Source organism: Candoia aspera, chromosome 3 (assembly GCF_035149785.1).
Source record: "Candoia aspera isolate rCanAsp1 chromosome 3, rCanAsp1.hap2, whole genome shotgun sequence".
Classification (NCBI taxonomy): Eukaryota; Metazoa; Chordata; class Lepidosauria; order Squamata; family Boidae; genus Candoia; species Candoia aspera.
Window position 1 is genome coordinate 137318382 of NC_086155.1, and position 72089 is coordinate 137390470.

Genomic DNA, 72089 nt, shown 5'->3' on the forward strand with positions numbered 1-72089 from the left:
AAAATGTGTCTGAAAAAGTATTGCCTATTGAACTTCTGTATATAAGACTGGTTCCATATTATATGATCTGATTAAAGGGTTAGGGGCTGAGCTGCGCGAGCTGCATTGGGTGCCGGTGTCATGAGTGAGGATGGCGAGCAGGGGGCTCCCATCCAGGCTGTAAAGCGCATGCGTAGTACTGAGGAATTAGGTGGCCATTCAAAGAGACATAGATCGGGCCGGCCTTAGTCTTTGGGGTATATATGTCTGGGTTTTCCCACGCTTCTTCAGTTTGTTAGGATTCTCTGTTATGTAGCAGTAATAAAACACTAGAGACCTATTCCTTGTCTCAGCGTGGTTCCTGGCTGTTAGGACAGCCGGTCTGCTTCCAGGTCTAATTCAAGGTGTTGGTTACCACCTTTAAAGCCCTACATGGCATGGGTCCAGGTTACCTGAGGGACCACCTCACCCCCATTACAACAACAACAGGTTTGGGCTTCCAATTGTTTTAAAGCAGTAATGGTGAAAAGGCTGTGCCCTCCTTCTAAAATAAACCCTTGAGATAAAGATAAATGAAAGACTTGGGGGAGGGCAGGATTTTTTGTACCTGACTATTATTGGAAACAAATTCCTAAACTTAGCACTTTTAAAGTATTTATTTATTGCTGTATTTATCCCACTTCTTCCCTGGACCTCGTAGTGATGTGAATGGAGGTCTCAGACTTTCCTAATTAAATATTCACAACATTTATTTATTTATTAATTTATTAAACGCATTGATATGGCCGCCCAACTCACCTACAGTGACTCCAGGTGGCTTATAAAATTAAAATCCACAATATAAAGACCCGTCAACCCCCCATCCAGCTTGCGATGGGTTAAAAGAGAATTGCTGGTCTAAAGTCACCCAGCAAGCTCCGTGGCTGAGTCGACTTGAGCCCAGGCCTCCCCAGTCTGAGTCCCATCCCTTAACCACTACATTGCACTGACCCTCAGTGCGTCTTCCCTGGTCTTCATATGAGCCATATTTCAATCTGTCTCCAGTTGATAGACTTCTGAATTATACAGTTATCAAGAGTACCTATTCCTGTCATTAGTATAAACTAGCATTTCCATTTCAAGAGCCCATATGATAATGCAAAAGCATGTCCGACAAACCTGAATCTAACAAATAGAATGGAGGGTAGATTTGTCTATTGTTTCCAAGTATCTATTCCTGTGGTGGAATGTCTCCCTCAGGAGGGGGGTGATGAGATGGAGATCAGAATGGGGGGAGAGGAGGGCGCATTCCAGGCTGACAAACGTTCTGGCAGTTTGCTTTCCTTGGAGAAGGGGGAGGGGCCGAGGAAGAAAGTGAGACCACCCCGCCTTAGATTCACAAGAGGATTTTTCCCTTCGGCTCTGTTAAGGGACCTTTAGTATGGCAAGATTCTGTGAAGGGTAGATAATAATAAAGAAACTAGAGTCTGCATGTGACTCAGCGTGGTTCTGTTTGCCGTTTTCCCTGACAATTCCAAAGAAATAAGGAAGTTTGTAATTTGTACTGATACCATTATGCAAATGTCATGAATTGCATAATTTGTATCAGTTTACACCACTTGAGTCATGATATTGTAAAGTACATAAATTGGTACAAATGAGATAAATATACCAGAATTTAATGTAAATTTAATATAAATTTAGATGTCTCATCTGGACTACTTTGGATGCAATAAACTTGCTTACTCTTGGCAGGATATCTGGATAATTTTTTTTTCTGTGGCATCCAAAATATATGTTAAATGGGGACCCACTGTATTAAGGTTTTACCGTATGTACAATGTAATATTGATTTCAGCATATCCTTTTATTCATATGACCTATTTTATTACAAATTTTGGGCCTTTTTATCAATGGATTGTATAATTAGGCTTAAAAGTAATTTGCTTTATGTGAATATTCATGTAACAATTAATTTAGAAAGACTGACATTTGATTAAGTCCAACTGTCATGCAACCTTGAATGTAAAATTGTATTTATACATCATAATATTATCATATTCTTTATAAAAGAAAGTGTTTGTCCTTAAGCTTGGAACAAATTCTATACAAAAACAGACTTGCATCAAATAATAAAAGCAGATTTAAAATGTCATATGACAATTGTGAATTACTAGTGAACTTTACTTCAGATTTTCTACATAGTTTTTATTAGTGATAAGTTTTTGTTAATGATTAATGATAAGCTAAGTTTTTATTAGTGATAAACTAATAATAGTTCACTAATAATTTAATCTGAGAAAGAAAAGTTACACATACATATTCATTATGAATCCATTGTTTCTAACTTAAAGCCATGTTCCATATTTTGTGTGTTTGTCCTTTAGGACTATAATCCATTGAGGAATATGATTTTTCCATTAAGGGAAATGAAACCAATGTTATTCCATGTTTTGAAATTGTTTACTTATACTAGTTTCTCCCAGACATAACAAGAATTAAGAGCTAATACAAATTAGTTTAAAATGAAATTTTACTAACTCCATTTTAGATCAAAGCTAAACTTTGGCATATTCTTCATAATCACAATCCCTGCCCCACACCCACACCCCCATTTTAAAGGGACCTGAACAGGACATCCACTAATTAAACTTCTACCTAGGTGTACAAATTATTGTTAAATGTAAACACATTTATTGTTAAATATAAACAAATACCTGCCATGTAAAAAGCCATGTGTTCCTAGTTCTGGGACTGTGAAAAACAGCCTGGAGCACAAATCACATTCAGTACATTAGAACAGTGGTGCTCAGCATTTTGTTTGAAAATGTTCATTCATTCATTCATTCAATCATCCTGCCAATGACTTGTATCAAAGATTCTGGGTCTCACTGAGATAGCAACAAAAAATCTACTTCTTCCAAGAAGAATATTTTTGTTCACAGACTATAGAGGAATGAAGGGTTCAGTTCGTTTGTTTTTTTAATCGTATGGCATAGCAGTTCGGTGTTCATGCTGCTTTTTCTTGCTGGGAAATCATTGTGAGGTCCAGCAGCCAGATGTGTAGACTATTTAGCTGTGACAAGTCACGTTGCCCGGGGTGCACCACGAGGAGGCTAGTCTACATTGCACCGAGTTGGGCTGAGAGAAAGTGACTGGTTCAAGGTCACTCAGCCGGCTTTCATGCCTAAGGTGGGACTAGAACTCACAAACTCCTGGTTTCTAGCCCAGAACCTTAACCACTAGACCAAACTGGCTCTCTAAGGGCTCAGTGCAAGAAATGAAATTAAATGAAATTAAAGCATCCTCAGTGGATGCCTTTCCGACTTCTGCTTGAACCCATCTAGTGAAGGAGAGCTCACTACCTCTCTGGGTGATTGATTCCATTGTTGAGTTGCTCTTACTGCTAGGGTTTTTTCCTAACTTTTAATCAAAATCTGTAACTTAAATTAATTATTTTGTGTCCTGAATTCCAGAGTGTAAGAGAACCTGCCAGTCTTCTGTGTGACATGCTGTAGTGGCAATGCTGAAGACCATTGTTATTTCGAGGAGTTTAAGTGACATACTTTGATTTTCTCCTTCACATGAAGAAGCTTAGAGTTTATTTTGAGTTATACTAATGTTTAGCTGGCTTGTTTTTTATTTCTGTTTGGAATTGGGGAAGGGGCTGATAAGAGAAAACCCCAAGATAGTTTTTGTTAAGCACTAGCTTATCTGTATAGCCTCCCAGGCTCTCAGAAACAGGTGCTTCAGACCCCAGGAACTGTCCTAGTCAAGGCCGGGTCCTGCAGCCTCAGTACCATGGAAACAGGATCATGAGGTTTTAGGGCCAGACTTTGATAAAAACCTTAGTATTGTCTTTTGAGCTTGGGAGTTTCTGCACAGATCTGAGCACTGGGTGCTATGGAAATTGAGCCATCCTGGGGTATCTCTGCTGTCTTTGTCAAGGGGCTCCTGACAGCTGATGGAGAGAGGGTTTCAACTTGCTGGGTATATAATGATTTTCCTTTCCTTATGCTATGCTTTTTACGCTTTGTTTAATCTGCCTAAACTGTGTTTCTGTTTAAACTGTGTTTCTGTTTAAATTTGTTTGCTTGAGTTTATAATAAAGCTTAAAATCTCTTTATCCACTGGTATGCTTATTGTCTCTGGATCTAAAAGAACCAATTGTCTGAGCACCTGATCACTGCTTGGACACTTGGCAGAACACATGCTTTCAGTTATTTGAAGAGGGTTATCACATCTCCCTCAGTCTTTTCTCCTCAAACCTAAACATGCCATGCTCCCTCGATCTCTTTTCATTAAACTCGGTTGCTGGTCCATCAGTCAGCTTCATTACCCATCTTTGATCATATTGTCATTTTTCTGAATTACTCTTAAAATCTACTGTTCAGAACTGGACATAGTACTTGAGATGCGGTCTGAGCAAAGCAGAATAAAGTGAAATTACTACTTTTTGTGATTTGGAAACTATGCTGTTATTACTATATGTGTATCAGTTATAGTAAATTTTAACTATAGTGTCGATGGTAATACTTAGTGCTGTAACTGTGAAACACAAATAATTGCATTATCAGAAAATAATTCACGCTAAGTTTGAGAGAAGGCCGTGGCTCCATTTCACTAACGAGAGACGAGAAAATCAAATCACTTCTTATATACAATAGAAGTAACACAGTGCAGGTGTTTGTTTCAGCCAAAAGGAAATAAAATCCCTCCCCACATGGAAATGATATAATCTAAGGACAAGAAAAGAAAACTTCTGCATAGCCCCCATCTAACAATTCTACAAACTCTGGATGTTTATCATAGCTATATTTTATTTTATTCATTTTTATTTAAACAATTCTTACGGGCTCCCCAATTTTCCTGAAATTAGCACCAAAAGGAGGCAGCAGGGGCAAGGAACTTGCCAGCAAGTAGAGAGGGGAAGCAGCCCCCCCCCTCAGTCTGCCCGACTGCTGCAGTGTTTCTACAGTGCCCATGATGAAGAAACAGCTTGCCTCAGCACACACAACGTGAAACGTCTTACAGTTGTTTGACCACCCCTGCTCTGGCTCAGGCATGGATTTGGGGAGGTGAGTCACATCTTGCCTGTATCTCACATCTCCTTTGGTACAGCACCCGTGGTACACACCGCACTGGTTGAGAAACCTGCCTTTGAGCACAATGATTAGAAGTCTTTCTACAAAGGGAAGAGTACAAAGATGTTTAAAAAGAATTGGCATAAGCTGCTTTTCTAGGAAAAAATCTAGAAAAACATTCCAATATTTGATGCGAAAGTGCATAAAAGCTTCTTCCAAAAATTATTCATCTACTTAACTAGGCCTATTTTAATCAGAGTCATGACTTTGGGGTAGCGCAGAGTGTGATTCATGCGTAGCACACAATCAAGGGAGCCCTGATCTGCCTGTCTTGTAAGGCTTTAAATACTTGCTTTTTTCCCCCCAGATGTTGAGTCAGGAAGAGGTGTGATCCCATCCCATATGATTGTTTTGACTGTTGAGTTGCCTGGCAGAATTTTCAGTATAAGTTTTATTTTGTTTGTGATGGTTTATTTTTAGTTTTTGGTTTCTAATTATAAGCTACCCTGTCTTAAGTGGGCAGCCATATACAGTAAATTAAATAATATGTCGGACATTTGCATACCTTCCAGCTGCTGCAAATATAATTTGTAGGCTTTTACTTCACTTCCCATTACCTTGTGCTTTTATTTTTGTTGCCTAAGTTAAAAAAAAAATCAGAGTGATGTGATCAGGGCTGACATCACAGTGGACAGGATCAAAGGACCACACCCATACCCACACCCATATTTCCCCTTATTTAATCTCCTTCCAGTGTGGCTATGTGTATGTATGTGTCAGTTGAAAACTGAGATAGCTGCAGAAAGAGAACTCCAAAAGAGCCCTTATTTTTATGGAGATGTTGTAGGATTTCTTCATGATCATAGAGAGGAAAGGTCTCCATTTGCATGACATGACTGACTGGAGGAAGCTAATTTAACTCCAAACAGGATGGGGTCTGTTTAGGGGTAAAGCTAACTCTCTCAGGATTAATGGTCTTAGTCATTTGATTTGGCTTACTCATTGAAATGTCACTCTAATTCTTGGAAACCCAGTTAATTATGTCAAGTCAGCAATGCCACTGTCTATCACCATTAAGTATATTTTGACAGTATAGTTTCTGTCTCTCATTGGTGCCTGTGATGTCACATTTCTGTTATGACACCTAGATTACCTACTGATGGGGCAGGGGAAATGGCTTTTCACCACCAGTGTAGTTTCTGATAGGCAGAGGGACATAGTCAGAAGGACATGGTGTTCTTTATTGATAGTAACTGCTTTCCTTAAAAAAAAACTGTAAAAAAATCAGTAATTTTCAGGATGATTGCTTGGAAAACATCTTGCCTTCACTTCCTGCCATCAGCCACAAATCAACAAATAGTAAAGAAAGGAAGCTTGGCTTCAAGGATCAGGCCTGTGACAAGATCTAGTCTGAACCTGCCATCACTGGTCATCTCTCAGAAGCTGAACCACTGTGATAAGCTGGATGATATAAATGAAGTATTCCTAAAGCTCTCTATGCTTTATAGCAATTTGCATGATCCAATGAGAGAACTATTGCTTCAATGTGCATGTGAAGATCAACAAAAGCGTAAGTTATACCACATATACTGTATATCCATTTTAGATAATATTTGTACATGAGAATAGGGTTGCCAACATTTTTACTGATTGAAACTTCTCAGTTTTAAAGAAATTGACCATCCTGTAAGGGAACGTAAACATACTTGCTTCTTGGGGTGGGGTGGAAAATCTAGCAGGTACAAAGTTCATTTTTAAAATTTTATTTAATGGCATTTATAACCCACCCAAATCCTGGAGGACTCTGGGTAGTGCACAACAATGAATAAAAACAAACAAAAAACCCACATCACAATAAAAATACAAAAACAAAACCAAATTCAAGATAAGCATGCCACAATCAGTCAAATGGATCCAAATTCTCCTTGGAATAAACTGCTTTGAGTTGTTTCCAAACTATCAGCAAAATGGTAGCTTTATGTACTTTGGAGGGTGGGGTGGCGATGTAAATGAGAGCCAGTTTGGTCTAGTGGTTAAGGTGCTGGGCTAGAAACCAGGAGACAGAGTTCTAGTCCCACTTTAGGCATGAAAACTGGGTGGGTGACCTTGGACCAGTTACTCCCTCTCAGCCCAACTCACCTCACAGGGTTGTTGTGGGAAAAATAGGAAGAGGAAGGAGTATTTGGTTTGTTCGCCGTCTTGAGTTATTTATAAAAATAATAAAAGTGGGATAGAAAATAAATAATTCCATAAAGAGGGAACTACCATAGGGAAGGCTTGCTGTCTCTGCCATATACCTCCATGTATCCTGAGTGCAGTGGGGAGCTACAGTTTCAACAGGCCTTCTCTGGATGACTGGACCAGATGAGTGGTCTCAGCTCTGGCGTAAGCATTGCCTAATATATTCTCCCAGTGCTGCCCCATTGGGAGGACTCTAAAGGTAACAACTAGGACTTTCAGTTGGGTCCAGAAGCCTATTATGAGCAAATGCAACAATTTTAATACAGGTATAATTCTACGCTGGCATCCCCAGAAATATGTATAGTCCTCACTTGTTGAAGTTTCAGAAGCAACTCAAAATTTTGCTCCAAGAAACATTGGGCCCCAGTTGACTGGTTGTGGGGTGCCTATCTTGAGGTGCCTTTTGTTGATATTTTAGTTATGAGTTGTAGCTGTGGCTTCTGGGTCATCTCCAAAGGCAGCCCCACGTAGAACACATTGGAGTAGCCTAATTGGGCAGTCATCAGGGTATGAGATAACTTGTAAATGGAACATGAAGATTGGTACTATTGCATTAATTTGGGAAAAGGGCAGATGCAGTTATGAGTAAGGAGTTGATATTTAATGTAATTTTGCCAAAACAATACTGGTTCAAAATTATACTGTTGTAGCTTTTATTTGATTCATTTGGATTCCGAGATAAAGAGTGCCTTGAGTCATAACTTCTTAATAACTACAGCCTGAAAAGTTGTATCTACTTTTAAAATAATACTGATTATCACAAAGGACAGCTACTGTTTTAATGCTAGTTTGCAGAAGATTAAAATAATGTCTGAAGTGGGATAAAGAAAGGATTATATTGCAATAAAACTAATCTTCCCTCATAAGCAAAGCTTTTAACAGTGCCCAGTTGGAAAAATCCAATTCAGTATTTTGGAAGAAAAGATCATTAAGAGACTTTAAGAAGTTTCATAGTAGAATAAGAAAGAAACTATGTGAAATTAGACTGAAAAAGAAAACCAACAGCAAATGACAATGACCTGTTTATTTTTTATTTAAGAATCAGGATTGCAAGTTAGTACGATCACTCCTTTCCCATTATTTAACTTATTTTTTATTTATTAAATTTATACCACCCATCTCACTATAAAAGTGACTGTGAGAGGCTTACGAATAAAAATTATAAACCATTATAAAAATAGAAAAAGTACAAAAATAGAAGATATAAGAGGGAAACTAAAAGGCAGAGAGAGCATCTTAAGCCACCAGCCAACCCCAGGGCTGCCTATCACTCCTGGATCCCCAAGCTAGTTGGCAGAGCCAGGTCTTGACACTCTTCCTGAAGGCCAGAAGAGTGGGGGCCAACCTCACCTCAGGGGGCAAGATATTCCATTATAGTTATAAGTAAAAGATGGTCTTTTTCCCATTCATCCGTAGTGTATAATAAAAAAGGTATCGTACAATTAAATGTAGGGCCAGCTTCCTCCCTCCCTTGGTAGTGAACAATATAACAACCAATTAAAACATCTAATACAATAAAAACCCTTTTAAAAAAAAGCATCAAGACACCCATCTTCAGTTTGGGCCAAAGGCACAATGGCACAACAGTACAATGAAATAAAACCATTTTAACTTATTTTCAAAAAGCCAGAAGGGTAGGTGCTGCACTTCTAGAGGGAGATAATTCCATAAATTGGGGGGCTACTGCTGGGAAGACGTGACCCCTTGTCTATACCTCATGCACCTCAGAAGCGGAGGGACTCTCATCAGGCCATCTTGTAATGATTGAATTGGGTGGGTAGATTCTTCAATGGCAAGGTATTGCCTGTTGTAACTGGAGCTATGCCCTGTAAGGTTTTAAAAGTGATGACTAGTACTTTGAACTGAACCTGGAAGCTTGTTGTTGTTGTTGTTTATTCGTTTAGTCGCTTCCGACTCTTCGTGACTTCATGGACCAGCCCACGCCAGAGCTTCCTGTCGGTCGTCAACACCCCCAGCTCCCCCAGGGATGAGTCCATCACCTCTAGAATATCATCCATCCACCTTGCCCTTGGTCGGCCCCTCTTCCTTTTGCCCTCCACTCTCCCTAGCATCAGCATCTTCTCCAGGGTGTCCTGTCTTCTCATTATGTGGCCAAAGTATTTCAGTTTTGCCTTTAATATCATTTCCTCAAGTGAGCAGTCTGGCTTTATTTCCTGGAGGATGGACTGGTTTGATCTTCTTGCAGTCCAAGGCACTCTCAGAATTTTCCTCCAACACCACAGTTCCAAAGCATCTATCTTCCTTCTCTCAGCCTTCCTTATGGTCCAGCTCTCGCAGCCATATGTTACTACAGGGAACACCATTGCTTTAACTATGCAGACCTTTGTTGTCAGTGTGGTGTCTCTGCTCTTAACTATTTTATCGAGATTTGTCATTGCTCTTCTCCCAAGGATTAAGCGTCTTCTGATTTCCTGACTGCAGTCAGCATCTGCAGTAATCTTCGCACCTAGAAATACAAAGTCTTTCACTGCTTCTACATTTTCTCCCTCTATTTGCCAGTTATCAATCAAGCTGGTTGCCATAATCTTGGTTTTTTTGAGGTTTAGCTGCAAGTCAACTTTTGCACTTCCTTCTTTCACCTTCATCATAAGGCTCCTCAGTTCCTCTTCGCTTTCAGCCATCAAAGTGGTATCATCTGCATATCTGAGATTGTTAATGTTTCTTTCAGAGATTTTAACTCCAGCCTTGGATTCCTCAAGCCCAGCATGTCGCATGATGTGTTCTGCATACAAGTTGAATAGGTAGGGTGAGAGTATACAGCCTTGCCGTACTCCTTTCCCAACCTTAAACCAGCCCGTTGTTCCATGGTCTGTTCTTCCTGTTGCTACTTGGTCGTTATACAGATTCTTCAGGAGGCAGACAAGATGACTTGGTATCCCCATACCACTAAGAACTTGCCACAATTTGTTATGTCAAAGGCTTTAGAATAGTCAATAAAACAGAAATAGATGTTTTTCTGAAACTCCCTGGCTTCTTCCATTATCCAGCGGATATTGGCAATTTGGTCCCTAGTTCCTCTGCCTTTAATAAACCCAGCTTGTGCATCTGGCAATTCTCACTCCATGAATTGCTGAAGTCTACCTTGCAGGATCTTGAGCATTACCTTACTGGCATGTGAAATGAGTGCCACTGTTCGATAGTTTGAACATTCTTTAGTGTTTCCCTTTTTTGGTATGGGGATATAAGTTGATTTTTTCCAATCTGATGGCCATTCTTGTGTTTTCCAAATTTGCTGGTATATGGCATGCATTACCTTGACAGCATCATCTTGCAAGATTTTGAACAGTTCAGCTGGGATGCCGTTGTCTCCTGCTGCCTTGTTATTAGCAATGCTTCTGAAGGCCCATTCAACCTCACTCTTCAGGATGTCTGGCTCTAGCTCACTGGCCACACCACCAAAGCTATCCCTGATATTGTTATCCTTCCTATACAGGTCTTCTGTATATTCTTGCCACCTTTTCTTGATCTCTTCTTCTTCTGTTAGGTCCTTGCCATCTTTGTTTTTGATCATACCCATTTTGGCCTGGAATTTACCTCCAATGTTTCAAATTTTCTGGAAGAGGTCTCTTGTCCTTCCTATTCTATTGTCTTCTTCCACTTCCGCGCATTGCTTGTTTAAAAATAATTCCTTATCTCTTCTGACTAACCTCTGGAATTTTGCATTTAATTGGGCATATCTCCCCCTATCACTGTTGCCTTTTGCTTTCCTTCTTTCTTGGGCTACTTCTAGTGTCTCAGCAGACAGCCACTTTGCCTTCTTGGTTTTCTCTTTCTTTGGGATGTATTTTGTTGCCGCCTCCTGAACAACGTTGCGAACTTCTGTCCATAGTTCTTCCGGGACCCTATCTACTAAGTCCAGTCCCTTAAATGTATTCTTCACCTCCACTGCATATTCCTTAGGAATATTAGTGAGCTCATATCTAGCTGATCTGTGGGTCTTCCCTAATCTCTTTAGTCTGATCCTAAATTGTGCAATAAGAAGTTTGTGATCTGAACTACAGTCAGCTCCAGGTCTTGTTTTTACCGACTTCGTAGATGTCCGCCACCTTTGGCTGCAAAGGATGTAGTCAATCTAATATCGGTGTTGTCCATCTGGTGAAGTCCATGTATAAAGCCGTCAGTACCTGGAAGCTTACTGGAAAGCAACGCAGCAACTTCAGAATAGATGTTATTCTGTGCTTCTGGGGCTGACCTGCCAGCACTTTAGCCAGCTATAGCTTCCAGGTTGCCTCCAAAGGCAGCCCCATATAGAGCATGTTACAGTATTCAGCCAATGGTGAGCCAGCTATTCTTGGCATGACTGACAAAGGCACAGTTCCAAGGCCAGTAATAAGCAAGTGTGGCCCTATCCAAACCACCAGTATATTTTAAATTTCAGACAATTCTGTCCTTCTCTTCAGGTTATCAGGTTTCCTACTTTGACAAGTTCTCAACGAATCTGGTGCCTAAAGAGGCATATTGTTCACCACGGCCGGATCATATGCCCCTAACAAAAAGAAGGCTTTCTAACAAGGCTGCCAATGAGCGTAGAGCTTTTGGAGTGTATAGGCAAGATATTCCATTACCAACTATAATTGCAAGGTAAGATATATAGTAATTATTTTTAGGCTCAGTTGCATCTACTGTATAATACTCTTTCAGTCTCTATTGCTCTTTTTCTCTGTGTTACTTCTGTCACCTTAATATGCTTCTGAAAGACTCTCCCAATCCCTAAAAATGGATGGAAAACCTTCACAATTTCCGTAGAGAAATTCCTTTGCCACCAATTCAGCTGAAAAGTTTTTAGGCTGCATCTTCAGACCACAAGAAGAATCATGACTCTTCCCTTTTTGTTGAATTAGAACAGTGAATTATTCCTAGATTATTTTGCTACATAGCCAGCTTCTTTTCTAATACCTGTGCAGTATTAGAGGCACAGAATTTACTAACCTCTACAAAATATAAGAATTTGACAAAAGTGGAGAATTTGGAGAGCTCAAAGTTAAAATATTGTGTTTGTGGTGTTCTCTGAGCTTGGTTGTTTTCCTGCAGCATTTCGTTACCAGGCGAAGTAACATCATCAGTGCATGGATAAGTGAAGTTTGCTGGTTGTTTATATGTAGTAGCTTGCTCCACCAGTCTTGGTTGGGGTGTGGCTTCTTCCTTGAAATTTCCTTGATTAAGGCACTGTTTCTTCTCACTGTTAATCTGGGCTGTTTTCTGCTTAACTGGGTGCTGGTTGTTAGGGTCAATGTTGTTTGGGCTGTTTGTTTCCTTCCCTGACTTTTGGTTATGTCTTTTTCATGGTATGTACATGGGATTTATCTTTATGTGTCTGTAGATGGCTGATTTGTCAGAATGCCAAGTTTCCAGGAATTCCTAGCAGTTTGGGATTTGGCTGGATCTAAATGTCAACAGTTTCCCAGTTTAAATTGTGATTTTATTTGTTTGTTTGTTTGTTTGTTCATTCATTCATTCATTTAGCCACCAATCTTACATTTGTAACTCTGGACAGTTCAGATAGTTAAAAACAACCAAATAACACAACCAATAAACAAAACATGGGAAAACAGTAACAATACAATAACCTTTTAAAACCAAAAAAAACCCCCAATTAAAATCAAAATTAATCCCGGAAAACATAAAAAGCAGGCAAGTGCAGGTCATGGATCAATTAGTATAACCATCTGGCAGGCACCATACCATAACCAGATCCCTAGGCCTGTTGACACAATCATATCTTTAGAACCTTTCAGAAGGCAAGCAGGGTTGGGGCCAATCTAACCTCAGGGAGATTATGTTCTAGAGGGTGGGTGCTGTGGAAGAAAAGGCTCTCCTCCTATGTCCCATCAGATGACACTCCTTAATCAACCTGATGGGACAGGTAGATATAACCAGGGAGAGATTGGACCTCAAATAACCTGGCCCCATGCCATGTAGGGCTTTATGGGTTATTACCAGCACCTTGAACTGAATCTGGAAGCAAACTGGCAACCAGTGCAGCTTGCAGAGATGTAATGTTTGTTGAGCAAGGAATGCACATAACTGCCTGCACCACTGCATTTTCCACCTGCCCTTAGTCCCTACTATGAGAGATCCTGCCCTTAGTCCCTACTATGTTGGGTGCTGCAGGGTTTGGTTGTTGTGCCCATTCCTAGATTGTGAGGCTCTGCTCACAATTACTCATGCCCTGCTTACCTCCCAAATAGACTATCGTAATGTGCTCTACATGGGGCTGCCCTTGAAGAGTATCCCTAAGCTTCAGCTGGGGCAAAATGAATCAACACAGGCAGTTGTGTGTGCCCCTAGAAGGACACACATTATACCTCTGCTCCATGAGCTGCATTGGATACCAGTTTCCTTCCAGGTCCAATTCAAAATGCTGGTTTTGACCTTTAAAGCCCTATGTGGCATGGGGCCAGATTATCTGAGAGACCACCTTTTCCCGATTACATCTACCTGTCCCATCAGGTTTGGCAGGACAGGCATGCTGCAGGTCCTGTCTGCAAGAGTTCCATCTGATGGGACCTAGAAGGCAAGCCTTTTCTGACACGGCACCCTCCCTCTGCAACATTATCCCTCCAAAGTGAGGCTAGCCCCAACCCTTAGGGCCTTCTGGAAAGCTCTCAAAATGTTTTTCAGCAAGTCTGGGGTTCCCCTGGTAATAGAGAGACTGTGCATTGGCTGCATTATACATAATATCTTCCCTCTCCTGGTCTTGTTTTATCTATATTTTTAATTGTTTTTAATCAGTTTTGTAGAATGTTTTAACAGATGGTTTTATTGTATGCCACCCAGAGTCTGTGTGAGATGGGCAGCCATAGAAATTTAACAAACAAACAAACAAACAAATAAAAATTCTCTGAAGTTGTTGCATGACCACCTTCTCAACAACCTTCCCTAAAAATGGAAGGTTGGAGACTGGATGAAAATTGTCCAGAATGGTTGGGTCTAGCAATGGTTTCTTGAGGAAGGGGTGAACCACTGCCTCCTTTAGACACCCTCTCTCAAGGAAGAATTCACCACCACCAAAGTGCAACCACATGTCAACTACTGGGAGGCCTTTGCCAACCAGAAGGGACAGGGATCCAATAAACAGGTGGCTGAGCTCACAGTCATAAAGACCTGTCCACTTCCTCAGGCCCAACAGGTTCAAACTCCTCCCAGATAACCTGGCAAGACTGTGCCCCAGGCACCTCCACACCTGTACTAAGGCTGGCATCCACCTGGGAGCAAGTCCAAGTGATTTTGTCTGACAAATGCTCTGCAAATTCCTCCCTTGCAAGTAAGCACCCAAATCCCCCTACCCAAAAGGGCACAGGTCACCCTAAGGAAGGTCTCTGGTTGGCTTTCCGTGGACGCAATAAGGGTGGAGAGGTATTGATGCTTTGCCACCTTTACTGCCACGAGGTACCCTTAATAGTGGCTCTAACTCATGTTTAGTTGAATTCACTCTTCATTGACCTCCAGCGGCACTCCAGACTCTTAACCCACTCTATCTCCCTCAGCATTTCCGTGAACCACAGAGAGTGATCAGATGGAAGGCCACTTGGGCATGATCCAGTCCAAAGCCTCTGCTGCCCTCCTATTCCAGGTGATGATGGCTTCAGTCGGACCATGCAGCAAACTGTCAGGAACAATCCCCAGATCACTTTGGAACCCATCAGGGTCCATCAGTAACCTAGGGCAGACTGATTGAGTAGATCCTGCCTCCCTATTTATCTATGTGTTACAAGATTAAGGAATCTTATTCATATCTGTTGACTACAAATTGCTGTTCATGGATACATTCTGCCAATCTTCTACCGGTTTGTCCTTCATAGTGGCTGTTATACTGTAGTCTTTATACTGTATATTGTAGACGACTCCTGCTTTTTCTTTGGTTCCTGGGTCTTTGGCTTTGCTTAAGAAGTTTTGGAGGGATTGCGTTGATTTCCATGCTACAATGATACCAAGAAGTTGTAGTAATCTTTTGATCATCTCGGAGATCTTTTTGATGAACAGGAGAATTATCTTTTCCATAAGTGTGATAGTTGTGTTGCGATGGGTGCTGTAACATCAAACGAAACCATAATTTCATCTTCTTCAATTGTTAGGTTTTTGAGTTTTGAAAGATATTCTAATGAAGAATTGATAGAGTGTTCATTCCTATCAATGAGGTTCCAACCGTTTTGGTGAGCTCTTTTGCTAAAATGCATGTTAGGGTCCTTGGTAGTGATACAATTGGACAGAGTAATATTTTGGGTTTGTGTATTTTAGGGCATCCATAAAAACATGAGGACAGGTCATTGTACTTCTTTTCTGATTTGTTGTTTCCTGACAAGATAATTGAGGGTTTTCTTGATTTGTCCAGTTTCTATATAGGGTCGATGTTTATGGGGTTGTAGGTTTGTCCTTCAGTAGTTCCTTGGCTTTTTGTATGTGTTGTATTTTGTCCATGGTAACTGTGGTCTGGCTTTTGTCTGCTGGGAGGATAGCAATGGTTTTAAGTTTTTAGGGTTGCTCTTTCTTCTGCTTTCAGGTGGTTGCTGTGAAGTCAGTCAAGTCGTTTTGAATGATCCTTCTAGGGCTGCAAGGATTTTAATTTGGTTTGCTCTCTCTGTGTTGAGGTTAAATCAGAGAATATTATATTCTGGGGTGGATAGTGGATAGCTGGAGATACTTACTAACCATTCAGGTTCAGTTTCATCTTTTCCTATAAGATTTAGCTATAGTGGTTTGGTTTGCTGTTTTGATTGTACTTTTTCAGCTTGTCTTCATGAGGTGGCCTTGATGGACTTTGTTAGTATCTTAATGTGTTCTGGGATCATGGTTTGTTCTAATTTCTCCTTAATGCCACTGATGGCATGCTGCTATTTATGCAGCCTAAGGTGAGCATCCACCATCATCAGACATACCATTTTTTGGCCACTCTGTTATTTTCCATCCAGCTGCACAATTTCACAATTTATTAGAGGTCGTATCTTACATTTGTAGGCAGGGAAACAGTGAGAGAAGAACCAATAACCTAATCAAGGAACTATGTAGGAAGGAACCAAATCCCAACCAAGACTCGCAGGGCTATAATACATACACAACCAGCAAACTTCACCCTCCCATGAACTGATGATGTTACTAGCCTAGTCATGAAACATTTGCAGGAAAACAACCAAGGTTAGAGAACACCAAGAACCCAACAATATGACAAAAGTTGTTTATGGTTGAGTTTCTGGAAGACATAAACAAGATGGTTAAAAATCTGAGTACTGAGATTCTTATGATACAAATACACATAATTTTGAAATAAAATACATTAACCAATGTTTGGCAAACACTTGCTGTTCTATTATCCAAATCAGAAGTAAAAACTAGGACCCCACTACCATGGGAGCACTTAAGAGCATCTAGGCTGGAGTATATGGATCATTTTTAAATGTAAAAGCCCATTTGGAGAAGAGGGAACAAGAACACTGAATTTAGGATTTAATTCTGTGCAAGTACTTCACTGAATGCCAGCGCGGTGTAGTGGTTAAGGCATCAGTTTAGAAACTGGGAGACTGTAAGTTCTAGTCCCACAGCCAGGTGGGCAACCTTGGGCCAGTCACTCTCTCTCAGCCCTAGGAAGGCCATGGCAAATCAGTTCTGAAATCTTGCCAAGAAAACCACAGGGACTTGTCCAGGCAGTTGCCAGGAATCAAGACTGACTCGAAGGCACGTGCACATGCACACACACACACAGTTACAGTACTGACAAGTACTTTTTATTATGACCATAATGCATAAAAACAATAATTAAAGAAATATATTTGTTCAGTGAATCACGAAGTTCCCTTCTGTCAATCATCAGAAAGCCAAGTAAGGAGGCTACAGGTCTAGTCCATTATAAATATGACATAAGTTCCTGCGTGGCAGGAAAGTTTTAAGGTTGGAGCAGACTTTAGAATTGTCAGAAGACATTTCCACTATTGCGCTCAATCTTTCTAACACCAGTGTGTAAAGACAGTATTTCAAACAGTAGCTGAGAATGAAGGGTCTAATCAGAGAAAGGCCAGGTACATATAAATTGCTTTGTTAGGTTGCATACACTCAATCCATGTCATCTTATCCCTTTATTCAGTGTTTCTTTACTAATAAAACTTTTGAACATGATGCAATATACCATCAACCTTTTTACTCAATAAGCTGTGATTGATTTTCTATGGGAGATCCAAGGAACAGAGCCAAGCCCGGCAGTGAGGGCCATCAGAACCTGACATTGGTTTTGCAGCACAATCCTTAAAGTCTAATGTTTATTTACCACTTTGCAATCCAGATAGCCTCAGCATGGAAAACTAATGATGAATTGTCATCAGCTTGGTTAGAAGATGGAGAATATTGTTTTCCCCAAAAGAAAATGCTGATATTTGGCATGGTAAGGTTAGAATTGTTTGAGCAAAAAAGCACCAGAAAAGCATGAAGCAAAGATCTAACTTCCTTCCCTTTCTACCCATCAGTGCTATATGTAGCACCTGCTAGGACTGTGAAACCCCCAGTATGATCAATCTGAGGAGGCAGGTGTTGAAACAAGGAAACACAACCCTCCTACTACATCTGGTACAAGTTTTCAGGTATTTGGTAGGTTGAACGCAATTGTGGAAGGCGTCCAGGAATCCTTATCCATATTCAGCCATGCTGGTAACAATGGAATCTGTATCAGGAATGTCACTTAGTTTTGCAGTAATTAAAAAATTGGGTAGAGCCATATGTTTCGACCGCTTCACCTGACTCCAGAGATCAAGAGATTGGATTATTTACTCAATGCAGAATTAAATGTCCTTAGATAGAACAGTTTGCACTCCAACCTCAGGAGACATAAAACTCAGGAGACATAAAAAAGCATGAGAATCTATGAATCACCAGTTGTACAGAATATAAGGGAACTACAGCCATTTGGTATTAACTGTTTTAAAACCATATGGACCAAAGGGGTGATGCAGATGGTTTGGATCCTTCCTAAGTTCACAGAGCTAATGAGTAGTATGGTGACTGATGGTGTCTTGAGAAGATAATGCCCTTGTTAACATAAAGATCTAATCAAGGAAAGATGAACAGGATAAAGCTAAAAAAAATCACTTCAGTTCTCGCAGGATGAATAGGTTGGGGAATAGGAGTGATGGCAACAATATTAGGTATGGGAAATGGATGAATATTTTGGATAACAACATTACTGAGATACATCCAAACAGGTCAAAAACAATAGTACTGTCAAACATCATTGTTTATTTGAATGGGCCATTTTAATAAAAGACTCTGCACACATCATGGCAATATATTCATTACATATATCTAATTTTTTTAAAAGTAGGTAGTTAAACAGAATTGTATGTCAGAGCTTGGCAATGCTGCTAGCTAATAAAAAAGAAAGTTGTTCAGTATTCTCCCTCCTTCCCACAGAACCAGACTGCTTTGGAGTCTCAAGTCCCAGCTCTCCAAGTCATTTTCTGCAGCTCACAATAATATTTTATAGGTACTGGGGGGAGTGCCCAGCAAGGCCAGGGTGCTAGCACCATGAAGACAGGTAGGGCTGTGGGGAGTACTCCAGGAAGGAGGATGCCTGGTAGTGGCCTCTTTAAAACTTACCTTACCCCCAATCTGGTGGGTCTCTCGGCAAGAGTATGGCCTATTAGGTTGAGCTACCTCTCGTTCCAAGCAGCACCCTCCTCCAGAAACTTGAGGTAAGGCATTTATGTGAGTAAGGCAAACAGCAACAGGGTAGTGAGATTTTCACCAGGAAAATGGTGCATATGGAGAGAACCTTCCCTTTTTCGTCATGTGATCTTAGTCTTGATCATACATCCATACTTATTCTTAGCCAGACAACCTTGTTCAAGCCTTTTCCTCTCACATCTTCAGCTTTTACTGTTAAAGAAGCCATTGATGGAAAAGCTTTTCAGAGTTCCCACATTTTAGGGGAGACATTTTCTTGGCTCAGCAATAAAATCTGAATACCGTATGTGCCAGCTATTGTTTTTAAAAAACTGTATTAATATGACATACTAATCAACTGTCATAAAACTTGAGCAAAATATAAGACTATAATGAAGTTGTATTCATCCTTATCACATGCACTTGAAAACAGAGATTTAATTATCTTTTTCTAATACAAATAGTACCATTATTTTGTTTTTTCCTTTCTCCACAATAGATGGATACCAAAGACCATGACATCTCAGTATGATCAGCAATCAGTTATTCAAGAGCTTACAAATTTTGGTGACATTGAATCACTTACCCCTTTTGGAAGACAAACAGTCATTGTCACATTCAAAGAGATCTGCTCTGCATGCAAAGCAGTGAGTGCTTTCCCACCTAATGGCCCTAAGAGGCATCTACAGTGCTTTTGGCATCATAAATTCTTGTCAAAATACGAAATTCCAAAAGACAAAAGAGCTAAACTCTAGCCAGAATGAAGGGACCATCTGGATATGTATCCAAGGTATTCATTTAATGACGTTTTTTGTAGTAAGGGAACAGAAACAACTCTTATAGCAATTTATTTTGCGTGATCTACTAGAAACTAGAGCTTTGATTTTTTCTGGATGAAGCTCATTACGGCATTAATGCATTCATCAGAGAGCCATCTTTCCTTGAGACATTCACATTCTTGAGAATTAACCTCATGTAGCTTCTCTTTTTCCACGCTTCGTATTAGCTGCTTGGAAACTGCCAAAGTCTGGAGAGGTAAAGAAATAAGGAACATATGGTTAATATGGACCACAGGAAGCCCATCTGGCTAGTATTGCTAAGGCAGGATCAGGGAGAGAATTTACTAGGGCCCAAAATCAGGGCCTACCCTCTTTGTCTTCTCTCTGCTCAACCATTTTCCCTTCAGCTGACTTCCAAACCCAAATCAAACTCAACTGATGTTATGTAGGGAATAATTAGGCACTTTTCTCCCAAATTTTCTATGTTAGCTTTCTTGGGCAAGAATGTGGCTGGATCACAAATTTTACTAAGATTGCATGCATTATAGAACCAAAAAAATACAAACTGGGTGTTGTTTCGTAAATGAAGCAGATCACACAATAGATTTTATCTATATGTTATTATAATGTAGCATGAAGAAATTATAGTACAAATTTTCTTTCTATTTATAGACCGTCAACAGCTGTCCCTCTATGTCACAAGTGAAAATCAAGAAGAGGATAATTAGGACAAATAAAATTGGTCATTCCATGTGTTTCTGCTTCTAATACTCATTTCCCTCAGTATATGTTCAAACAATCCACAATACAAAAAACTTAGAGTTAATTTGGATTGGTGTTTAGTGTCCAAAAATATGGTAAAGCCTTTTTAAGAGAGCTGTATTCTTTAACATAAAGATTCAGAAACAAGCAGATATAACTATGATTTAATTCAAGCAGATTTTTAATGCAATTCTCTTTGTCTCCACATACATGCAGTCTTTCTCTATAAATATGAACTCAGAAATAAGCTACAATCAGTTCAAAGAGATTTAAACCCAGATAGGGATGTACAGAACTGTAGCCTGCATATAATTCATGGTTTGGTTGCTTCAAGGGTAAGATATACAGGCCATGACTAAGTTAACAGTGTATGGATGCTTGTTAAATGGGCAGTTTCAAGCCGTCATTATTATCTACATTACAGAACTCCAAAACAGAGAGAATACACGCATGATCTTAGCCAAAAGGCCGAGAAGCAGAGAGAATACAATATAAAGGTAAAGGTTCCGGTTTAGTCATGTCTGACACAAGGGGGTGGTGCTCATCTCCATTTCATGGCTGAAGAGCCAGCGTTGTCCGAAGACACTTCCTCAGTCATGTGGCCAGCATGACAGTCACAGAACGCTATTACCTTCCCGCCTAAGTGGTACCTATTTATCTACTTGCATTTGCATGCTTTTGAATTGCTAGGTTGGCAAGAGCTGGGGCGAGTGTGGGAGCTCACTCCGTCACACGGTGCTCGGGTCTCAAACTGCCAAACTTGCAACCTTCTGGTCGACAAGCCTGGTGTCTTAACAGCTGAGCCACCACACACCCCTGAATACAATATAGTTTAAGTAAAATAATTTCTGACTGGGAAAGGATACAGATTCAGGTTATTATATCCTGATTTATCTCATTTTCTCCAGATATGAATACCAGAAGAATTATGCATATGTATTTCTAGCAAGTCTAATAAAATATAAAGAAGGTATTACCCAGAGTTTAATTCATTACTATGCATTTCCTGACTGAATGGCAGGAAACCATTCTAGGTTGCCTGTCTAGAGATAAGATATCAGACATTTTCTAAATAACTGTAGATTTATTCTTTCTTCCACAAGTCCACCAATTCTCTACAGTGTAGAAGACCATGCCTAAATTATTCAGAAAAGTATGCCTGAACAAGGTTCACTCCAGAGGATTCTCTAAATAATCTAAACTGCATGTTGTAACATTATCTCATCTAAACTAAACCACTGCCTGTGACTTAATTCAGTTTTTAAACTTACAAATCACATACTGATTATTAGACATTAATTATCAATTATAACAATATCAGCAATGAAATAATTTTAAGAATTGTAATATGAATAAAAATTAGGACTGTGTGTTTTGAAAAATGATTTTGAAAAATACTTTGGCCCTAGCACAAGGAAAGCAGTTCTGTGCCACTGGTTAAAGTAGGAATGTATTTCTTTAGGTTGAAATATACCTATTTTGCAAATTACATTTAAGATGTTTTGCTATAATGATCTATCTCATTAAAGCAGGAGCATTTTTTTTTCAGGCTCACACAGAGGCCTATAAAAAGTGCATGCTTTAAAGAACTGCAGAAGGATGCTGGGCTCGTCTGAGGTCCAAAGCACTTCTGAATCATTTTCTGGGTGTGCACAGTCCTACTGAAAATATAATCTGAACTTTAATTAACAAACCAAACATGAAGTAAACAAAATTACTGTACACATGAACATGTATCTGGACATACATACATGAAACCAAACAACCATACTAGTGATTATTTCTAGATTTTTTAAAAAATATATTCCTTTACACCACAATTCAGAGATGGTTTACAGTTTTAGAGATAAAATGTTATCATGGTATGCCAGGGGTCCTCAAGTTTTTTTGTTTTGTTTTATAAGCTGTCCACACACTCATGTTAAACACCAGTCAATCAGCAACATAAATATTCTAAAAAAAAACACCAGATTAATTTGGCATTCTAAGAACACATTGTGGATGCTACAGCTGCCACTGAAGTGGGAGTTTGCTCATGACAAAATGATTGCCGTGGTGGCATAGTCAATCATATACAAACATACACAGAACTTTTCAGATGAATCACAAAACCATGAAATACAAAGTGAGGACACTGATACCTAGTGGCATCATAGGGAGAACTACAAAGATTGTGTCTTTCTTGTTTTATAAGTCCAGGTAGTCCTCATTTAGCAACTGCCTTGTTTAGCAACCATTTGCAGTTATGACAGTGTTGAAAAAGCAACTTTGCGATCAATCCTTGCATTTACGACCTTTGCAGGTCTGTAAAGCAAAGGAAAGTTGAAGTAAGATCATAAGCACAGTTGCAGTTTCACTTAGTGATCACTTCACTTAATTGTGGTCATTAAATGAGAATAATTACCTGTATAGTTATTTCTTGCCCTAAATGTTGAAATCTAATATAATTGAAATGTTGGTTAAAGTCATTTTTTCCATCAATCACCATCTTTAACTTCTGATTTATGTTCTGATTTCCAAATAAATCAGAACAGCTGTGGCTCAGGGGCTTCTTGGTGTGCCGGGGCTCCAGGGCTACAAGAAGCAGCCCCTGGAAGCCTCAGCCACCCCAACACAGTCCCAGCCACCCTGCACTCTGAGACCCCTGCTGTCCTGCGCTCTGCTGCCAAAGCTGACCTTTGCTGTGCACGACCTGGGGAAGAAAGCCTCATGTAGCCAGCAGCTGCCTTGCGAAGTCCAGGGCGGGCACGCCTCATCAGCAGCGGGAGCAAGAAGACGGCAAAGGTCAGCTGGGGTGGCAGAGCGCGTGGTGGCAGGGGTCTAAAAGGGCACAGATGGGGGGAGACAGGTGGGAGGGAGTTGAAGCGCCCCTGCAGTTATAAGTGCGGGTGGACTGCCAAGTGCCCAAATTTTGATCACATGACCGTGGGTGCACTGCAATGGCCGTAACTTCGGGGACCAGTCATAAGTCCCTTCTTCAGCGCTGCTGTAACTTCAAATGGTCGTAAGTCAAGGACTACCTGGTATTCCTTCCCTTTCCTATTTTGCTGTTGTCCCTCCACAACTACTGTTCAGTATTGTCTGGCTACCAAGAAAATTCAGATTCATCGAGCTGATTTTGGAAGTGCCTTTTCCTTTTTTCCCTTTTCTAGTTTGTTTTCTTGCAATCTTCTTCCAGGCTTCCTTATACTGTGAATGGATGATGCCATTAGGGATGTACAAAATATTTCATTCTTATAACAATCCAAAGAAAACATGCATAGCTCCAAAACATTTGTTTCAAGTGGTGTCATTTCAAGTATACCATTTGTTCTGAGTGCAGTTAAGCTCTTATTTTGTGCTCTTTTCACTCTTTCCAGTTCAGCCAGTACTGCAGCAAGAATCTGCCTTGTTCCTGCTGCTATTGGTTTACACGGGATGGGGTAATATTAAGAGGAGTGGAATATTAAGAGGAAAGCAGACATTTCTTACGTTGCCACAAAGAATAAGTTTGCTTGCAGCTCCACCCTTGCTGGTAGGCCTGGTAAGTTATTGCGGTTGATGTTTTACAAGCTGTTTGCTCTGGGAAGCTAGGGTTGTGCAGATAGGTAGGTTGCAATTAAGAGTTTAAGCTTTGCATGCATTTTGAGCTGTGCCTTATTTTGCAAGCAAATAATGCAAAGCTGTGTGTATGCATGCATTACTGTGCATCATACACAAATGTTGCCAATACTGTTGAGGTTGCACAGGTGCAAAGACTAGTAAAATGTTGGTTGGTTGCTTTGTAGCTTTGGTATGTAGGTGCACTCTGTGCAAGTTTTGATACTCTCTTGCTGTATTTAGCTTCCAGAGTGCATTTAAAAATGACAAAATGAATTACTCTATTTTGCTTTGGGATTGTTAGTAACCTCCTGTCTTCTCTTGATGAGGTCCTGTTCTGTTAAAGTTTTACTTACTTGGGCTATGTAGGTATGCATGTTCTTGCCCTGCTGTGAAATATATTTTGCTTGTTCCTTGCAAATAACTTATTTTTTTGGTTGTGCTTTAATCTATATAATAGGCCATAGTACAGAGTTATATATGATCCATCCCTGCAGCACAATTTTATTTTTAGACAGTAAAAAAACCTTAAAACTTAAGAAAACATACTGAGTGGGCAGGTTTTTCCCCCCCAGGGACCCGAAACACCTGTTGCAATGATAAGTGCCCTCTGACTGTTAAAACAGGTACTCATTTAAAGAATATAGATGTGTTTGTTTATGTATTTGTTATTTCTATTCTGGCGAGTACTTAAGGTATATCGTGAAATTTAAAAAACAAAAACAGAATATAAATTTTAGAACAAAAACTTAACACTAACATTAATGCTAAAAACAATTAACAGTTAAAAGCCTGGCAAAGAGCTTCATCTTTATAGCTTTTCTGAACACTGAGAGAATGGGGTCAAATGTAACTGAATGCATCCCACAGCTATCGACCAATGCAGAAGGTCAGTTCCATATGCCAGACAGATGGGCCACTGAGAATAGGGAAATTTTCATAAGGCTTCTGCTACAGATCTCTTGAATCAGACAAATTTGTTAACAGGAGAGATTACAAACCTGATTATCTCTTAGATACTCTGAGTCTAAACCAACTTAAATTACACCCTATTTAGCAATGGGCACAGATCTTTCACACAGGTATTGTTATGATCTCTGTGCCTTGTGCCAATTAGCAGCCTAGCTTCCACAATTAGCTCATTTTCTTTTTTGTATTGATTGACCATCTGGGGAAATAGATTCTGACTTTCTGTGTAGAAATATTTAAAAACATTTATTTTAAAAATTATCTTGAAGTTGACCAGCTGGTAGCAGTGAGCATGACTACCGTCTCTCCAACTTTTGTGGTGCGGGGATGAAAAACCAAGGAGGAAGAGAATTTCTGTTGTTTCTTGAGACTGAAACACAAAACTTTTAAAGTTTTATTCCAACACAATATTTAAGCTATTCCAAATGTTGCTGCACCTGGATGTAGCTGATTTGGAACATTCTGATGGGATGTTCTCAGCTTGAAACAAACATATTTTTAATTTTGCTTACACTTCTAGACGCCATATCAGGTTAGCATTCTGAAAACTGAATTCAAGGCCATCCCAGAAAACACAGTATTTGCCTGCACCCAGCTAAAACCTTGAATCCATAACATACATGTATAGAATACATTAGAAATGGCAATCCCACCTATGTTAAATGTATTAAAATCAACTCATGCAACTTATTACATAAGCAATTTTGCTAACACTAACCTTTTTGGGAAGATTTGCGTAAGCCTTCAGCCTTGTCCACACTTCTTTTTGAAATGTACTGTCAGGAAAAACCTCAGTCACAAGCCCCTGTGAACAGGCTTCTGCAGCAGTCAGCTTCTTGTTGAAAAGCAGCATTTCGGTGGCCTGATTAAATGGGAAAAGAAACAACTGCTTATTCTGACCTTCCACTAATTCTGGTGCTTTGTTATATATAATGAGTGGAAGAACACTTCCGTGTATAATTCATAAACTATACTTAAGTTCAGTCCTTGGCATCTACAGTTGGCATCTACCCACAACTTTGGATAGGCAGAGTAGGGATAGGCCATTTGGACATAACTGATCAAGAAGCAGTTTTGATCTGTGACAAGGCAGCTCCCTGTGATATTATGTATTTTGTAACATTCTAGGGCTCTAGTATTCGCGTGCAAATTAGCTAGTTCTATACTGGATACTGAAGCTATCATAATTTTTATACACCAAACATTTCTAACAGCACTAGTACATTTTCTTCAGCTAACTGCTATGTATATTAAAATGTTATTAAAATGCAGTCCTGACCATGCCCCATATGGCAAATGAGTGCCTACCATTACATAAATTGACCCCGTTCTTCATTTTTAACATGTTTTCTTTCCTGAACAAAATCTAAGAGAAATTTTCTCTAAATCAACCACCAAGCAGATAAAATATACATATGCTACCTTTGTTAACCCCATAATTTTGGGAAATATGTATGAAGAACATCCTTCTGGACTTTGACCCAGGTTGCTAAAAGGAGTATGAAATGTAGCCTGTGGGGAAAAAACATTGTCAACATGTAAATGGTTTTTTTTTCCTTAGAAGAATGAATATAGCTATGTCACTTACAAATGGTATGGTAAAACTCTTGTCATGCTTAGTCTTAACTGAATAATAATAGTATTTATATTTGAGATATGCTTCGTATGTGGATATTCAAAGGCTTTTAAACAAAGATAACATATGTGGACTGAGTTGCAGGGATCAACATTTCTATGGTTTATATAACAGAAAAGAATATTGAGGACAGTCTTTGACTTCTCTTATCCAGTTACAACTGTTATTAACAAGAATAACTTCAGACATGCACTGGACATTCCTATATTTACAGTTCTTTGTACAAGTGGCAAGACTCTTATGTAGAGATGTGATTCATGGATGGAATATTCTGGAGAATTCTGGAACATTCAGTTCCTCCTCTAGGCTGTGCCAAATCTCTGAGCCATGCTATTCCAGATGGAAATTGACAGTTTCCTGAAGTAAATTCCCTAAATCTGGTTTAAAGTGTCCCTTGAAGTACATATCCTGCTCAAATGTAATTAATTATAGTATGTTCTTTAAAATGGAATTATCCACAATATTAATGTTTTTTATGGATTTGAAAAATTCACCCAGATATTTTTGTTTGTTTGTTTATTGTATTTTTATACCTCTGGACTCAAAAACAAACCCTGGAAGTGTAAGGGACATATTCTCTTTTTCCCTTAGAGCAGTGTTTCTCAAGTATGGCTGGCTGGGGAATTCTGGGAGTTGAAGTCCAGATATCTTAAAGTTGACAAGATTGAGAAACGCTGCCTTAGAGTAATGTTTTCTGGGTACAACAGTAGCCAGGCTAGTGAAGGACAGCAATTAACATTGTAAAGCAAACACTTTAGATAAGCAATTGGAGGAGGCGGAAAATTTTATCTTGTATTTTGTAAGGAATACTAAGAACTACTAAGGTTTTCTTTAAGACTTCACTTTTGCACTTAGTTATAAATACACAATTTCTTTGTTGTTATTTTTGAACTCACAAGTGAGTGTGCACGTGCCAGCTTGCAGGTGCTTCCAGAGAGTTTAGGTTTTTCTTTTTGATTCCCGGCCTACATGCTATATGCTTGCATTCCAGTATGAGGACTTTCAGTTAAAAATAATTCAATTGGACAAAGAACATTCCAGTTCTCATACATAGCCCCTCACCCTGCCACACTTGATTCTCCAAATAGGAAAAAAGGAAGTCTGTATCTTGAACAAACAGATGCTATTCCAACAAACATCTATGTCCACAATGATCTAGTGTTAGAGATAGGAGGCAGCAAGGCAGAAAACTTACACGGTCAGTAGCATATACGATGTCAAACAGCCCAAGTAAAGTTACAGAGATCCCAACAGCTGGCCCATTGACCACAGCAATTAATGGCTTTGGAAAATCAATAAAATGTTGAACAAAGTTTCTGTAAATAGGAACAGAAATTGGTCTACAGGCAAGATAATCTTTTGCAGTGTCACAACATGTGAGCAATTTTTCTCTAGAAAAAAAAACCCCTAGCTTTTCTCTGTTTTAGTTAAGATATAAATCTAACAATTTATCGGATACTCTTAAAGCTGAATTTTCCTGAGGATGTACTGTATATTTTTCTGGGATTTTAAATACACAATATTTATCTTTAAATCATCCTGTGAGGCAAAGAGTGCTTTTGTTTTTACTAAAATACAATTCTACTACTGATTAAAATAGGTGAAAATTGCATCAGAAGACTTTTAAAGCTCTCTTGGTAATAACCCAATATTCACACAACTAACCAACCCATTTCTAGCTCAAGCTGCACCAAGTATTCGTCTGATAGTCTTTCTGCGCCATGCGCTTAAGAAAGAACTAAGATGTCCATAATGGAAAGTGGCTTCAGTTTGAGTTCCTTTTTATATATTTACTTAATTGTTCATATCTTATTTTGACAGGTGTCGGTAAGATAATTTGAAATAACGTATTTTTTCCCAAATCATAAAATATTCTTGTGCAGACACATTTCCTAGTGTGTATTTTCCTGAGACAGATTTATATAGGTAAATGATATTTTCTGTACCTGGAAAATCTGCACAATTAGATTTTTCACAACTTTTCTGTCAGTTTCTAAAGATATGCTTATCTAAGAATAAAATAAGGAAGTATGATCCTAACATCCCACATTTTACATTTTTTTTCCTGGCTCTATGTCACTAGATACCTGGGTCAGGATTAGGATAAGTAACATACATTGCCTTCTATCTCATTAGCTGCTACCTTCTTCTGCCCAGATTTCATTTCAATGGCTTTTACTTCCAGATTTTCTCTACTTTGATTCAATAATATTCTCATTCAGATAACTGTATTGTCCAGGTAGTATTTTTTCTGTCACAAACATGTATGTAAATGATATTGAAATGATACTACATTATATAGGATAGGATATTACTACTTCCCTGAATAAATATTGCAAAATAATCCCAAATACCCAACTGAAATGCTAATACTTCTAGTTTCCTTGTCTTGAAACATGAAATATAATCAATATGGAAAATGCTGTCTTCAGTTCAGCCTATGGAGTGTTTCTCCTGCAATTGTCCAATGTATCTTCCGTTCTTCAGCCATTTTGTTTTGCAGCCCAAAGACAAAGCTAACATTTTCCCACTGACTGGCTTCCATCCTGATTTGATGCCTCATAGAGAATAACACTCTGGTGCCTCTGTTATCACCAAACCAGTAAAGGGTGACTGACACCTTCATGACCTATATTAAATATTTTGCTTTCACATAATAGTAAGTGCTTTGCCTTCTTCAATGAATTGTGAAAAGGCAGGCATGATGTAAGAAGAAAACAAAAATAGACAGTGATATTCTCTTAAATGTACACTGAGCACTTCCAGAGATTGATTCTCCCCTACCTCTTGTGGTACACAATCAGTTGCACAATGTTGTCTGCAAATTATCACTGATAAGATGAACATTTCCAATATTTCTGACTTCTCATCTCCTCCAGAAAACTTACCAATATTTTCTCTTCTCTGCTTCATACACAAATGAAACTAATGTTCCACAAACTAGTATTTGTGGATAAATACACTTCTAGGAAACAAGCCCTCTTGTTGGCATGCTAGGTTTGCTATCACAAAATGTTCTCAGGCTATATTTGGATAATATACATCATAGGACTTATAAGAATACCATCTTCACAAGGTTCATCCTGTAAGACCATTAGGTGCCATGGTATCAGAAGATTTTTGAGGCTCCTTAGTACATTGTTAGTAGTTTTAAAAATGAATTTTCTCTTGCAACAATTGCTGTCTATTAGGAAGCATATTCTGAAAAAGCACCAGAAAAATATCAACAAATATATGTGGACAAATGCATGGGTGGCAAGGAAAGGGGGGGCACTAGAAAGTTATGCTTGGATAGGTAGTCCTCAAGTTACAACAGCAATTGGGACTGGAATTGTCACTAAGAGATGTGGTTGTAAAGCGCGACGTCACGTGACTGTATCACTTAGTGGCGGTAATCCTTTCGGTCCCCGTTGCTGTTGTTAAGCGAGCACCTCCTTGCAACTTCCTGCTGACTTCCAACAACAAAAGTCAGTGGGGAAGCTGGCAGGAAGTTGCAAGTCCCAGGCAGTTTGCAAGCAGGCCAGCAGGCAGGCAAGCGGCTGCCGCCAGGTGGGAGAGGGAGGGGGTGCGTGGGTGGCCAGGGAGGTGTGGTGAGAGCACGGAGGGGCTTGGGGTGGCTGCTGCTGGGCAGGGGAGGGTACCTGAGTAGCCAGGGAGGGTACCTGGGTGGCTAGGGAGGTGCAACGCAAGCCAGCGAGGCTTCAGAAGGGTGCACAGGTGGCAAGATGGAAGGCTGCTGGTGTGGCAAAGTGCTCATTGTGAAGTTATAGCAGATATTTCAAGGCATAGGAGTGTGCTAACCTTGCCTCAAACAGAACATTTGGGCAATTTATATTCAAACTGATAGATTATTTGAACAGAATTTGTGTTTTACTCAGTTGTTTATTTAACAAACGTTAGAGGGCTAGATTGTCTGCATCTTTTCTTTCCTTTTTCTTTCCTTTTGTGATGTTTCCAGAGTTCGTTTCAATAACTGACAACAGGAAAAACGGGAAAAAATGCAAGACAGGTATTTACTGAGGCAGTGGCTTCTGGTCAAAACTAAACAGAAGAGGAAGTTCCTTTTAGTTCAGATTCCCATGCCACACTACATGCAATGACTATTCTATATTAACTTTATGTGCTGCAGACTTTATCCTATTCAAATATACACTAGTTTCTGTTACTGGAAATTTATCTACAGTTACAATCCCATGCGTATTTGTTTATTTAGGAGTAACTAAATGAACTTGGTAGGACTTGTTTCTGTCTACCACCCGTTGTACATATTCATTATACATTTTAACAAAATGAAAAGCAAGTCATACTTGAGCAGCACTACACCATTCTTTGCAGACTCTTCCATTCCACCAGCTGAAGTATTGGCAAAGTTGTTCAGGTCATTTCCACTACAGTAATAGTCGCCATTACCTATAAATAAGCAAATAAAAAAACAGTGAAATAAATAGAGGAAGTCCTCACTTAACAACTGCAATTTGGACCAGCAACTCCAGTGTGACTGCACCTAACTTGCAACATCAGTTCTGCTGTGGTTGTTAAGTGGATCACCTGGGGTTATTAAGTGTGACATCACATGATTGTGACTTGCAACATACTGCTGGCTTCCCCATTGACTTTGCTTGTCAGAAGCCAGCTGTGAAGGTCACAAATGGCGACCACATGACTGTGGGACACTGCGACCATTGTAAATGTGTGCTGGTTGTCAAGGGTGAATCGCAATCTCATGACTGTAGGGACACTGCAATAGCTGTAAATTCTAGGACCGGTCATAAATCTACTTTTTTAGTGCTGTTGTAAGTTTGAACAAAGCAGTTGTTAACTGAGGACTACCTGTATTTGTATTACATGCAAAAAGAGGATTCTAGGCAGAACCAGTCAACTTATTTTGGACAGGGTTCAAGATTAGTTGAGGATTATTACATGATTTCAATGGCTTATTAAGTTCCCACTGTAATCAGTAAGATTGTAAAAGAACATTTTGACTGGATTCTGCTCTTTGTTATTTAAAACTTATTTAACCAATAAAGAATATTGTAGTTTTGTTCTTTCACATTATTCTTTTAATTGACTAGAGGTAATAAAATTAAAATATGGTTTAGCATTTTCTATATACTTTGAATATTGCCTCATTTGCAATGTACATGAGATCAAGTACATTATTTTATTAAATAGATAAGAATTGAGAGGTACAGATATATTAGTAATAAATTTAATACTTCTCAAATTTGCAGAATAATTCATTTATATTTTATTAGAAAATCTGTGAGAGTCAAGCAAATGTTATTTCAAACAAAAAAAAATATTTAAACATGCTTACTATTCCTATTTATGTGGGCCAAATTAAATAGGTAATATCTGACATAAATGCATTTTGGACAGAGGAAAGGAAGGGAAAGTATTTAATAACTACCCAAATATACTGTTTTTCCCGTGCCTTTGCATCTGTAACAAAGGTTGCCATAACTGTTTGTGGTATATACTTTTGGATGCTTTGTGACCCAAGGGATTGTATTCCTTTCTTATTCTTCCTATGTAGCATTTCAGTTTCACTTCTTTCATCCTGAAACCACATCCTATCTTGAGACAGACAGCTTTCTACTCTCTTCTACAAGCAAGTGCCTAAGGGAAGGAATTATTTTTTTAAAAATGAAGGCTATTATCTTATGCTAAATGGGATATTACAAGGTGAAATAAATGGTAAGCAAACAGGGTTTCTAAAAAAATCTGAAAAACAATCTTGAAATGGCATTTTTCAAATTCTACTTACAGACATGCTACTCATAAGAACTGAGAATTTCCCTTTTCAGGAAACGGTATGTCATTATCTCTATGTAAACAATATAAACTAATGCCAGAATATTTATATCTATGTCATATCCTATCTAGTTTTTATTTAATCAGTGTTACATGTGAGCCAGATCTTATCTTGTTTCTCTAGTAACAGCCCAAAATCATAAGCCAGAATTTGTACTGACTTATTTGTTAGGAAAGGACCAACACAAGATTTCTGGCTTGCATGTAACAATAGTGGGAGAAACTTCCGACTTGCTTAGCTCTTTCCGGCAATCAGGAGCGAAATGGGAGCAATAATTTTGGCAGCAGTATGAAGAAACTAGCATTCTGAAGAATCCTAGATGCTATTATTGCATGTGAACGCAACTACTGCATCCAGAAAATATATTCCCCCACCCTCCTGCTTACACAAACTTGACTGAACAAGATAAGTCCTTGAGTCAAGTGCAACTCCTGGTTACTATACAAATGAATGTTTGCCATCTTGACCTGTCTTTGTAATAACTTGTAGTTCCTCCAAAGATGTCCCAGTGAGGTCCCATCCATCCATCCATCCATCCATCCATCCATCCATCCATCCATCGTTTTTGTCTTTCTTCAACCTTGCCAAACAGAGTTAGATTTCATGTCCATCATCCACTTACATCACATGCTCAAAGTATGTGTGTTTCTGCTTTGTAATGATTGTTTTAAAAATTCAGTCAGTTTTTGTATTTTCTCAAACCAACTGATTAGCTCTTCTTGCTGACTTGCTTTCACTCTTCTGATATTTGTTGTCACTAAAATATCCTCATGATTTTGCCTAAGTTTCTTATTGCCTTTTTTCCTAGGATTCTCTTATTTTTCCAGCATGCTGTCCATCTGTAACCATATTTTATCTAAGAAAATCAAACTAACACCTTCGCTTTTTTACTGTCAACTGTAAATTCACTAAGCATACAGCTTAACACAACCTTTGTTTTCTTAATACTTAACTTTAACACAGATTTTCACTTTTGTAGTAAAAGCTAATACCTGTAAGAACTGTTAGAGCAGAATCATCATTTGCTGCTTCCTCAAGTGCTTCTATAATTTCATTGTACATCTGCACAAGAGAATTAACAAATGAAAATAAATTCCCATTCCATATGCAGAAAGTTAGAGGAAAAATGTTTGTAGCTAGAACTACTGAATCCCCAGATTATCAATGCCATCCAAAGACTCAAAAGAACATTTTTTTTCCAGAACTGCTATAGATACAGAATGTTTCCAACAAATAAAATTGAGAAAAACAAAATATGCAGAATATCAAATTGTGCTTTCTTTGTGGTTCAGAATATATAAGCAACTTTTTTCTTAAATGACAGAAATGTAAATGTAAAATATTATGACCTTTGCAATGAACATATGCAGTCTTTTGATCATAGCAAGATGCAAGCTCCTGGTTTATAGATGACCACAGAAGCTATCTGAGTCAATTTCTATCAGTCAGATATTTGTACAGAGGTAATAAAATGTATAGTACAACATTAATACTCAGTAAATGGAATACGATATTATCAGTTTTTTTAAGAAAGCTCCCCTTTCTTATAATTCATTTCTGCTACATTAAAAAAAAGTCACTGGACATCAATTAAATCAATTAACCTGCCATTTTAGATGAAGAGAACAGGCAAAGTAGAATTCTTTATTCCACTGGGTTAAAGTCTAATTAAGTGTAAAGCTGTATGAATACTAAATGATTATACGAATTCTCAATTCAACTGCATATTGAAGATCATAGAATTATAAAATATCAGGTTTGGAAGATATAATAGAAATCATCTAGTCCAATCTTCCATCCAGATAAAGGTTTTTAGACATAAAAGGAAAGCTAGTTATTATTTCATTAATTGCTTAATGAATAGTTTCCAAAATACTTTTACAGGACAATCTGACCACATATACAGTTGATGAATTAAGACATAAAACAAAATGTCCTGTTCCCCAAACTTTCCCCCTGACCTACATTTTCTTCTTTCTCCAGTTATTGACATACTGTATGTTCTCTCTCTTTAAAGTCATACAAACCCTACTTTAATCCAGCTGTCATTAACTAAGCAATAACATGCTATCAAAATAATTGCTTGTTGCTTCCTTATTTACTTTTGCCTCCTTTTCTGTTATTTTTCCTTTGTTGAATTTCAAATATAAAATTTGTCTTAAATTCTGTAAATCATGTTATCAGTCAAAGCAAATATTTGTAGCTCAGGGTTGAACTGTGGAGTCCTTGGTGCTCTCTGAGCCTTGTTGTTAAAGATGTTGCCTAGTCTGGCAATGAAACGTCTGCAAGAAAACAACAAGGCTCAGAGAGCACCAAGGACTCCACAATCATGTTATGGTATGTAATATGCAGGAGCTCAGGGGGATGAAGCAATGGAGGAGAAAATGCCTAGGGCATTGCTAGAGGAAAAGTCGACTACACACCACACCAAACAGGTAGTTTGATGGCAGTGCTGACCCAGTGCCTGGAGGCTGTCAGGGGAGAAAAAGACTTTTGATTGAATCCCTTCAAGACAGAGTGGCTTTGGTCTTGTGGGCATAATGATTCCAGGAAAATTCCATCTTTAACTTTGAGCAAGGTTCTATTCCTCCACTTAGAGGTGGTTCACAATTTGGGAGTTCTCCTAAACTCACAGCTTCTACTTGAAGAACAGGTGGCAGCTGTGACTAAGAGAGCTTTTGCACAGTTACAGCTTGTGTGTCAATTGTGATTTTCTTGGACCAGGAGGCCCTGATCATAGTCACTGATGCCCTAGTCACTATCTGTTTGGAATAATTTAATATACTCTACATGGGGTTGCCCTTGAAGAACATCTGGAAACTACAGTTGGTGCAGAATACTACAGTCAGAGGCAGTAATGGGTATATTCTGACATGTTAGGGTGATTCTGCTGTTTTGGGAGCTAGAGTGGTTACAGTTCGCTTCTGGTGCATTGGCTCTGGACCTTGTTATCTGAGGGATCACCCTCTTATAGTCATCTACCTGTACAAACAGATCAAATAGGGTCCCTACAAGACTGTCATATCACAGAGCCTTGGCATCTGGCATTCTCAGTAGCTCTCCTCAGTCTTTGGAACTCCTTCCCAGTAGAAATTTGATCAGCCTTTTTGATCCTTGTTTTTTGTTGTTTATTCGTTCAGTCGCTTCCAACTCTTCGTGACTTCATGGATCAGCCCACACCAGAGCTTCCTGTCAGTCGTCAACACCCCCAGCTCCCCCAAGGATAAGTCCGTCACCTCTAGAATATCATCTACCCATCTTGCCCTTGGTTGGCCCCTCTTCCTTTTGCCTTCTACTTTCCCTTCAGGAAAACTCTGAAAATCTTCCCGTGATTTGAAAGTGGGAGTGCAGATGCATGGGATTTGTATTTGTTAGTGTTTATTTCTTGATCTGTTTACATTTATATGTATTTGGGGTTTCCCAGAGTATTCTTATATGTTTATATTGTTAGCTGCCTAGAGCCTGCAGGAATGGGCAGTGTAACAAGCACAAGAAATAACAAATAAACAAACAAGTGTCATTAATCATTTTGAGCATTTGGAGTTTTAAGAACATTTGGGTGGTCTTGCAAAATGGCTGCTGAGAAAACACTTGGCAATTATAAGTGATTGATTACATCAGTCAATCAATGGTTTCAAATAACTGATCCACCAGAAAACTGCTTGCTATTCCAGTTAGCTTCTGTAACCTGAAAGACATTGCTGACTGCCCCAAACAAAGCACTGGGCTGGGTCTGTTCATTGTTTTTTGTTTTCTAAAAATGCTTAGGGGTCTATCAGGATCTCCAGACTGCTTTGTGGTATGCAGTTTTCCATTTTTAAAATTAAAATAATTGTTTAAATGTAAGAAGGCAGATAGGTAGTAATCTTAATGGGTACTTGTAGCATTCCTGGGTGAAATTTTGTGGATCTCAGGTGTATGCACATCAACGTACATATGTACACTGATTCACCTGTGTTTGAAAAATAGCAAGGGGGAAAAAAAGAACAGAAACAGATGAGGTAAAGAGAAGACAGGGAAAGAATCCTAACAGTGTGCCAGGGGTAACTTTCCCTCAGATGTCTGGGGTGACTGGTAAACATATATGGATGGCACCGTTTTGTGAAATCAAGCCTTAATATTTTAAACATCTCTCTCTTTTCATGTACCCCATTTGTTCCTTTTCATGTACTCCATTTGTTCCCAAACTACAAAATCTACAAGCTTTACCTTGATATTGATAGCATTTTTCCTCTTTGGGCGGTTTAACATGATCTTCATGATGTTGTCTTTAGTAGTAACCTGGAGTGTCTCATAGCTGGATTTGCTACCAGGGGGAATTTCATTAACTGGAGAAGATTCTGCAGAAACCAAACTGGACACAAGCTCAATGTAGCTCTGTCTGGCATTGTCCTGTAATGAGAAGTCAGTAGTTAGTATAAAATAGAATATATAAATGATATCAAGATAAAAAATGTAAACAAACTGCCACAGTGAAGGACTCAAAATTAGAAATAACATATTTTATCTCAAACTTTTCAAGTGATGAAAGTGCAAGTCTAATTGCTATGTTTTAAATTTTTTATTAATATGTATCTTTGGAAAATTCTTTGTTGGTGTAAGTTGAATGCTGCTATTTCTATGGTTTTTTCAGAATGAGGATACAAATGGTTTAAATTATTTTAAAATATATGCAATTTTCCTATTAAAAATACAGTTGGATCACAGATCATAAGAAAACAGTCAAAACAGGCATTGGACATGGTATAGCAAAATTAAGCATTTTAACATCATATTAATATCACTGGTAAATTTCAACATTAATTCTTCCCTCAATATTATAAATTCCTAGTAGTTGTGAAGCTACGAAATGGAATTATATACTCTCAGTATGTGCCAGGGAATTCATTTTCTTGCATATTTTTTAAATTTATTTATTACATTTTGTATTTGACCTTGAGCTAAGTACAGTTGCTGCGCAGTACATATATAATTCCTGCAGAAAGTGCATATTACCAATAGATGTTGCAATGGGGGAGGGGAAGGGGAGCTATTCTGATGGCCTTTGAAGACATCAAAGTTTCTCTTTGTAGCATAATTATACCACAGTCCCAGGACACATTAAAGTAATATGTGCTAGTACTTGAGCCAGCAGAAAAATATGCTGGCATAAAATTTGCTGCCTTGATTGCCATACCCTATTGTACCACATCAGTGACTTACGAACTGTTGCTGTCCTTATTTTTTTAATGTGGGAAAAGATAAATTGGTGGATTCCCCTTATGTTGTTTCCCCTGCCATCAAATGTCACCTACAGCGGAAAACAATCAACAACAACCATTCCTAAAGCAGAAAGCACTTGCACCTCATGAGTGGACTGCTGTAATGTGCTCTACATGGGCTCCCCTTGAAGACCACTTGGAATTTACAGCTGGTACAAAATACAATGGCCTACATATTAACTGTGACAATTTGGTACTGTCAAAACAAAACAAAATGTATTAGAGTTACACCCACTTTCCTTCAGGAGCTCAAAGCAGTGTGTATAGAGCTTCCTCCTTCCATTTTTTCCCCACAACAACAAATCTGTCAGGTAGATTGGACTGAGAAAGGGTGACTGCCCAATAGTCAAGTAAAGATGATTCCAGATGATACTTTGAGCATACAATTATCCTGCCTCGCTCATGGCACTTCAGAGGGATTTAGATATCACTGTCTTTCATTTGTACCCTGTCAGGTTTTCCCAGAATGTATATTGTCTTTTGATGTGTAGTACAGAATCCTCAATCAGGAAGCACCCTAAATTAATTTGTTTCTAATTTAACAGAATTAATTCACTTTAGATCAGTTGGGAATTTTAGTTACTTATGAAAGATAGCCAGTTTGGTCCAGTGGTTAAGGCACCAGGCTAGAAACCAGGAGACTGAGAGTTCTAGTCCCACTTTAGGCATGAAAGCCAGCTGGGTGACCTTGGGCCAGTCAGTCTCTCTCAGCCCAACTCACCTCACAGGGTTGCTGTTGTGGGGAAAATAGGAGGAGGAAGGAGTACTACATCTTCCGACCTTGAGTTATTTATAAAAATAATAAAGGCGGGATAAAAAATCTAAAAAAAAATTACAATGCAGCCTTGAGTAAAACAAGAATATCCTTTTTTAAATTATTATTATTTATTCTCTGGTGGTGACATCCTTCTCAAAGTCCCTTTAAAAATTAACACCTTGCCTTTTGCTTCCAGTGATTTTGCATATTTTTGTAAGAACCAACAATATGTACTATGGGCATCTTCATATAAAAATATTTGAAATAATGGAAATGGAACTTCTTATAATATTTTCCAAGTTTTAATAAACAAAATATTTAAAATGGAATCTCTCCACAACCCTTGATGTCAAGTAAGAAACTCGTACCAGAGAAAGTTATTTTAAAAAAGCTACCACAATTTTAAGACTGAAATCTTGAAGCCACATACATGTCATTTGCATAATTATGTAACTGATATAGCTACATCATCTGCATCAATTTATACCATTTGCAATTATGCAAATTACATATCTCAAATCATGTAAATTACACCAATTATATAAATGTGGATATAATAGACATTTGGTTTTAAAGGACACTTTCCCACCACCACCAATGTTAAATCAAGGTTTTTTTGTGGGAGCGTGCTTACCTGTGTCATATTGCCAAGTGAGTGCCATGCATCCCATTTGGCTTTGTTGATAAAATCCAACATACTTGGTTTTGGAGTATTACATGATCCCAGAGTAGCCTGTGTCAAGTCAAGTCAAGTCAAGTCAAGTCAAGTCAAGTCAAAACTTATTTATGGTCCAACACAAAATACAAGAAAAAGACCAACAATGCAATAAATATAAAAAGGAATTTTTAAAATTGCAAGAAAATCCTAAAACAATTAACAGCTAACAATAACATGAGGGAGGAATGAGAGTTTCTAACAGCTATAGCTATTGATAAAAGATTTTGCAACCTTGTTAGAGGTTTTTGGTGGTCACCTAGAAGGTAATGGCCTCCCGGTTGCAATGGCAATTAGAGTTGTTAACAATTGGAAGCATTAAGTTTAATTGTCATTGGGTATACAACCAACATTTTAATAGCACACATGAGACAGATTCTACCTCCAAGTCCAAACAAAAACAAGTTTGACTTTCATATGGGAGACTTGTATATCTATCTATCAGGTGTTGCCCTAATAGGTAGCACCCAATTCGGGCCAGAATAAATCGTTTCCTATGAGGAACATATAAGATGTTTAAGAAAATTATTTACTTCCTCCACTTCGTTTTTTCTTACTTATTTTTATGGGCACCCAACCAAGGATTGTAAAGTTGCAAATAAAGTAGATAACTTTTAAAGATAATAGGTTATATCGGTTTAGTTAACTAAATCAACTCAACATGTTTTTCAGGTTTTAGATCTATAATTTTTATGCTATTGTAAATTTACATACTTTACCTATATGTACATGATTATTTTTCTGTATTTCCCTTTTTATTTTTTTGCACTGATCACTGACCATAATAAAGTTCATTCTGTTCTGACATATTTTAAAGAATAAAGAAGTGAAAATAGGTGTTAAAAATAATTGGTAAAACTGTCCAGGGAAGTTTATGTAAACATACCAACCTAGCACTTTTAAAAACAGGACATACTATGTGCAACTTTGAGACACACGAACACAGAGAGACAGAGAGAGAGAGAGAGAGAGATTCCAAATATATATATTTTTAAATGCACATATTTAAGAAGGTAATGGTCAGAATACCTGTTTAAACAATGCATAAAGCTTCAACTTTACTTCATCGCTAGGTTCATCCTGCAAAAACTTCACCTGCTCTTTGGCCTTGTCAAAGTCTTCCTGACTGAACTGCATGGTAGAATTAGTTGTGTGTAATTGCAGCACAGGAAAACGAACACCGTATGCTTTACTGTGAAAAGAAAAAGAAGAATAGGAAGACCAAGTTGCCCTGTTCAGATGCTCAACCAATAAAATATTCAGAGGACTTGTCATATGCTCAATATCATTCACAGACCAAAGATCAGTTAATAAGTACAAAGATCTAGCGCTGCCTGGGGCAAAATTAACCTTTGAACAAGAATGCTTAATCCATTCTTCTGTATAAGCATTATGCTGTGAACGTCATTGGGATGCTACCAAAATGGAACCAGAACACTGTAAAGGTTTAACAGTCAGCCACAAAACAAAACAGCAGACAAGCTGGCTGGCTTTAGAAAGCAAAAGGCAAGCCTCTTTCTTCCCCCACTTCTTGTTACTTAACATATGCATATCTATGCATAGCTAGCTAGCTACACAGACACAGACACACATGTATATATGCTCACATATAAATACCCTGTATTACCTGAAGGTGAGATTCTTTCTCCAAATAATCAGCTTTAATTGAAAAGGGGTTATTAAGAGAGAGGCATGTGCTACTGAAAGTGAGGAATTGTTTTTGATCACCTGTGCACGCAGCCTCTAGCAATATAGCAATACGGCTGTGGAGTTCGTGGCTAAAGTGCTGGCAATGGCTTCTCCCCGTCCCACAGCAACACTTCCCACCCCACCCCCACCCCCAGGCAAACAGTTTAGCCCAGGAATTTCAAACTTAAATCATCATGAGTGTTGCATAAGGGCTAGTTCATTATACTGAAGGCTGTAATGATGAACCCTTTTCATACTTTCACAGAAAAGTCTCTAGAGTCAAAAATAAAGTAAGAGTATCATAGTTTGTCATTAAACAAGTTAAATAAAAGAAACATCAGTGCAAAACAGAGTAACCTGAGAAATAGAGCTGTGAAACAGAATCATTTTGGCTGCTTAGCTAGCAGTGTTTTTCACTAACCAGAATACCAATATTTAGTTATATTGTTGTGTTGACTTGTAATATTTGTTTGAGGTTGTATCTAGGACAATGCAATCTAAGAAACCATCCCAAAGCTGCCCAATTTCTACTTCCTTTTTCTTCCCTTCTCTGCTGAACAGAGATCTTACTTTTCTTCAATCCAGGGCTGTTGGGTGGGTAGAATGATGGAAGCATGTACAAAAGGAGGAAAAGGCCTGCATCACAACTACACAATGTGCAGTGCCCTGACTTTGCCAGTCAGTGTCCTGAGTGCTTACACAATATGTTTTGTGCCGTAAAAAATGACATGATGGGCCACATGCAGCCAGGCTGTGAGTTTAAGTCCCCTTGCCAAGTCTGTTCAGGCATTACAAAATGGGTTGAAATTGTTAAGGCAAACAACAGGGGTGAGCCCTGCCTCTAAGTCAGGCTTGTGAGTAATCTTCAAAGCATCCAGGTTTTCCATAAGAACTACCTCCATGCAGACATAGGTTGCATCAATGCCTATGAAGATTAGCTCACCAGTGCTGCTTGCCTGGTGAGTTTTTATTCTTTGGTAATACATACATAGGATTTCTCTCCTTTGCTTTCATCCATAGTAAGTTACCTTTTTCCTTCACCTCATTTTCACCCACTATTCTCTCCTTCCTTTCTCAGAACAACTATCTCTACCCCATACCCCATCTCCAAACCTCCTTTTTTTTTTTTTTTTTTACTAATTTTGTTGGGTGATGTAAATGAAAATTCAAAACTATGGTATGCCCTGCATTTTTCTTCTGCTAGTGCTCAGGTATGTGCAAGCTGTTTAAATTGCCAGAAACATAAAGTGGGCAAAGGCCAACAGCTCAGAGGTTTCCACCATCAACCACCTATACAGATAGTCCTCACTTAACAACCATAATAGGGACTGGAAAATTAGTTAAGCGGTGTGGTTGTTAAGGGAGTCACCACATGACCAGACCCAATTTTATGACCATTTTTATGACTGTTGTTAAGAGAATCACAGTTCATTAAGCCAATCCAGCTTCCCCAATGGACACTTTTTGCTGGAAACCGGCAAAAAAGGTTGCATGATCATGTGACCACAGGACACTGCAACTGGTTGTAAATGCAAGTTGGCCGTCAAGTGCCCAAACTGCAATCATGTGACTGCAGGGGTGGTGCAACGGTAATAAGTGTGAGTACAGGTCGTAAAGCACTTTTTCCAAGGCCATCGTAACTTCGGACCATAATTAAATGAATGGTCATTAAGTGAAGACTACCTGTAGTCAAAAACCTATTGAGAAATTTGCTTTGTGTCTTTGGTATACTATTGGCTATAAATTCTGACGGGGGGAATCACTTTACTAGAAATGAGATGATTGAATTATGCAATATTTTGCAAATCAGAGAATCTGATTCAGTCTGTTAAAACAGGAGAAAATAGTAAACCTCAAAAGGAAATATTGGAAAGACCCCTATATAATTGACTATATTCATCCTTTTTTAGAAAGCCATGGGTTAGTTTAGATTCATGGAAACTATGCTTTATATGTTTATTTTATTTTTGACTGTTTTTAGATTGTTATGGAGTTTTTAATTGTTGTATTGTACACTGCCCAGAGTCTGTCTGTGAGAGGGTAGCTAAACAAACAAACAAACAAACAAATCTTCCTACTAGACGGACAGGGACTAGTATAAGCAGCTTATTACTAAACTAACTGTCCTTTCACAAGTGAATGGTTCCCAGTATGCTACCAGAACTGGATGAAATGTGAGCTTCCAGCGGAGGAATTATGGCAGGATCATGCTCTCTGATGTGTGAAGAGACACTGCAGCTGAGAACATTGGCTGGAAGGTGGATTCTGGCTGGTGCAATCTCCCTGGATCAAAGGGAGTCGTGAGATTAACCACCTGTACTCCGGATGTAAGATCCTTGTGAGTAATCTGCAGAAACAGAAAAGTTTTTGCAGTTGGCTCAGGAGTCAAGCTGCTGGGAGTCCTAGGAATCCATCTATGCTCCTAACTGCGGTGGAGTCGATACAGACATCGAGCTTTGCCTTCTCCATTTCTTAATCACTTCAGGAAGTAGTTGATTTACAGATGAAGAGAGATTTGCTCTGTGGCAAAGATAAGACTCCTTGTGGTGAGTTAAACCTCCTTTCAAGATTACCAAAAAAAAAAAAAAAAGAGCCCCAAGAAACAGAGACTTTAATTTAAAGATTCAAGAACTCTTTGCAAAAAACTTAATTAAGAGAAGATGTAAGAAAGTTTTAAAACTGACAGGGGGACAGTCTTTTCTTCCCCATTTTTCTATTTTTATTTTTATCATTTTTACTTTTGACAAAAGTGCTTTGGTGTACATTTTCATTAAGCCAATTAAAGAGACAGCCCAGTGTGGGAATGCTTGTTGTTTGTGTTTAAAGAGTGTATTTAATTGGCAGAATCTACATAACAAAACATAAAGTAAAGAATCAGACTGTGATGTTTAGTTGCCATGGAGATGTGATGCCTGTTGCGTCTGAAACTGTTGAGAGCTACTAAAACGAAAGTGTCAGAAACACAAGAAGATAATAAAGGAAAAAAAAGGAGAGGCTTGTGATTTTACTTTGCCTGCTTGAGACATCTTCAGTTTTGGATTAAAAATGGCTACTAGAAAAATGGCAAGAGAGGGGCTCATTAGAGCAACCTGTGGAAAAAATAGTGACACAAGATATACTTCAGAAATTTTTTGAACAGATGGGAAATAAATTTGATCAGATGGGGAATCAAATGGATGCTTTTGCAGAAAGAATAGATGCAAGATTTTTAAAGTTGAAAGAGCTGATGAGAGAAGATGTTAAAAAGATGGATAGTTCTAGAAAGCAAATATCTAGAGAGGTAAAACAAATTGATGATACAGTGGAAATTTTAGAGAGCAAGACAGAGGTTCAAGGCAGAGAGTTGGAAAGAGAATTGGATAATCTGACTTTACTGGAATTGAGAGAGAAAGAATTGTGCTTGTGATTCAGAGTTGTTCCAGAGGTTTCAGATGAAAATATTAGAGAGCGGATTATTAAAGTTTTTGCAAACTTTTTGGACTTGGAAGAAGATATGGATGCAGACATTGGTAAGATTTATTGAATAAATTCCAGATTTACCAGAATGAGGAATGTCCCTCAGGATATTCCATTTTGTTGGAAAGAAAACAAGGGATCAAGTCTTGCAGCAGCATTTTAATACAAGACTGAAATGGGCAATACAGATATAATTGTTTTGAAAGATTCCTATTAGCTGCCTGGAAACCCCTTATAGACTTTTTGCATAAAACAGAAAGAAATGCACTCATAACTTGTGGTTTTGATGATTAGGGGAAAAAATGGATAATAGAAAAAAGTGAGCTTTTTCTTTGTAATCATAGAATAAGAGATAGCTTTGTAATTATACTTATATTTGCTGCAAAGGAAATTGAAAGTTTCTTCTTTCTATTTCTTTCTATCTTTTCTTTCTGCACTTTTTTTCTTTTCCTTTCTCTTTTTCTTTATTTTCTTTATTCTGTATTAGTTTGTCTTAAGTTTTTATGTTCTCTTTAAAACACACATACATACATGAATGAATGAATGAATGAATGGGATGAAATGTAAAAAACCCTACTGCTAAACAAAAGAGCAGGTTTCCCCAGTTTACATGAGCCTTCCTCCCCTGGAGATCAATGGCAGAATTTTGGGGGAAAAAAAGTAAATCTTACTGCTACCATTGAGGATACCTATAATTTATACAGATCAAAGTCCCTGCATAATTTCCAATGTTCATGAAATGTCTAAGCAACTCTAAATCTTCCACTTAGTTGGAATAGAAAGCGCCAAAGCCTTCAGTGCAGCTTGAAGTACCGATGGTTCAGTACCGATGGTTCTTGATCAAATTCTACCTCCTTAAATAGCTGAACATCAACTAACTCTTTTTCATACAGTGATTCTGTATATTCCTTCCATCTTCTCTTAATACTACCCACGTCATTTAATGTATTGCCCATAGAATCTTTAAGGATAGCAACTTGGGGCTTGAATTTTCTCTTCAGCTTTTTCAGCTTGAGAAATGCTGATTGTGTTCTTCCTCTTTGATTTTCTAACTCTAGGTCTTCCCATATTTCATCATAATATTTTTCCTTATCTTTTCGAGCTGCCCTTTGAAATTCTCTATTTAGCTCTCTTACTTCTTTCTTTTTTCCATTAGCTTTAGCTACTCGGCATTTAAGAGCAAGTTCCAGAGTCTCATCTGACATCCATTTGGATCTTTTCTTTCTTTCCTGCCTTTTTAATGATCTTTCACTTTCTTTGCATATTATGTTCTTAATGTCTTCCCACAACTCTTCTGGTCTTTGGTCATCAGTGTTTAGTGCATCGAATCTATTTTTGAGGTGATCTCTAAATTCAGGTGCCATGCTTAAGTACGTGCAAAAGTACTTTATAAAACAATTATACTGCAGTAAGCTCTTTTTATCATAGATGGATTCTCTGCACTAAGAAAGAGAGATGGGAGAAGCTATGGAAATATGTGGGAGTGAATGAGGCAGGGAGCTGAACTGTAAAAGCTTTACCTGGAAGTAGCTTCAGAAACACAACCCAAATCATAAAGGAAGAAAAGCTTGTTCTTTGTGGCCGATCTCCTACTGGTTACATCAGGGTTGCCTGGAACATGGGAAGGCACTCTGCCATTCTAAGTGAAAGAAATAATCTTCCCATTGGGCAATTTAAAAAAATATATACAGTCATGTGAAAAGGAAAGTAAACCCTCTTTGAGTTCTATGGTTTTACATATCAGAACACAATAAAAATCATCTGGTCCTTAGCAGGTCTTAAAATTAGGTAAATACAACCTGAGATGAACAACAACACATGACATATCACACTGTGTCATTATTTATTTGACAAAAATAAAGCCAAAATGGAGAAGCTATGTGTGAAAAATTAAGTACAGTTAGGTTTGAGTTGGAGATGGTTCCTCATCCAAACCCACACAGCCTCCAGGCACTGAGACAAAACCTTGAAAACCTCACTTGGTTGGCCTGGGGTTGAAAGATATAATTGAGTAACTTCAGTGTACTGAATCCCAAAAAAGCAAATGACCTCACTCAGTGGTTTCATGTAGCTGTCGGGGGTGTGGGGGGGGGGAGAATAGAACCCTGTAGCACCCCATATATTGAGCTCAAGAATTTAAGTTATTTCAATCACAACTAATCACTGAAATACTGTGGCCTACAGCCTAATTTCAAAGACTTTTGTAAGCAATTAGTTCTGCCTTTTAACAAGAGCTATCTATCCCTTGCCTGAGAGCACACTGGGCAGAGAAAGGAAGGAAAAAGAAAAGGTTTGCAGAAAGGAGAGCAAGGAAGACTTTGATAGATAAAAGTTCTTTATCCTTGATTGAAAGGAAAATCAATCTTTTATCACTCTAATTATGTTTATTCGTTCCGTTGCTTCTGACTCTTCGTGACTTTATGGACCAGCTCACACCAGAACTTCCTGTTGGTTGTTGCCATCCCCAGCTCCCCCAAGGACAAGTCCGTGACCTCTACAATATCATCCATCCATCTTGCCCTTGGTCGGCCCCTCTTCCTTTTGCCTTCCACTTTCAGCATCTTCTCCAGGGTGTCCTGTCTTCTCATTATATGGCCAAAGTACTTCAGTTTTGCCTTTAATATCATTCCCTCAAGTGAGCAGTCTGGCTTTATTTTCTGGAGGATGGACTGGTTTGATCTTCTTACAGTCCAAGGCACTCTCAGAATTTTCCTCCAACACCATAGTTCAAAAGCATCTATCTTCCTTCCCTCAGCCCTTCTTATGGTCCAACTCTTGCAGCCATATGTTACTACAGGGAATACCATTGCTTTAACTATGCGGACCTTTGTTGTCAGTGTGGTGTCTCTGCTCTTAACTATCTTATTGAGATTTGTCATTGTTCTTCTCCCAAGGATTAAACGTCTTCTGATTTCCTGGCTGCAGTCAGCATCTGCAGTAACCTTTGCACCTAGAAATACAAAGTCTGTCACTGCTTCTACGCCTTCTCCCTCTATTTGCCAGTTATCAATCAAGCTGGTTGCCATAATCTTGGCTTCTTTGAGGTTTAACTGCAACCCAGCTTTTGCACTTTCTTCTTTCACCTTCATCATAAGGCTCCTCAGTTCCTCCTCGCTTTCAGCCATCAAAGTGGTATCATCTGCATATCTGAGATTGTTAATGTTTCTTCCAGCGATTTTAACTCCAGCCTTGGACTCTTCAAGCCCAGCACGTCGCATGATGTGTTCTGCATATAAGTTGAATAGGCAGGGTGAGAGTATACAACCCCGCCATACTCCTTTCCCAGTCTTAAACCAGTCCATTTTTCCATGGTCTGTTCTTACCGTTGCTACTTGGTCATTATACAGATTCTTCAGGAGGCAGACAAGATGACTTGGTATCCCCATACCATTATGAACTTTTACAGAGTATTAAAGAAACAATTAACTGAATAAAATGATTTTGAGTAATGAAGCAACAACTGTAATCAATCAGGAATATTAAACTTGCAAGCTATATAATAATATCTGTAATACAAACAAAAATCAGAAAGATTTATGAAAAGCAGGTAAGTACATGATTATATATGAAAATATTGTATTGAAAATTTCAGAAATCTATACAGTTGCATTATTTTATTAATTAGATTACAAGTTGACATTTCCTATACTCCATAATTAGCATTTGTAAACCAAATATTAAATATTTTACTGATACAAATTATTAATTCAAGATTCTCATAAACTATTATTTCATCTGAAGATGTGTAGCAGCATTGCATATGATATTTACATGTTAACTACCATTTTGATATGCAGAATAAGCCCAATCTTAGTGTTTATTCTGTATGGTGTTTTTACTTATATTGACTACCAGGCGGCAGGATACAACTGGTTTCATCCTGTTTGGGACTCCTCAGGCATACATGCCCACAGGTCTTTGTATGGGGTTCAAATGTTCTACAGGGAATTGAACTCATTGTACTTTAGGTAACTATATACAGTGAATTTGCTTTAGGACTATCCAGGCCCTGGTGTTCAGTGGTGTTGTAGGAATAAATATACAGTTGTAATTGAAATTATTCAACCCCCATTGCAAATCAGGTTGATTGTCAAATTGTACAGACTTTCAGCTGTTTGCAATGAACAAATCAAACAAAAGCAATTGAAATAGCTCAACACAACAAATGCTTCAAGTGGTGTCCCCAAATTCAACTGAAAATGCAACTTATAAAGACATCTCCAGTCTCAAAATTATTCAACTGCCTGAACAGAATCCATCACAACAGCACACATACAGTATGCAAAACAGGTGTTGTCTCAAGCACACCTGATGCAACTAATCAAGGGCTTCATTAGTTGCACCAGGTGTGTTTGAGCTAGAACGAATACCTGAAGTGGCTAGGGGTTTGTTGAGTGTCCCGCTTGACTGCATGTAGATACACAGTATGGCTAAGTCAAAAGAATGACCCAAAAAGGTAAGAGAAGAGATCATCGCCCTTCACAAACAAGGACCAGGATACAAAAAGATAGAAAGGCACTGAATGTTCCTTGAGACACCATTGGAAGCATAGTTCGCAAGTTCAAAGTAAAGGAACAGTGGTTATACCACCTGGACGGGGCAGAAAAAGGAAGCTGTCAGTGGCTGCAACCAGATTTCTGAGAAAGCAGGTGGAGAGAAACCCTCGAGTGACTGCAAAAGACCTGCAGCAAGACTTGGTGGCAACAGGCACTGAGGTTTCAATGAGCACAGTAAGGCGCATACTAAACACAGACGGTTCCCATGCCAGAACTCCAAGACGTACACCACTACTCACTCCAAAGCACAAGAAAAGTCAGCTCCAATATGCTCAAAATCATATAAATAAGTCACAGAAGTTTTGGGATTCTGTTCTGTGGAGCGATGAAACAAAACTGGAACTTTTCGGCCTGATGGATCAGTGGTATGTCTGGAGGAAGAAGAATGAAGCATACGCTGAAAAGAACACTCTGCCTACAGTTAAGCATGGTGATGGCTCGGTGATGCTCTGGGGCTGCTTTGTATCCTCTGGCACTGGAAACCTGCAGTGTGTGGACGGCAAGATGGATTCATTGCAGTATAAGGAAATCCTAGGAGAAAACAACATGCCGTCTGTAAGGAAGCTGAAGCTTGGGTGTCATTGGACCTTCCAACAGGACAATGATCCCAAGCATACCTCAAATTCCACTAAGGCTTGGATGCAGAAGAAGTCCTGGAAGATTCTACAGTGGCCATCACAGTCACCTGACTTGAACCCCATAGAAAATCTCTGGTGGGATTTGAAGAAGGCAATTGCAGCACGTAAACCCAAGAATATTACTGAACTGGAGGCCGTTGCTCATGAGGAATAGGCTAGGATTCCCCAGAAACGCTGCCAGAAGCTGGTGTCTGGCTATGCATCTCGTTTGCAGCAGGTCATAATAGCAAAAAGGTGCTCTACTATGTACTGAAGATGCTTGCCATGAAGGGGTTGAATAATTTTGAGACTGGAGAAGTCATTATAAGTTGCATTTTCAGTTGAATTTGGGGACACCACTTGAAGCATCCATTGCATTGAGCTATTTCAATTGCTTTTGTTTGATTTGTTCACTGCAAACAGCTGAAAGTCTGTACGTTTTGACAATCAACCTGATTTGCAATGGGGGTTGAATAATTTTGATTACAACTATACTGTATAGAGTCTGTCTTTAAAATGGTATATATAGTCCTCATTCTTTTTTCTTAAGCTCTCAGACCACAGATTCCTGGTAGAGTTTGAACTCCATAGAAAGATCTGTGGCTATATGGGCCTAATGAGATCCAAATAAACATTGTTCTAAAAAGCAATGTCTCAAATTGAGTGGCTAACTGAGGAATGTGGCTTTGTCCACTATATGGTCCCCTCATCTGGGAGTCAGCTGTATCCATGGGGAGGTCAAAAAAGTCAAGATGATGGTCATGATCATGAACAAACAAAAGAGGTGAGGATTTGATTGCACAACTGTGGCCACCATTTTGACTTTTTTGATCATCCTGCAGATGCCTTCGGCTGCAGCTCCTTCTCAGATCATGTGCCCAGCAAACAAGTGAATGCACACATTCTAACCCAAAAATGACACAATTCCACATAATCAACCACACATATTTTCCACAAAGTTATCAGATCAACTTCACAACTCACCAATTCTCTCACAAAACTACCCTATTCCTATTTGTTCTGATTGCTGACTGGCTGCAAGCACCCAGCTGTGTGTGTTCTTTCTAAAGATACTGGTTTAGTGTACTATGTGAGTTGTGGTTTATTGAGTTAAATAAACAAACACAAACAGCTTACTATAGTGGACATATGGGCAATTGCTTGTACCTAATCTTACAATCTGATCTGAAGCTTGTAGCCCTAAAGATTCATAGAGTGGTACAGTTTAATTGTTATATGTTAATTCTTTGTACTGGTACTTTTATACACTAGCATAAAAGTTTAGGAATTAGGTGGTAGTCTATAATCCTCAATATTCTATCATACAATAAATTTGCTTTGCTCAAGAAAATCATGCCTAAAATCTTAGTGCTAGATGCTTCCTAAACCATATAGATCTTTCTGTAAAAGTTATACTTACAGCATTGTTTTTTTTTAAAAAGGTGTAGCGTGTCACTTTTTTGCCCTCATATTCAATGTATACACTTATCACTACTTTTAGCCTTGGAAATGTTCATTTTCTTAGATGGATTGCAGGTGCCACATTCTGAATGAGTATGGAACTCATTATAGTAGTTCAATCTCCAATTTGCTGGTTCACTCTCCAAGCATTTTAATATTACAAAACAACTATTGTCCCTACAGAAAAAACTTCCAATTAGCTCTGTTAGTGAAAGCAGATATTCATGATGAGATCAATGGTTTCATGCCTCTTGGTGCTTAGATTCCAGACATTTTTAGGAGATTATAAAATGCTTTTAAAAACATTGCTACAATTAGAAAGACAGATGAAATAGTTACTTGTACAAGGAAACTTCTGTGAGAGCACCACTGAACTGAACTACTGTACTTAATTCATACAGTCCTGGATCAATTTCACAATTTAGAACCAAGTTATATGCTACATGTAAATATATGCAGTGGTAATCTGACTTTCCCATTAATTGGGAAAGGCACTTCAAGAAGTTATTTCAGTTTGCAACTGATTGTTTCAGAATACAAGGAATTAAAGAGATGGAATTCATACAGGATAATGTTGCATTTAAAGAGCCTTTGTAACAACATTATGCATGTAGGCTGTTGTTTAGAGACAACCTCTTTTTTCTTTGGCAGGGAAATAAGAATGAACTAAAGAATGTATTTTTTTTCCTTTTCCTTCTTTGTTAAAAGTTAAAAAACAAATTATATGTTAAAAGCTGTTTGTTCACTGTGATTTGGAACACATAAGCTACAATTACTTATTTTTCTAAAACATCTGTAGTATTTTGCCATAATTATGCCTTGAACTGTTTGCTTAAAATAACCCTGAAATTAGTCAAAAGATTACAATATTACTTTGTTTTTAGAAGATAATGCTAAATCAGAGTGATGCAGCAATAGTTGTCATTGCATTACAAAGAACCATACAAATGTAATATCCTTGAAAATACACTATTCTTACTAGAGATTTCACCTTTTATGTCAGATATATATTTTATTACAGTCAAATGCCAGGAATATGGAATACTAGTTACATCTTACCATAATTCTAAAGAAGTCAATCAGAAATTCAAAGAATCAAAAGCCCATGATTTATGTTTTATCCCAGAACAGTTAATCATTTAAACATTTAGGTCATTTGTACTGATTTATACAATATATTGCAGAAAGCAATCAACCAAAGCACTCCAACATTCTTTGTATTGGTAGAATAATGAAATATTAAGATTAAAAATAGCTGAGAATGAAGATTAGTTAATCCATAGTATTAGTTCATCTTCACTGACTCCATAGTATGGTAATATTCTAAATAGCTACTCCATTCTGATCTGTTGGACATTCCCACAGTGATTTGAAGTAATAATTGTAATACAAGATACTTAGAGGGTACAAGGTTGGAGAAAGCTGTCATAGATAAATGTGCTATTAATTCTCTCACTTTTGTTCAGCTGTTACGCACATTATTTCCAGAAGGAATTAGCATTGGAGATTTTTCTTTTCCCTGCTGCAAGGCATTCTGGACAACCCTAAGCTCTCTTGCAGATAGTATTAACCAAGATCAAATTCCTACAGGTATGTCACCAATGAAAGAATTCTCAATAGGGATGTGCAAAATGATTCAAATACGAACTGTTTGAGCATGGAACAGCTTCTGTAGAAAACAAACCATGGGCTTTGGAGGATTTAGTTCGAGAATGAACCAAAGTGCAGCAGTTTCAAATCAAAAGTGTTTTGAGAATTTGGTTTTAGGAAAAAAATCAAGCCCAGTTCTGCCCCCATCTCATCCAACTCACAAATAACCCAGCCTCTCCCCCTTTCAGACCCAGATTTGCACCACCATATCATCTGATATCAGCATGAAGGACCCTATCTCTCACATGAATTTTGAAATGGAGGGGTTGTGTGTAAATGGTTAGGGTGACCTCCACATAACTAATGGTCTCAGGAAAGCCACAGGGCAAGAATACTGTGTATGGTAGACAGATTGGAGCTTCATGGATAATTTGGAAGTATGTTAAGTGAGTATCTGAAGTGTGTGCCTGAACAAAGTAAAGTTTAGGATGTAGTCTTTGCAATGAGCATCCTCGGCCAGCAGCAACAGCTACCAGCTACGGATACACTTTATGTTTCAGTGGGCAGCAGCCGCTCTTGCAGAAACTGCTTTTCCTGGGTGGGGGAATGAGGAGGGAAAGTAAAGATGAAGAGAAAGAATGGAAACAGATGGCAGCAGCCACAGCACCAGAGAACACTTGGGCTTTAGGTGGTCAAGTTGACCTTCTCAAGTACCACATATGCCCAAGAACACAGTGATGGAATTAATGTGAACTACATTCTCCAGCCACATGGGTGCTTGTGAGAGGGGGAATATTTCAATTCTCTGTTCCTCATGAAATTGCCAATTTATTTCATGGTTGACTTGCTGGTGCAGGTGGGCCTCACCATTACTGCATGAAGACATCACCTCTGTGACCACATACAATCCATTATCAGGATCACCAAGACTCCATTTTCTCTTTGCCTCAATATTTAAGCATGTATATACTGAGGCAAAGAGAAAATGGAGTCTTGTATTTTTACTTCTATGCCACTCTACTCTAAAACAGGTCTAAGCAGTGCACGACTGTGTATTTTATAATCAGAAGTTGGTCATAAACAAAAACATAACATCCCCAAATATTCTCTTCCAGAATGAAATTTTCACCTCTTTTTGGAAACTCAGTAAGGAGGAGGTGGTCCTTATACATGTGGGCAACCTGTGTCATAGGAGACATGCCATATTTGAGAAAACCCTGCTCCAGGGCCCTTATATATGGAACTCCTTTGGAAATGGGACCCTCAACAGGACTTTCCTCCCAGATCCTGCAGGATGAGCATATTCACTTCTGATAAGATAGTTTTGGAGAAAGCAAGCTTGCACCATATAGGGCTTTAAAGGTGATGACCAACACATTGATTTGCATTTGAAAGTTGGCTGGCAGCCAGTGTGGCTGCTAGAGTAGAAGTGTTACATAGGCAAATCTCAAGGCTCCCAATTCTACTCATGCACTTGCATGTTGAACAGATTTAAGCTTCCTGGTGGTCTTCAAGGGCAGCTCCATATAGAGTGCCTTGCAGTAGTCCAGTTCTGAAGTGACAAGAGCCTGAGTGACTATATAATACCTCCTGGTCCAGGAAAGTTTGCAATTGGTGCACACAAGTTAATTATCCAAAGGATCTCCTGGCTATGGTCTCCACCTGCTTTTCAAGCAGGAGCTATGAGTTCCAAGGAACTCCCAAATTATGAGCCCATTCCATCCAAGGGAACATGACCCCATTCAGAATTAAAGGTGGTATATCTCTGGTCAGAAGGTATCTGTATCCACAGCCACTCTGTCTTGCTAGGATTCAGTGTAAGCCTGTTCCTCCTCATCCAGACCCTAACAGCCTCTGGGCACCAAGTCAGGCATCTCAGCTGCATGACCTGTCCAGCCAGTGGTGAACTACAACTGGGTATTATCTGCATATGGATGCTACCTGACCCAGCAGCTTCATGCAGACATTAAATAACAGGGGTGGAAAGGACTGAACCCTGTAGTACCTCATAACATAGTACAGTAGGCTTGCTTTCTCTTCACCCACCATCACAGACTGGGACCAGCTGCATAGGAAGGGGGAGAACCAATGATGCATGGTGACCCCCTAGTCCGAATCTTTGTAGCCGGACCAGAAGGTTACCGTGGTTGACATAACTGAAGGCTGCTGACAAGTCAAGCAAGACCAGGACAATCACTCTTCCATCCTATTTTGCCAAAGATCATCAGAGTTCCCTACCACATTGCTGAATGTGGCAAGTGAACATCCTGAAGATTAAGTTCCTTCTATATTAATCATTGTATTTACTTGTTTTTGCTGGCTTTTGCTGTATCCACACATTTTTTTATAAACTGCATGTCTTTGACACTATGCCAAAGATGCGGTGGGGGAAGAATTCAGGTTGAGATCAAGAAAAACGTTGTTCAAGGAAAGCCAGGACTAGCAAATCTGAGCTACAACAAATCTGAACTTAAAGAAGGGAACAAATTTTGCAGCCCAAGAGGCTCCCAATATTGCCACAACACTAGAAACTGTTGAGTTTTGTTTCAGTGAAACAGTGAAAGGGCAAATGATTTGAGTTTTGTTTTGTCAAGCTGCAGTCAATCCCAAACTTTTGGGATGCAATAAATTGTTTCAAGCTCAAAACAAAACAGATACACAGTTCGTAGCCCTCAAATTCATATCTATCAGGAAACTCTGCCTCCTGCTGTCTTGGCTGAACAATATTATTAAAAGAATACATAATAGTATATTTTTAATATATGTTCATACCCTTACTCATAAATAATGCATATAAAATTTATGTACATTCAAATATGTACCTAATGATGATGCAATCATGGAACCAATTCATATCTGCTCCATAAACTGCACAAGAGCTTAGATACATATTACATGGTTGCATCAGAACTGGTTCAGATAAGTATTCTGTGACTATAAAGCATATGCTGGCTGCAATCTGTATATCAATACTGATTCCTATGCAGACATGCATTTTGATATATGCCTGGGCCAATCTTATTTAAATGATTGCGGTGACAACCGTACATATGCCTGGGCCAGTATACCCCAAGTTTATGAGACTTCAAGCACTTACAATTATGTACCACATGGCCAGTCCGTAGTCCAATAACAGTGTAACTAATTAAATGTATCTGCAATATATACTATGCATGGATGGAACAAAGAGGAAGTCACTTGATGCTTCACATTTAGTACAGTACTGCCACCAGCAACATAGTCCTAACAAAATGGCCCTCTAAAGAATATGTTGTTATTGTTGAAGCTGCATTTCCTTGTTTCCCAGTAAGATGCATTTTATTTATATGACTGCATGCTGGACAGGAAGTGGGATTACTGTGTGCTGCTTATATTGATATCTATTTGCATGGTCCACTGTGCAGAGAGGGGAAGGCACATCATCCTAAAGTGGACATATTCAGCTATTCACAGCAGGTAGGACAATGGGCGGGAATCAGGCTTTGAGTGACTTATCTACTTAGGAGCACTGCTGAAGATCAAATGTTCAAGTGTGTACTGGCAAATAAATAATAGAGATAATTTCTGATCCCTGAATGTATTTGTAGATCCATCACAACACAGCAGCCAAAAGCTGGTGGGGAGAAAAAGAGGACACTTTGAAGTAAAGAATCAGCATGTCCCTGCATCTCGCCTTCCTAGTTATTGCTCCTATTGCTTCAACAGAGCTAAGCTGGTCCAGGGTAACAATGTCACCAGATATATTTATTTATTGCATTAAAAAAATCAGCTGTTTTAAAACCAGATTTCCCCAAAATGTGGATTATTGAAGGGATCTACATTATACCTATTATCCAACTGTTTCATTCATATACACACACACACACACACACAAATCATGGCTTTGAGCATAATTTTGAAACTGATCCTAAACAAATAACAACCTCAATATCTGCCAGTGTTTCAGTGTGGTGAACTACTAACACTTGAGAGGAGTCCAAGAGGATCTGAATTCTACAATTCCTCATGCTAAAATACATACTTAGTATTTTACATCCGAAACTTTTTCCAGCAGGCAACAGCATTTTAAACAGTGAAAATCTCAAAGGATCTTGCATTAAATCTTTGGAATATGCAGATGCGGTGCAATTGCCAGCTCTGTTTCTGCTTGCCTTATTTATCAATACAAACTAAGAACCCTCTAGTCGTTCCTCTTAGTTGCTTTTAAGCCAGCTCAAAAATACCCTTCTAGGATCCAGCAACTGGATCCAACAGCAAACATAATTAAATTTAATAAATCAATAAATAATAAACAGAGCAAACATAATTTAAATAAACAAACAAAGAAACAAACATTCGAGCTTCTTCCCATATCCCTTTACTCCACGGTATTGTGGAAAATTAAAATGACAGCACCCTGACTTACCCCCAGACATCTTTGCAAAGGGAAACGTTTATTTTCAGGCAGAACTGAAATCCAACTTCTTAAAATCAAGAAAGCTGGCGGGGATGGGCATTGTAGTCCAATATATCTGGAGGGCACCAATTCGGGAAAATCAGTTGGCATACAACGCACAGGATCATAACTTGGAAAGAAGCAACGGTGTTTAGCCGGCTGGTGTGGAAGGGCCAGAAAAACAGCCCCCTCTAGTTTCTCTCCTCCAGGGAGAAAGAGAGAAAGACTCGGGCACGGCTTCTTCTGGAAGGCCCAACTCACCCGAATGCGGCCCTTCCCTCTCCTCCCGCTCCCCTTTAGGGAGCCTTCTGCCTTCAGACAGCCGCCCTCACCTGATCCCACAGAGCGGGCTGCAAGACCGCAGCGACTTCGGCCTCAGGAACTTAAGGACGGCAGCCGGGAACATAACCTCAGAAAGCCAGGCAAAGAGCGAGCAGCCTCCGCCCACTCGAGTCGAGAAAGGCGAGCCGAGGCTCGCGGATCCAAAGTGATAGGCCCACGAGGAGGCGTCGCCCCTCCCCCCGCCTGGGGGAGGAGCTGGGAAGAGAAGAGCGAGGCTTCCGAGGAGGCTGGCCGTGGCGGGACTCCCGGATTACGCGGGGCAATCGTGTGAGGCTTGGAGCGCTCTCTTGAGGGGAAACGGAGCAGAGCAGGGGGCGAAGACGGCGGCGAGGGATCCAGGGACGATGGGCCGTGGAAAATAAGCGTATTATATGTAAATCTAGACAGGTGACGTGATTCACTTCTTCCTAAACGTTCCGCGTTTATTCTGTCAGTTCGAATGTCCTGACTTCACCTACTGGTCCTGTTCACGCGTAACATTAATCTCCCCCCACGCAGGACTTGAGCACGGCACTTTAGAAATGTTGAGTGCTTGGTGCTCTCTGAGCTGGGTCGTTTGCTTGCAGACCTTTCATTGCCCGACTAGATAACGTCATCAGTGCTACTTGGGTAATGAAACGTCTGCAAGCAAACAACCCAGCTCAAAGAGCATCAAGGACTCCACAGTTCAACCCTGAGCCACAGATACTCTCTTCTATTGGACTCTTCAGAAATCTTGACGAGTTGCGTGCCCCGCAAACTTCTATCCCAGCAAATACTGTAGAGCAGCCATCCCTAACTAGGTGATCTCTAGATGTATCGGGATTCAGTTCTGATAATCGCCTGGGCTTGTGGTCTGGGGATTAGAGGGCAAAGATCAGCATTTGGAGAAGGCACCAGCTGAGGAAATACTGCTGTGACATTTATTTCTGTAAAAGTATACATAGGATTACAGTATAATGATGCAAGCCCTTGCATGTCTTCTCTGAAGAAAGTCCAATTGAGGTGGTGGTGGTGGTGGTGGTTTTGGTAGCATGTACTTGAATATTGGCAAGATAAGAGTGAGAGTCTATTATGATTCTGTGCACTTGGAAAGTTGAATGGGAAAGGGCTTTTAGATGGGTAAATGAGATGTGGAAGACTATTACAGATTTTATAATCTTAAGGAGTTGGGCAGCCACATAAATAAATACATAAAGTAAAATTGGCTGTCAGTATTAATTAGATATTAATTTGGTGTAGTAGTTAAGGCACCAGGCTAGAAACTGGGAGACTGTGAGTTCTAGTCTTTCCTTAGGAGGAAAGCCAGCTGGGTGACCTTGGGCAAGTCATGCTCTCTCAGCATTGGAAGAAGGCAATGGCAAACCACTTCTGAAAACCCTTGCAAAGAAAACTTCAGGGACTTGTCCAGACAGGCACCAAGAGTCAAGACTGACTTGGAGGCATACAGACACATTATTAGTTAAGAATATTCATTTAATACTGTGTTATTTTGAGTTTTGGCCCAGCAGTGTTTGCAGCAAACTGTAATGAAACCAAAATGATGACACCTGTGTGGGGTATGTAAGATGCAGCATTTGCATGGTGGTGTCATCATTTGCTTGCCCCATCTCCCATCCCTCCCATGGGTGCTCACATGTTGGTTTTGCTGATATTTTATGGAAAAAGTAGACTAGAATCTAATGTGGAATGATGGAAGTAGATCACCATTTAAAGTCTTCTTTTGCATATTATGGGATACTTAAATGGATTGTATTGATAATGTCTACATACAGGTTTACCCATGGTTAATTCAACCATGGTTTACTGAATAAGCCAAGTACAGTATCTTGGTTTGCATAACATTGAGAAACTGACAGATTTGGCACAATGTGCTAGGATAAAGGGATTTTGGCTTCTTTATGGAGCAACATGCTGTGTTAACTGAAGAAAACTAAAAAGATAGGCAGGAACTGACTTTAGCTCCAGAGCACAATAATGTCTTTGGTGACTGGTTTCCATTCCATGCCATTAGAAAAAGTGCTATTTTCAAGGTCATAGCTTTTTCAAAGGGATTCCAACTTTAATCATGAGAAGACTAGCCTCAGCTGAGGGGGCTTCTGTGTTTCTTTGGCTACTCAGCTTCCAAACTCTTTGGCTGTCCAAGTTCCAAACTCTGAAGGTCAGAACCAGCATTTTGAATTGAATTGTTCTATTCTTGCAGTACATCTAAGTGGGTCAATGGGTTTATGTGTTGTGGGAACACCAAAAAGGGTTCAGTTGACACAACCAAGTACCTCTAGGAGGTTAAATGTGTAATGCCAAAGCTATTTGATTAAACTGACTCCACATAGTAAGCTGTGAAGTGGGATCACCTACACTCAGTTGTGCATAACTAATTTTCAGAGAAAAAGAGCTAGAAAGAAACATCGGCTGAAAAACCAAACAATTTAATTACAGATCTCACTTCCAAGGTCTGACAGACTGGATACATCTTCCAACTTCAATTGGCTGTAGTAGCTAAGCCTCACTTACTGCTGCTTGTCTAGAAGAGGCAACTGATATCGTGAAATGTTGTCGATACTCTATAGCTGCAGGAGCTCATGAAATTGTAAGCATTTTGCACAGAAAATTGGGGTGTTATGTATTGCCAAAATGGTGGGTTTTGACATCTGTATGATTGTGTGTTGCAAGAACATGCAGTAAGGAGATTTTACTACATTTATAGTTACAGTAAATGGGCCAAGCCTATGGTGGGAACAGGGACATCCAGTACAAGCATCACTCAAATGGTGCTCAGGGATTGGAAAAGACACCTAGGTGAACAATGTGTGTTAATGTTTTCTACTACAGATTAAGGTTACTATGGTAACTAATCATTTTGGCCGGGTGAAGAGGTTGAATTCAACTGTCCCCTTTTCGGATGTTAATTTTTGCACCTGGGGGGAAGAACTTGCCTGGACTTGTTTTAGTTTCTGTTTCCCTTCTGTGTAGGCATGTAGAGAGTTTTTAGCAGCTCTCAATGAGAGCCTGTAAGAATGCAAAAGCTTTTAAATATGTTTTGCTTTCTGTAAATAAAATCATTTTTATAGAAATGCCTGGTGTGTGACTTTTCTGATCTCTCCTGGGCCAAAGGCTATCCTAGCAATCTGCCAACATGATCTTCATATAGCATGCACCTCTTCTGTGATGTGAATTAGTGACTCATCCCAGTATAACTAGCTTAAGTGGAACTGAGTGTTACCTATGTGAGTTAGGACATGGAAGTTTGCAGCAACCATCAGTTGCATTAGAATGATAAACTGCATCTTCACATCATGATGCAAGTACAAAAGGGATAGAATTTGCATTTTGCAATGCACCTTCTGTCATTTGCCTCTTGGCCCCCACCAATACCCATGTCTTAGGGAATAATATTCACCTCTCATCATCAGCTATATATGGGTGGTGAGCAGGTTGCTTCTGGTTATCTGGACAGTGAAATAAGAGGATTCCCCCTCCAGTGGCAGGTTGGAGAAATCCAGCAAGAGGAAGCTTTTGAGGAGAGAGGGGTGTGGGCTTGATGACAGTGTTTTATCTCATCAAACAATCTACACATGCCTAATTATTTCTTCTTAGCCTTGCCTCTCTTCTTCCTATAGAGTTAACACATTTCAAAAAGGAGCATGGCTTTATTCACAATTCAATTAAACACTCTAGCATAATGACAATTTATGAATTAATATATGTGTTTTTGCACTGCAGAAATGTGTGATGATCAGTGTTTTCATCTATCACAGGAAATGTTCAAACAGTGAATTGATGTTCTTTTTTACAAAAAAAAAATCAGGAATGACCTTATTAAATATAGAGAGGGGGAAATCTATATAACTAGAGAAAAAGTAGCCCTTTAAACAGGTTAAAAGCTATGTATAATTTATTTTGAGTTGTCAACATCTAGTATTTCATATATAACATTTTGCAAACCTTTTTTGAATATTTTTGTTTATTTCATTCATATCCTACTTCTCTGCCTGCAGCAGATGGCTCATGAAACAGAATAACATCTCTTACGCTTAGGAAGTCGAACATTAGCTTATTAAGGCTATAATCCTAAATAAAATTTTCAGTGAGTAAGCCCTGTTGAGCATGGTGGCACTGCTGTGTTTGATCACAATTTTCTATGATCCATCTGGTAATATCTTCCTGCATTTACCACGATTTTCTTCCATCTTTTCTCAAACTGCAAATAATCTGCCTTATTTTGTGATAAAGACTGGATGCTGAAAGTGTGGATAATTTTGAATGTTGATTTTTAAATTGTCCAAGGCATTTATTTGTCTGTTTGTTACATTTATACCTTGCCACAATCAAACTACTCTCGGCAGAGAAAATAGTTTAGAACATCCAAACTTCCATGGCAGAAACAAAATGTAACAATAAACAATGATAACTAAAAAAAAACCCTCAGAAAATAAAATAGAGATGCAGAAAATCTCTGTTTCGGGCTCTATAGTTTGTGGCAGAGAAATCTAGCATTTCAGGGAGGGATCAGCCTGATTTCCACAGGGAGGCTGTTCTCCAGAGGTGGTGCTTCTACTGAAAAGCAATGCCTCCTGACCACAGCTCCCTTTGCCTTCTGAAAATGAAGTGATAGGAGCAGTTTCTCTATAGATTATCTAATAGGTAGGGCTGCCTCTGGCTGAAACAAGAAATCTTGTAGGCACCCAAATGCCAATCTGGCACTTTAAATTATACCTGGAAGTGCAGACCTGGAACGAAGGTTGGAGAAGGCTCCAGTTAGCACACGTGTTGCTGCATTTGAAACTACTGTAGCTGCAGCTTCCAAATAATCTTTAAAGGCGTAGTAGTCCAGCTGGGTGGTGATAAGGGCATGAGACAGCAAGGTCCTTTTGCGCCAGATAAAGTCATAACTGGTGCAGCAATCAAAGCTGGGCAAAGACCCCTCTAGCCTTAGCTTCCACCTGCTCCACAAGCAGGAGCTGCAAATCTAGAAGAACCCTAAAGTCCTGAACCTGTTTCTTCAGGGGTAGTGCCTTCTACCAATCCCAAATCCCATAAGGCAACCCAGCAAGATATGTCAATTGTATCAAAAGCCTCTATTTATTTATTTATTTATGGTCCAAGGCCAAGTCACAGAATTTAAAAAATACAGGACACCCTTAATACATTTATAAGTAACTACGGTATATATAGTACATGCATATATAAAAGGAAGAAACCTATAAAGTTAACATTTCATGCAGGGGACCAAACAATTTCCATAAGCTAAGGCTATACATAAAAATTTTGCTACTGCCTTCAAAACACCTGGGTATTGATCATTTAATAAGAATACCTCAATCTTCTTAACATGAGTGGAGTTTATCAGACTAAAGAGTGGGTGTATTAGCTCTGATCGCCAGTGGTGTGTACAGTGGGTACTTTAAAAGGATGTGTGAAACAGATTCAGCCTCTATATTCAAGCAGATCCATACTCAATCTTTATATGTAAGGTTGGCATATGGACTAGCTGTCATCCTAGTAGGGAGAGCATCTATACGGGCTAGGGAGAAGAGCCTTCTGTGTGAGGTGTACAGAAACTTATAGAAGTAATTGGGGAGTGTCTGGGGGAGAGAACAATTCATCTATATGAGAGATGGGAAAGTCTGGCTCTGTCTACCTGACAGTCTAACTCCCATATCCTCTGTTTAAGTTCTACCAAGGTTTTTCTAGGCCTAAAGCAAGTTGAGCTGGTATTGATAGTCCACACTCTCTTGGTCACTTTGTTTTTTCAGAGTAGATTGATACAGAATGAGATGTATCAATGAGGTTCCTCAAAGGATTTGTTTCACCCAGAATCTTAGATCCCAGAATCTTGCCTGGGCCTTGAATGAGATGCAACCTAGTTCTAATCTGATAATGGCATTAGAAGTTGAGTATGGGAACTGTGCTGTTGATTGTAAGAATTTTGTCTGTATTCACTCAAGGTCTGAGAAGTTTTTGTAAATACCCATCTGAGATCCATATAGCAGCATGCCAAGAACTTTGGCCTTGAATAGTTTAATTGCTAAAGGGACAAAGTTGTTCCCCCACCAACTAGCAAATTTATTGATTGCTAGAGATACTTTTTGAGCTTTCATAGGCAACTTCCTTATTTGATGACCCCAGCATGTGGAGGATTGGAAGTGAATACCTGGGTATTTAAATGATTTTACCGGCTCAAGGGGTCTGCCATTAACTGCCCAGCTTGATGGATTATCAGAGCCTATTCTGGAAAAAAAACAGAAATTTCATTTTTGGTAGTTTATTTTGAGGCACTGTCTATCACAGTACCCAATTTTTGAAACCAAAAGAAAAGCTATATCATTCACATACTAAAGAATGGGGATTGTATGATGGGCAGGAAATGGAGGATGAAGTTCTGGATTGGCAAAAGCTACAATATTGTTAATGTAAAGGTTAAATAATGGGGGGGTAGTATATATCCTTACTTAACACCTTTATGAGTGGGGATAGGCTCCATTAGATCACCAAAATTAGTGCCTCCTTAATCTGTGTAGCGACATCACAGTGTAATGGAATAATCAAATTTAGAAGACAACAGTCAACCATTGAATTAGCTAATTTCCACCAAAGTTTTTTTTCAGGGGATGGAGTCAGAGGCTGCCTTTAAGTCAATAAAGGCTGCAAAAAGAGCTGCATTTGGAAGTTTATAATATTTTTCTGCCAAATAATGTAATATTAGACACTGAGTTATTGTAGAATATCTGTCCCTAAATCCTGCCTGTTCTGGCACTATAATATTCTCAGAATACATCCAGTCCTATAATTTGTGGCAGAGAAATCTAGCATAAAGTTTACTAATTACAGAGAGAAGACTAATTGGACAGTAGTTGGCAGGATCTTGTTTGTCTCCTTTCTTACATATTGGGAGAGTGAAGGAATTGAGCCAGTTTTTAGGAATTTCCTTAGAAGAATTTATTGCAGTGAAAAGAGGGGCTAATACTGATTCCCACCATGATGGATTTAACTTTAAGAATTCCATGGGAATTAAATCTGAACCAGGACCTTTATTATTTTTTTGTTGCACAATTAGCTTTTGAATTTCCACATGGGTTATTGGAGTCCACTCTGGAATAGGGTCCTCTAATTCCAGAATGTTTGAGATACAATTCTGAGTAGGTGAAAATACACTTTGAAAATGTGGGACATTGAATTAATACCGTTTTCTGGTTTTTGGTTAACTGAAGTATTTGATATTAGAAACCAAAATAACCTAAGTTAGAGTTGACCAAGTATTTTTGCGCAGCTTTGGGGTGAGCGCCCTCTATTGGATATGCATCATCTAGCTGGGAGAGAGAGATAAGAGGTTCCACTGGGGTATTCCTGACTTAAACACTTGGTTTTGCATTATAATCTTCATTAGAGAACTTAAAAGAGTACTGTTCAATAGAGTGGAGAACCCCATTTGAGTGGGATATAGACGCTGGGGCAGCTTGACTGGTAATGGAGTGAGATTGATCAATGGGAATATGTAAGCAAGAATTCATATCATTATCTTGATTGCAGCTAGATCAGGATGTACTTTTTATTAGGGATCTCAGCAGAAATAGCAGTATCATGTCCACTGCTGAGTAAGGTAGCAAGATCTTGTTTTAGCTCCTCCAGTCTCTGAAGAACAGGGGCTTGTTCATTCTTAGACAGAAAGGCAAAAGAATCCATGAAATCAGTTTCTTCCATAAAAACTGAAGAAGGTGAAGGGGTTAAATCATTCATAAAAGCAGTCTGCTCTCAGCTGTACAAGGACATCATCTCCATGCAGAAAGACCAGTTCTTATCTGAGTTTTGTTTTGCAAGATTACAGTTGGCAACATGCCTGGACTTGGAAAGATGCAGCAGAGGTGATATTACTGTGTCTTTGAAAACTTGGTTGGAAAAAAATTGAAATAAAGCTAAATAATCTCTCATTTTAAGTAACATAGATGGAATTGTGCATATATTAAATATAAGTAATACTCTGCACTCAATCCACAGTTTTCAAGTGCACGAGGGAGTAAAATATGCAACGATAGGCTGAGATAAAGGATTATATTCCTGTGAATATCCCATTTATTAGCATTCAGTCTATTATTACAAATGGTGAAAGTCGCAATGATTGGAGGATGTAGTGAATGTCTCTTGAATTGTTTGTAGGAGTATGTTTGATGTTCGTTTTCTTAGTCATTATAGGGTTACTGTCATGTTCCCATTTCAATGTGTTGTTAACATTGTAACGTTTCACATGTCATCTTCTGTTCCGTGTTCCTTCACCCGGGGTTTTTCCATTCCTTCCCCCTCCGTTGTTTTGAGGGCTTGGAATGTATGTTTGGGTTTGCACTCCTGCTCAAGGTTACTTTCCCAGGCGCGTCTAACGGCTTCTAGCACCTGGGAGGGGGAGCGCCCTGACGAGGGATGGGGCGGAACTTGCGTACAGGCAAGGCTTTTAAGTTTGTATTTGGCGCGCTTTTGCTCATTCTCAGCTTTCTCTGTATTTGCATACTATTCCTTTAATAAATCAGTTATCTTTAAGCCCGAGCTTGTGAGACTGAGTATTTGGGATTAGGCAACCGTTACATAAAGCTGAGAATCATTGCATCCATTTCCCGCTAGCCCCATCCAATCGTTGGATAAGAGGGAACGCTAGCGATGACCGAACATCAGCTTCGCGCAAGTGATGGAAGCGAGGAGGAGCGGGAGGCGGCAAGGATCCGGCCAGCTCTAACCTCGAGAGCGCAAAGAGCAGCACGTCGGGAGTTGCGGGATATCCAACTAGATGAGCTGCTGATATCCATGCAGGAGAGCCTCAGGAGTGAACATAAAACTGTTATGGAAAGAGCACCGGGGAGGGGGTCTCCACAATTATCCTGGGAGCCCGAAGTCCCCTTGTCACCGAGGGTGGTGGTAACCAACCAACCCCTGGAAGAGCCGGTCACTCCAGCTCGTATGAGGGCATTAGAGGATAAAATGGATCTAATAGTGACAATCCTTAAGGATCTACCCAGAGATGCAGAGCCCACCCCGGAGGATTGGGAGGAAGAGCCGTCACAGTACCCCAGGCACAGTACCCTACCAACCAGGGGGAGAAGCAAAACTCGATCAGCCCGTCAGGCGGGGGGGCGAGAGGCAAGACCCCCTAGGGATCGGCCACCCATGGGGGCTCGGCGTACGCTGACATTCGCGGAACCGCCACAGCCAGCTGAGCCGGCAAGAAACTTCCCACCATTTGGGGTAAAGTTTGATGGGGATCCCACTACACTCTCCTTCTTTATCACTAATGCCAAGCATTATATGGAAGATTGGGGCCGGAACTTTCGATCAGAACATGGCAAAATCAATTTCATTGCCAACAAACTGAGAGGAAGGGCAGCTGATTGGTATGTGCAACTGTGCCAGGCTGAGGCAACTGAGTTAGAGGACTTCGAGGACTTTTTGTGGGCACTTAAACAGCATTTCGAAGACCCTCTAGCCCAAGAAACAGCGAAAAATGCCCTGAGGAAACTCTACCAAGGGTCCCTCTCAGTTGCCAATTATGCGTTGGAATTTAAAGCTTTGTCGGGGAAAGTGGAAGACTGGTCTGAGCCAACCTTAATTGAAATGTTTAAGCAGGGGCTAGAACCAGAAATCCTTCGCTGGGCACTAGGAAGAGATGATCCTAAAACGCTGTATGGGTGGATTCAGTTGGCGGGCAGCGCAGAAAATGCCCTGCAAACCTATGCCCATACCAAAGAGCTTAGACAATCGCGTCTTGCTAGAGGAGCGCGCACATCTGGACTTGCCAGCCGCCCCAAACCGAAAACCTGGGAAGAAGAAAGGGAACGACGATTCTCCAAAGGTCAGTGCCTGAGATGTGGGAAAGAAGGGCATCGAGCCACATCGTGCCCGAGACGCCGTCCAGAGGAACGACAGACGAAACCTACAGTAAAGTCGCCTGCTCCTGCCCCACCGCGGAAACTGAAAGCGGCCGTCGCAGAACTGGACCCCCCAGAACTACCCTTCGGAGAAGAGGAAGAAGAGTTGCAATTCGAGCAGCCGGCGGGAAAAGCCTACCACCTGCCCTGAAGGGCGCCCTAGGGCAGGTGGAAGAAATCGGGCGTAACCACGATTCGGTGAGTGGAAATTTCCCCACACTGACTGTTAAAGTTAAACTGAGCTCAAAAACCAAAACTGTGGAAGTTTGGGCCATGCTAGACTCGGGCTGCTCTCGTTCCCTTATGCACCCTGATGTCGTAGCGGCTCTGGAACTGCCCACGTTTCCTTTGCCAAGACCTATGATCTTCACCCAATTGGATGGAACTATGGCGGGAGGGAAAGCAGTCAATCATTCCACGGGACTGGTCGCCTTGCAGATGGGCTCCCATCAGGAAAAGCTGCCATTTGTGGTAGCTCCAGTGGGGGGTCCTCTGGTTATCCTGGGGATGCCTTGGTTTGTGCAACAAAACCCTTTTATCAACTGGCTACATAGAACTGTGACTTTTGCAGATGGATTTTACAAAGTACCCGAAAAAGACCTATTGGAAGACATGGAGGGTGGAGGGGTAGCGTATACTACTGTGCAAACGCTTCAACCTCTTGAGGGACTACCCAATCAGTATCAGGATTTTGCTGAGGTATTTGGGGAAAAGGAAGCAGATCGCTTGCCACCCCACCGAAAAACGGACTGTGCCATTGAATTTTTACCAAACGTAAAATTGCCTCACCCAAAAATATACCCCATGTCTCCCAAAGAGCTCACTACGCTAAGGGAGTTCATTGACAAAAACCTGGCTAGGGGTTTCATTGAGCCTGCTAATTCTCCGGTAGGAGCCCCTGTCCTATTCAGGCCAAAAAAGGATGGGTCATTAAGGCTTTGTACCGATTTCCGCGGGCTCAATGCGGTCTCAATATTAAATAAATATCCTTTGCCCCTGATCAAAGATATGTTATCACATCTGGCCAGAGGCAAAATCTTCTCAAAACTGGATTTGAGAGAAGCCTATTTTCGTATTCGCATAAGGGAAGGGGATGAGTGGAAAACAGCCTTTAACTGTCCTCTTGGGGCTTTCCAATACAAAGTCTTACCCTTTGGTTTATCCGGAGCACCTGGGGTCTTTATGCAACTAATCAATGAGGTCTTGCATGACCACCTATTTAAGGGGGTACTGGTATACTTGGATGATGTATTGATTTATACTGAAACCATGTCAGAACATATCCACTTGGTGCGTCAGGTACTGGCTAAATTGAAAAAAGCTGAGTTGTACGCGAAACTGTCAAAATGTGCCTTTCATCAGTCACAAATTGATTACCTCGGCTATCGAATTTCAGCTAAGGGCATTGAAATGGACCCTGCAAAAGTAGAAGCTATTGTGGCATGGGAGCCTCCCCGTACCAGGAGACAATTACAAAGTTTCCTTGGATTCGCTAATTTTTATCGGGCATTCGCCCAAAATTTTGCTGAAATTGCCCTCCCCCTTACTGAACTGTTAAAAACCAAAGGACAGGGGGATACGCGACGTTCAAAGAACCCAGGCGCGCTCCTTAAATGGACTCCTGCCTGTCAGCAAGCGTTCGAAGCGCTCAAACAAATCTTTACCACAGAGCCAATTTTACAGCATCCAGACCCCTCTAAACCCTTCGTTGTACAAGTCGATGCTTCTGATTTCTCCATAGGAGCAATCTTGTTACAATCTGACCACTCTGGCGCCTTGAAACCCTGTGCTTACCTCTCTCGCAAATTCACTGAAACTGAGAGGAGATGGCACGTTTGGGAAAAAGAGGCTTTTGCTGTAAAAACGGCTTTAGAAACATGGCGACACCTATTGGAAGGCACTTCCAACCCTTTTGAAGTCTGGACTGACCATAAAAACCTGGAAGCTCTAAGCACCAGTCGAAAACTCAGTCCCAAACAGCTGCGCTGGGCTGAGTTCTTCAGCCGCTTCGACTTTACCCTTAAGTTCATACCAGGCAAGAAAAACTTTTTAGCTGATGCACTCTCCCGCAGACCCCAAGATGCTGGCCCAGGGCCAACGGTCCAAGGCACCGTCTGGACCGACAAACAATTAAGTTTGGCAGCGGTGACTCGCAGCCAGACCCGAGCGCAATCAACGCAACCTCCAGCCGCTCTGCCTTCCAGCCGCTCACCGCGCTTGTCAATTCCATCTGATTTGCAACAACAGTTGCTTTTCCACCTTAAAACAGATACTTGGTTACAAACCAATAGGAACAGTTTAACCTTCACTGACGATCTTGCCTGGCACAACGATCGCCTCTATGTACCCGATGCTATGCGGAAAACCATACTCCAGCGTTGCCACGATGACAAGCTGGCTGGACATTTTGGCTATGTAAAAACTCTGCACCTTGTTCGCCGGCAATTCTGGTGGCCAACTTTACTCAAAGACCTGAAGGCATATGTTACTGCTTGCCCTGTGTGTGCAGCGATAAAGCGCAAAACAGGCAAACCCCAAGGTCTCCTTCAACCAGTTGCCACCCCATCTGTCCCCTGGCAGGACATTTCCATGGACTTTATCGTTGATCTACCCCCTAGTCAATGCAAAACTGTCATTTGGGTGGTCAAAGACTTTTTCTCCAAACAAGCCCACTTTATCCCATGCGCTTCTATCCCCACCGCACAACAGCTGGCACGCCTCTTCCTCATCCACGTGTACCGCCTCCACGGTATCCCCGCCCGTTTGGTGAGTGACAGAGGCACACAATTTACGTCACAATTCTGGCGGGCATTTTTAAAACTTTTGGGCACCAAACAGTCACTTTCCACCGCGTGGCATCCGGAAACGGACGGATCTACAGAGGCGGTTAATTCTACACTGGAACAATATCTCAGGGCTTTTGTTAACTACCAACAGGACAATTGGGTCGAGCTACTCCCATTTGCAGAGGTCGCCTACAACAATGCCGTTCATCAAACCACTGGTCAAGTTCCTTTTAAAACAGTTTTTGGACGTGAGTTTGTTCCTATTCCTGAACTTCCTCATCCACAACCGCTGCCAGCTTCCCTTACTGACTGGGCGGACTCTCTCAAGCACTCATGGATTAATATTCAACAAGCTCTCCTCCATGCCCAGGCTACTTATAAACGCCATGCCGATGCAAAGCATTCCCCAGAACCATCTTTTACTGTTGGAGATAAAGTCTACTTGTCAACTAAGTTTATCAAATCCCCACAACCCTCCAAAAAACTTGGCCCTAAATTTGTCGGACCTTTCCCAATTGTCGCCCAAATTAACCCTGTTACGTTTAAACTTGATTTGCCTCACAACCTTAAACGTTTACATCCTGTTTTCCATTGTAGTTTACTCAAGCCCTACCTGCCGTCGGACCGCTGGCATCCCCAACCCATTCCACCACCTCCGCTCATGATCGACAACCAGCAACACTTCGAGGTGACATCCATCCTCGACTCCCGACGCCAGCGCTCCGCTTTACAGTACCTCGTCCGCTGGAAACATTTCCCTCATCCTGAATGGGTTGCTGCTCCAGACGTGCTTTCCCCTCGTCTGGTAGCCCAATTTCACTCTGCCTATCCTGACAAACCTGCTCCATAGTTTTTTTTGGGGGGGGGGCAATATGTCATGTTCCCATTTCAATGTGTTGTTAACATTGTAACGTTTCACATGTCATCTTCTGTTCCGTGTTCCTTCACCCGGGGTTTTTCCATTCCTTCCCCCTCCGTTGTTTTGAGGGCTTGGAATGTATGTTTGGGTTTGCACTCCTGCTCAAGGTTACTTTCCCAGGCGCGTCTAACGGCTTCTAGCACCTGGGAGGGGGAGCGCCCTGACGAGGGATGGGGCGGAACTTGCGTACAGGCAAGGCTTTTAAGTTTGTATTTGGCGCGCTTTTGCTCATTCTCAGCTTTCTCTGTATTTGCATACTATTCCTTTAATAAATCAGTTATCTTTAAGCCCGAGCTTGTGAGACTGAGTATTTGGGATTAGGCAACCATTACAGTTACTTTTGGATGGTTGTAGTAGACTTATAAGAGAGTCCAATTTCTTTTTCTTTTAACCTGTTCAATTGTGTCCAATTCTCGGAGACTGCCTGGACAAGTCCCTGCAGTTTTCTTGGCAAGGTTTTTTAGAAGTGGTTTACTATTGTCTTCTTCCTAGGGCTGAGAAAAAGTGGCTGGCCTAAGGTCACCCAGCTAGCTTTGTGCCTAAGGCGGGACTAGAACTCACAGTCTCCTGGCTTCTAGTCTGATAACTTAACCATTACACCTAACTGGCTCTCAATTTATCATTAATTACATTCAATTCCTTTTAATTAAAGAGACAGTATCTGCTGTTGCCATATATTGCCTAGCCAGGAATTCTCCTTGAGAGACATAATCAGGACGTTGATAGAAAAGGGCTTTCTTATTCCGATTTTTAATACAAGGTTTTAATAAGACAGGAGATATTGGATCATTCCTACTTCCCCTGTTCTCTCTCCCCAACTCCAATACTAACTCATCTTGTGAGACTACCAGGCAGTCTTAATAATTACTTAAGGGAATGAATCAGTGACACATACGGCCACACTGCTTTGTTCCTGGACGAAATCATCAATCTGCAGCTGCTTCAGAGCTTTCGTGGGGCTTGGTTGTCCTGATCCAGAGCACAATCTCTTCTTCTTCCTCATGTTATAAATTTATTATTAAATTATAAATTTCCTTTCCAGTACTCACCAAGAATTAGTTAATTTATTTAGTCTAAAATACAGAGACTTTAAAATGTCTCTAAAGCAACTTTATAGTCCTTATTTGTGCT

The 72089-nt window shown here is 39.7% G+C and overlaps 2 protein-coding genes across 2 annotated transcripts; one reads left to right on the forward strand and one right to left on the reverse strand.

The window, feature by feature from the left end:
* The first annotated feature begins 6129 nt into the window (after positions 1–6129).
* Positions 6130–19702, forward strand: LOC134493984 (testis expressed protein 56-like). The gene is made up of 3 exons (XM_063298843.1): positions 6130–6612; positions 11705–11885; positions 19447–19702. The coding sequence occupies exons 1-3, from the start codon at positions 6342–6344 to the stop codon at positions 19700–19702; spliced, it is 708 nt and encodes a 235-aa protein (XP_063154913.1). The 5' UTR covers positions 6130–6341.
* Positions 19371–57506, reverse strand: ECI2 (enoyl-CoA delta isomerase 2). The gene is made up of 10 exons (XM_063298842.1): positions 57357–57506; positions 40250–40412; positions 39140–39238; positions 36697–36879; positions 33480–33549; positions 30980–31082; positions 27868–27988; positions 26459–26548; positions 25755–25898; positions 19371–19974 (listed from the first exon to the last, which is right to left on the reverse strand). The coding sequence occupies exons 1-10, from the start codon at positions 57428–57430 to the stop codon at positions 19819–19821; spliced, it is 1203 nt and encodes a 400-aa protein (XP_063154912.1). The 5' UTR covers positions 57431–57506; the 3' UTR covers positions 19371–19818.
* Positions 57507–72089: the final 14583 nt, after the last annotated feature.

What these genes read in the sequence shown, in the direction of transcription:
- LOC134493984 (XM_063298843.1), top strand. Translation starts at nt 6,342, where the DNA reads ATGATTGCTTGGAAAACATCTTGCCTTCACTTCCTGCCATCAGCCACA. An exon ending in ATGTGAAGATCAACAAAAGC is followed by an intron (nt 6,613 to 11,704) that starts GTAAGTTATACC and finishes CCTTCTCTTCAG; the next exon opens with GTTATCAGGTTTCCTACTTT. An exon ending in TTACCAACTATAATTGCAAG is followed by an intron (nt 11,886 to 19,446) that starts GTAAGATATATA and finishes TCTCCACAATAG; the next exon opens with ATGGATACCAAAGACCATGA.
- ECI2 (XM_063298842.1), bottom strand. Translation starts at nt 57,430, where the DNA reads ATGTTCCCGGCTGCCGTCCTTAAGTTCCTGAGGCCGAAGTCGCTGCGG. An exon ending in AATGGTGTAGTGCTGCTCAA is followed by an intron (nt 27,989 to 30,979) that starts GTATGACTTGCT and finishes TCCTATTTACAG; the next exon opens with AAACTTTGTTCAACATTTTA. An exon ending in TCGTATATGCTACTGACCGT is followed by an intron (nt 26,549 to 27,867) that starts GTAAGTTTTCTG and finishes TTTTCCCCACAG; the next exon opens with GCTACATTTCATACTCCTTT.